The sequence below is a fragment of the Nansenia antarctica genome (assembly GCF_963989245.1).
Source record: "Nansenia antarctica genome assembly, chromosome: 7".
NCBI classification, from domain to species: domain Eukaryota; kingdom Metazoa; phylum Chordata; class Actinopteri; order Argentiniformes; family Microstomatidae; genus Nansenia; species Nansenia antarctica.
In genome coordinates this window covers 6,277,462-6,337,959 of record NC_137677.1, presented here as the reverse complement: position 1 = coordinate 6,337,959, position 60,498 = coordinate 6,277,462, and the positions used below count along the sequence as shown (strand labels likewise).

At 44.5% G+C, this 60,498-nt stretch overlaps 2 protein-coding genes and 3 long non-coding RNA genes across 6 annotated transcripts in view; 3 read left to right on the top strand and 2 right to left on the bottom strand.

Moving 5' to 3' along the window:
• Nucleotides 1-1,340, bottom strand: part of sec22bb (SEC22 homolog B, vesicle trafficking protein b) — a 5,256-nt gene extending 3,916 nt beyond the window's left edge. The window contains exons 1-2 of the mRNA XM_080535759.1: nucleotides 1,190-1,340; nucleotides 140-249 (exon numbers count right to left, since the gene is read on the bottom strand). Coding sequence (XP_080391885.1) covers nucleotides 140-249; nucleotides 1,190-1,264 — 185 coding nt within the window. The 5' untranslated portion in view covers nucleotides 1,265-1,340. The remainder of the gene's footprint in view (nucleotides 1-139; nucleotides 250-1,189) is intronic.
• A 21,909-nt stretch (nucleotides 1,341-23,249) lies between these two features.
• Nucleotides 23,250-24,975, top strand: LOC308163023. Its single transcript, XR_013937593.1, has 3 exons — nucleotides 23,250-23,360; nucleotides 24,691-24,727; nucleotides 24,910-24,975. It is a non-coding gene; the product is annotated as an uncharacterized lncRNA (long non-coding RNA).
• A 144-nt stretch (nucleotides 24,976-25,119) lies between these two features.
• On the top strand, nucleotides 25,120-26,021 carry LOC308161505. The gene is made up of 3 exons (XR_013937536.1): nucleotides 25,120-25,190; nucleotides 25,685-25,785; nucleotides 25,992-26,021. It is a non-coding gene; the product is annotated as an uncharacterized lncRNA (long non-coding RNA).
• Nucleotides 26,022-35,919: 9,898 nt separating this feature from the next.
• LOC308161815 lies at nucleotides 35,920-38,106 on the bottom strand. 2 transcript variants are annotated; one of them, XR_013937565.1, is made up of 3 exons: nucleotides 38,088-38,106; nucleotides 37,075-37,257; nucleotides 35,920-36,792 (listed from the first exon to the last, which is right to left on the bottom strand). It is a non-coding gene; the product is annotated as an uncharacterized lncRNA (long non-coding RNA). The 2 variants fall into 2 exon arrangements; XR_013937566.1 differs by having other exon boundaries at nucleotides 35,920-36,776.
• Nucleotides 38,107-50,006: 11,900 nt separating this feature from the next.
• Nucleotides 50,007-55,385, top strand: LOC308161472 (spindlin-1-like). The gene is made up of 5 exons (XM_080535495.1): nucleotides 50,007-50,068; nucleotides 51,002-51,043; nucleotides 51,441-51,688; nucleotides 52,390-52,623; nucleotides 53,437-55,385. Exons 2-5 carry the CDS (start codon nucleotides 51,024-51,026, stop codon nucleotides 53,640-53,642), a joined length of 708 nt encoding a protein of 235 aa, XP_080391621.1. The 5' UTR covers nucleotides 50,007-50,068; nucleotides 51,002-51,023; the 3' UTR covers nucleotides 53,643-55,385.
• Nucleotides 55,386-60,498: the final 5,113 nt, after the last annotated feature.

Genomic DNA, 60,498 nt, shown 5'->3' with positions numbered 1-60,498 from the left:
TGTGTGATTGTGTGCGCCTGTGATTGTGTGCGTGTGTGATTGATTGTGTGTGTGTGAGTGAGTGTGTGTGTGTGTGTGTGTGTGTGTGTGTGTGTGTGTGTGTGAGTGCGCGTGTGTGTGTGTGTGTGTGCGGACTCACTGAAAGGACATGGCGCCGGCCTCTAAAGTGCAGCGGTTGGGACTCTGGTCGTTGAGCTTCCTAAACAGCTGTTTAGCCTGGCTCTGGTACTGCTGCAGGTCCCGACCCATCTAAACACACAGGACAGAACGACCCGTTTAGCACACAAGTTATGACGTAAACTGTAGAAATCTATATATACGGCTATGCGTTTAACAAGCTGAGGGGCCACGGAACAGCGATGAGCAACACTGTTTGTCACACCACAGACTCAACGATGTGTACCATGTCCACCACACACATACATAACACATCTGTGCAGAGCAGAGACGAGACAAACCTTTTCACTTCCCTTTGTGAGAGCAGGCAAAGAAGCGAAGGGAAATATGTTAGAGTCAGCCTTTCCATCCGTAGACTCACACAGTACATCTCCTCAGATATTGACACTTGTACACAGAACAAAATCGGAATGCTGAGAGCATGCATTGGGCAATTGTGAGTTATTATTGCAACACTTACAAGCCACAAGGGCTCCTATGTTCATTGACTGTCACTCTGTCTGGACCCAGCTGGAATAAGGGCTCATCTGGCAACATTATAGGCTACTAATCCGTATACAATTTCAGACAGAATTGAGCATAGCTAAGCAGACATTATTGATTATACCACACTAGTAGCCAGCGAGCTGGAAAAGCTCTTGTCGTATAGACACTAAAAAAGGCCTCTGCATAGATGACGAGGTCCATAGCTAAGTCGTGAGCTTAGAATGATAAGGTTCTATCTCCGTTTAGAATGACAAGGTTCTATCTCCGTTTAGGGCAGTTCAGAGATATTGAGCGTCAAAGTTTTTACATTCCATTATGTTCTGTGAGATGGAACCTTTGTATTTTATGAATTACTAACTCAAAAATGTCAACATTTTAAAAATAACACCACACAGGCATTAATAAACACCTAATGGATCAGATTATGTAAAAAACTCAATTTTGACAAAAACGGAGATAGAACCTATAATTCTAACGTCACGAACTGTATCAGAAAAGAAATTAGAAGCGTAAAGCTTATATAAACCTGTTCGTCTTCCTGCATCGAGGCGGCCAGCGGCAGCCCATCTGCCAACCGGGCGATCATTGTTAGAAGCACCATTTTTTAATATTATAATTAATAATTATAATTATTATTATATTAGACTGGGGGATTTCAACAGCACAAGACTGACAACACAACACTCCTGACGCGCTGAGCTGGACGGAAACGCTCAGAGAGGCACGTCAAGCCTTTGAGTGCGTCCCTCAAATACGTCCGTCTTTTTGTTGTTGAATGAACTAGATCCACTAGTTCCGCACTGCTGGGTAAAAAAAATTATACGGTGCCATTTGGACTTCATAACTTGTGAAAAATAAATTGTTGATTTATCTATATTTTAATGTTCTATTATATAAAGGACATATCTAGCTTGCTGAAAAACACAGTGGTCGAGCTCAGGCACCTACATTTTATTTTATTTAGAATACCCTCTGTAGTTGAACAGGGCGAGTGTCTCCAGAACAGAGTGGACACATAACAGGGTGGACACTAACAGGGTGGACATTTTGAGTTAAAGTTAGCCTTTAGCCTGCCTGTGTTAGCATAATGCCTAGAATGACCATGAATACTTGATGATGAATCTAATTTGCACTAAATACTTTTTTTTGAAATTATTCAATTTGATTGATCTCCTCAATATTTAGGCATAACAGGGTGGACACGTTATGGTCAACCACATTAAACTCACTGGATAAAAACATAAAAATCAGATGGTAAAAGAGGTAGAAAATCACACAGCTTACCACATTTGAAATCCCCTCCACTGATGTGATGTCACCTCATGAGAGTGATGTGATTGAGAAATATGGTTTTCTTTTAAAAGGGACATTAACACAGCATAACAGGGTGGACAGTGATCGCAGGGACAAGCAATATTGTAAGCAAAACCTTACTTTTTTGTACAAAATAAAAAAAAATGGATACAAACTATATTTGATTTCAATAGATATTGATCAGAAAAATGAAATAATAATAACATATTTGGAAATGTATATGTTTTTAATAGTTATTTTTTGGATTGAAGTTGAATGAACAACACTGGGGACATCCCAAATCCCATGCAAAATCAAATTTACATCTTTAACCAAAGCTTTTAAAATGTAGAAAACAACAACTTAGAAGCCCATATCATTGTATTCATAATAAAAAACAATTGACTATACATGAAAAACCTAATGGAATTAGTATTTGTCCAAATTTAGACAAAATACAACATGATTTAGTACTGGGGACGGAAAAGGCACCGTATAATTTTTTTTACCCTGCTACTGACATACGTTCTACTTAACGCATAGCCGTATATAGATTTCTACAGTACATCATAGTATATAGTAAATGCAGTAAAATAGTATGTACATTAAGCATCTGTTACATGCATATTTAGACACAATATATATGTATATGTATTTCGACACACATATTTGGTGAAACAAACAAGTTAAGTACTGGTATGACTGATGTTCAATGAGAGGACATCCACATGCAGGACCAATTCTGGAGATTCAGATTCCTTCATATGCATAGGCACAAACTCTTCCCTTCAGTAGAATACAGTACCTCTCTCTCTCTCTCTCTCTCTCTCTCTCTCTCTCTCTCTCTGTATCTGTTCATTTGATTGTATATCCGTCAATCTCGTTCACTGATGGAATTGTAGTGGGATGTTTATTATTGGGATGTTTATTCACTAATCTATTCATTATGACCCATGTGTTATCTCTGGTACTACTGCTGAAACTAGTTGGCTTGTGAGTCTAGGCATGTTGTCATTTGTTTTCCTTCCTTTACTTTATTGAAATTTAAACAAACATTCCCATTTGCAACAGGCCACAGTGTCCCACATCATAGCAGTAGCCTACTGTCACTGAAGGGAACTGTTGAACAAATCTGTTTATGATGATTGGCCAGAGTTGTTACAGAGGAGAATACACTGTGTATCTTAAAAACGTCTTCTTCTATTATCGTTTTATTAAACGTGTATGTACGTGATGTATTTGCTTACTAATTTCATGTGACGGAGAAACCATTATGCCATTTTGTGTGACAAAAAGTTTTTATGGAAGTACTGTATTGTATTCTACTGGGCCCTGTTCAACAGTGTTGTTGTAGGTTTGGTGTTCCCTGTATAACAACATGTTTGATTCAAAACACTCACTATAACTGACTTCTGCACTTTCAGTTAAATCTTTGTAACACCTTTATGCAGTAGATATTTTTTAAATGGCTTAAAATAAGTAATACATTGAAACTTTATACTTTTTGGGATTTGTATGCTATTCTTTTTCACTGTTCCCATTGATGGCTGGTTTATTAAATGCTAGTTTTTCTGCTAATTAATCAGTCTCTCCTCTCTCTGGTTATTGTCATAGTTCCTTCCTTGTTTCTTCTCCTTTTCTGTTTGTCTCCGTCTCATCTGCAAGGTGTGTCAGATCTTGTGTATTTGTAATCCAAAAAGCTAAATGATGTGTGTGTGTGTGTGTGTGTGTGTGTGTGTTTGTGTGTGTGTGTGTGTGTTTGTTTGAGGAAGAGTGAGCCTTTCAGTCAGACAGAGAAGTGCTTTGTTCATGACGGTGTCTCTTGGCTGTGGTGTCTGCGGCTGCTCTGTGTTCTCTCCGGGCCCGCTCCCCTCCCCTCCTTTCCTGTGCTCCTCTCTCCTCATTATGACACATTCCAGCAATGCTCACACTTGCCCATTCACTCTCCATTAATTAGAGGATTGTTTATTGATTGATTATAGATTCTAATATCACAAAATCTGTAACTTTGCGACAGATATGTCATTTGGTGTGCAGTATGGTCACACTATCGATACAATGTTACGTAAGGAAGTTGATGTTGTGAAATCCTGTTCCAAATAGTTTGAATAGAATCTGTTTACATGTAGACTGTAGAGATAAAGAGAGAGAGAGGGAGCTAAGAGGGGAGTATGTACTTGGCTGATTCTCGGGCAGATATGGTTGGTCAAGGATCTGGCTGCAGGACAGTGGGAGGAACTGGAAACATTCAGAAGCCTCTAAAAGGGGCTGAAGCTCCTTTTCAACCTCAGGCTGTGGTGCATTTGGAATTAAGGATCATAGAACCATGGCTTGGTTTTTCCTGGGCTTCTGGGCACTACTGTTAGGCTGTTGTTGCCCCTCACTGCAAGTGGGGCAGTATACTCTGGGTAAAGGGCAGAAATGCGGCGGGTGGACTGATGGCCAGTGTGAAGCTGGCCTCGCCTGTGTTTCTAACAGCTCTGATTCGTACGGCGAGGAGGCAGTCTGCATCTGTGAGTCTCCCCTCTTTCCTCAACCATCATTTGTTTTTGGAGAATAATTGGTTACTTTTGAACTGCTTTCTTTTTTCTTTTTCTATTTTTTCCCCACTTGATCCAGCACCACAGATGTATTATGTGTTGACTCAACTGTTTACTGTCCCTCTCAAATGTTTGTTGAAATAGTTTTCTTATGCCTGGATAAGAGAGTCAAATAAGTACATGTCAGTGCCTTCAACATACAGTACGATATGCAGTACATTGCCTTGATCGTATCTGTGTCTCCCGTTCTGTAGCTCCCCCTTTCTACCCGTTCTGCGCCCCCTGCTCGGAGGTGAAGTGTCCCCGGGTGCGGCGGGACTGCAAAACTAGACACATGACAGACCCGTGTGGCTGCTGCCAACAGTGTGGCCGCAAGAGGGGCCAGCTGTGTGGGGGCCGTCAATGGGAGAAGGGTTACTGTGACCCTTACCTCAGCTGCGCTCTGTTTGTGGGCCACGAGCCTGCCTTACCCCCCCACACCGGTGTGTGCAAAGGTAAGAGAATTGGGATGATAACAGCTAGCTTATGAGCTGACATTGAGGTATTGCCCAGACATATTGTGAGAATTTTGGCTTTGAATAACAGTTATGAAAGGGGTTGATTATGTTCGCGGATCCAGCTTGCTCTGATAGGTTCTATTCTTTTGTTTATCAAAATGAGTGTGCAAATTGTCTCTTTTCATTGACATTTCATTTGAACGCCTCATGACAGTTAGCTTAGAAACATTGATACATCATTTGTTAACCCTTGAATTAGTGAGCAAGTTCATCAGATCTATTGTTATTGATTTATACAAGGCTTCAGGTGATAAATGGTTGGATAAATGTTGAACAAAGTTAACGTTTAGAGGCAGACCTTAGAATAAAGCATTTCTCTTGCCCTCTTTTTCCTCTCTCCCTTCATCGTATTCCACTAAACTCATCCTGTCTGTGTTCTCTGTCTACTAGAGTTACCAGGGCCGTTGACGGACTCCCGGAATGACCCCCAGTGTCCCTGGAAGTGGGGTTGCGACATCAGGATGAGAGTCTGTGACTGCTACAACGTACGGACCTGCTTCCATGGTCCCCACAGCTACAGTCGTCCAGAAGACTGCGAAACAGTGAGAAAAGGTGAGTGCTGTATATACACACATGTAAAATACCTCCCTGATTTGGCCATTTCTTTTCTATTGCTTTTTTATTTTATTTTATTTATATATAAAGCCCATCATGTCTCCATTCAAGAGACTGGACTGGACTGAGGTTTGTAGTATGATTCAATGCTGAACTTTATTCAACTGACTTCCTCCCCTCATAGCAGATCGGTTCTTTTACGATGTGGAACCCGAGGTGGACCCGAATGAACCCGAGCCTGTATATAAGAGGTGGGGCTGTGATTTGCAGGGAGACCAGTGTGTGTGTTCAATGAAGGATGTCCGTACACAACAACTCTCTCAAGACCAGTGTGAAGACCTGCGGGGTGAGTAGAGTTAGAGTTTCATTGAAGTCCAATTTGATCATCGAGCATTCAACTTTTCAAAACCAGCAGAGGACAAATGAAGATTTTCAGAGGCTATATGGCTGTGGATTCTTATCTCATATTCTCTTTCTCCCCTGTGTATGTGGTCTGTGCGTGTGTGTGTGTGTGTGTGTGTGTGTGTGTGTGCGTGTGTCTGTCAGAGAAAGCTCGCTGCAGTAATGTCCACTGCCCTGAGATCCCAGCTCCACCTTGCCCTGCTGATTCCTTCTTGACTGAGCCCTTCACTCCTCCTGATCAATGCTGCCCACAAATAACTGCTATTTGCACATGCAGTTTTGAGAACTGCCCCAAAGCACCCACAACCTGCCCTCCTGGGTCCCACGTCAGGCGTGTGAAGAAGGCAGAAGGCCGTCCAGGAGATTGTTGCCACATGTACCGGTGTGTGTAGGTTAGACACTTGTCTGGGAAACCAAGAGAGAAGAGGTGGGAAGAGGCAAAGGGATTAAATGCCACATTTCACTAGGGTCTGCATGTACATTAAATTTCACATTTATTCATAGAGCTAACCCACATTATTCTTTACAAATGCCATTATTCAAGAGGAACATTATGTTATGCACACCTTGAAACTGGAAAAGCCAAATGTGGTGGAACCCCAGAGAAACAGAGACAGAGGCCAGGAGAATATATAATGATTTATTATGGATGATATAAACAAAGAAATAGGCCCTACACTAACTAGTGGAAAAACAAACATAGGTGTGATGCAGGCGATAGTTATGGGGTGTGTAATTATACTATGTGTGTGTGCGTGTATGAGGTCAGGGGTGTTGTATTATGTGCTGCGATACTACCCTAGTGAGCAAAGTCCGAGATCCTTTTCGGGCCAGGGAGAGTAATCCATGAGAGAGTAGTCCAGAGGGGAGTCCAGGGGTCGAGCCAGGGAGGGAAATCCAGATGAGAGTAGTCAGAGGGGGTCCATACAGAAAGTTATGTCCAAGCGTTGGATCTCCGTCTGTAGCAGGGTTAAGTAGGCGGCTGTCCAGGTGGTGATTGGGACAGCTGGGCTGAAACGTAATAGCCCACACCTGCTGCAAACAGAGCCAGAGATCCGGCCCACTCAATCCGGCCGGGAGGGGGCGCCAGAACGAGGCTCACGGGGGCGTGTCGGATTAGGAGGCACAACAGTACCCCCTTCCTCAGGGGAGGCACCGGACGACGGACCCAGGGCCCCGGGGTTGGCTCGGTAGAAATCCTCCAATAAGGACGGGTCGGCGAGATAGGACGCAGGCACCCAAGTCCGGTCCTCGGGCCCGTAGCCAACCCAGTCCACTAGGTATTGAAACCCGCGACCCCGGCGGCGGACCTCCAGTAGTTTGTTTACCGTCCATACCGGGTCCCCATCATCCAGAACACGGGGCGGCGGCGGAGCCGGGCTGGGGGAAGACAAAGGGCTGGCGGCCACAGGTTTAAGCTGGGAGACATGGAACACCGGGTGTATTTTGAGGGAGGGAGGAAGGGTCAAACGTACCGCCGTGGGGTTGACGATACGGTCCACGGGATAGGGACCAACGTACCGGGGGTTGAGTTTCCGGGTGGAGGTTTGGGAGGTCTGGAGGGGCAGGTCCCGGGCCAACAGCCAAACCCTCTGACCTGGCTGGTAGTCAGGGGCCGGCACCCTCCGCCGGTTCGCGCTCCGCCGGGCGCGCTCGGTGGCGCGGAGCAACGCCGCCCTGGCGGTCCTCCACACGTTGCGACACCGGCGGAGATGGGCCCTGGTGGTTGGGACCGCCACCTCCAGCTCCTGTTGGGGAAACAGAGGGGGTTGGTAACCCAGGGAACATTCGAATGGGGACATACCAGTGGCGGCGCTCTCCATAGTGTTGAGGGAGTACTCCACCCACGGCAGGTATTTCGCCCAGGAGGAGGGATTGTGGGCGGAGACACATCGGAGAGCGGCTTCCAGAGCCTGGTTGGCCCGCTCGGCCTGCCCATTGGACTGAGGGTGGTACCCGGAGGTGAGACTGGTGGTGGCCCCAATGCCTCTGCAGAAGGCCCGCCAGACCTTGGAGACGAACTGGGGGCCCCGGTCAGAAACCACATCCGAGGGGATCCCGTGGAGGCGTACGACGTGGAGAGTTAGGAGGTCCGCCGTCTCGGCCGCTGTGGGCAGTTTCGGGAGGGGAACGAAGTGGACCGCCTTGGAGAACCGGTCCACGATGGTGAGAATGGTGTCGCACCCCTGGGAGACAGGGAGCCCAGTAACAAAGTCCACGGCGATGTGCGACCACGGTCGGCTGGGCACCGGGAGAGGCTGCAGGAGACCCGCAGGAGGCCGATGGGAGGCCTTACTACGGGCGCACACCGTACAGGCGGCCACAAACTCCCTGGTGTCCCCCCTGAGATTGGGCCACCAGAACCTCCTCCCGATGAATGCCGCCGTCCGCCGCTCGCCGGGGTGGCAAGCGAAGCAGCTGGAGTGGCCCCACTCCAACACCCTGGCTCGGACAGCTGTAGGCACAAACAAACGGTTAGGGGGTCCGGTCCTAGGGTCTGGTTCGGCCCGCTGAGCCTGTCTCACCAAAGCCTCGACGGGCCAGGTTACGAACCCCACCACCCGGGACGGGGACAGGATGGTATCTCCCCCCTCAGCGACACCCGAATCCGCCTTGGGGAACTGGCGGGAGAGAGCATCAGCTTTGACGTTCTTGGAGCCGGGACGGTAGGTAAGGGTGAAGTCGAAACGACTAAAAAAAAGAGCCCAGCGGGCTTGTCGAGAGTTGAGCCTCTTGGCGGACCCAAGGTAAGTGAGGTTCCTATGGTCAGACCACACCAGGAACGGTAGTTTGGCTCCCTCCAGCCAGTGTCTCCACTCCCTCAGGGCCTCGTGAACCGCCAGCAGCTCCTTGTTGCCCACGTCGTAATTTTGGGCCGCGGGTTCGTAGCGCCGAGAGAAGTAGGCGCAAGGGTGTATCTTCTGGTCCTCCCCCGACCGTTGAGAGAGGACCCCCCCGATCCCCGTGTCCGAAGCATCTACCTCTACGATGAACTGTCTCTCGGGGTCGGGGTGGATCAGCACTGGCGCGGAGGAGAACAGGTGTTTTAGTGTGCCGAAAGCGGTCTCAGCAGCGGCGGTCCAGCAGAAGGGCCGTGAGGTGGAGGTAAGCGCAGTGAGCGGCGCTGCGACCTGGCTGAACCCTTTAATGAACCGCCTCACAAATCCCGCGAACCCCAGGAAGCGTCTAAGTTGGGTCCGGTCCGTGGGCTGAGGCCACTCCACGACGGCCTTGACCTTGGCAGGGTCCGCCCGCATCTGTCCGTCCTCCACCACATTACCCAGGTAGGTGACCGAGCTGGTGTGGAAAACGCACTTCTCCCCCTTCACGAATAAGCGGTTCTCCAGGAGCCTCTGCAGGACTAGCCGGACGTGCTGGTGGTGCTCCTCCATGGACCGAGAAAAAATAAGAATGTCGTCAAGGTACACAACAACAAAAATGTTTAACATGTCCCGAAGGACATCGTTGACCAGGGCCTGGAAAATAGCAGGGGCATTAGATAGACCAAAAGGCATGACGCGGTATTCAAAATGGCCGAGGTGGGTGTTAAACCCGGTCTTCCACTCGTCCCCCTCCCTGATGCGGACTAGATGGTAGGCGTTACGTAGGTCCAGCTTGGTGAATACCTTGGCATGGGTGAGGGGTTCGAAGGTGGAGCTAATGAGAGGAAGGGGATAACGGTTCTTTACAGAAATGTCATTCAGAGCCCGAAAATCAATGCAAGGTCTGAGCCCACCATCCTTCTTGGATACGAAGAAGAATCCAGCCGCGAGGGGAGAGGAGGAGGGCTGGATGATACCAGAGTTGATGGACTCCGTAATGTAGTTACGCATCGCCTCCTTTTCAGGGAGTGAGAGGCTGTAAAGTCTACCTTTAGGAAGGGTGGCACCAGGCAGGAGGTCTATAGGACAGTCATACGGGCGATGGGGTGGAAGGGAGAGTGCCTCGTCCTTGCTGAACACCTGGCCTAGGTCGTGGTAGATGTGAGGAACCCCGGTGAGGTCAGGCGGAGTGATCTTAGACTTGGGGTCGCTAGAGGGAGACAGGGCGGAGCGAAGGCAGGAGGCGTAACACGTACCTCTCCAGCCTAGGATCTGGCCCGAAGCCCAGGAGATGTGAGGTTCATGTCTTTCGAGCCAGGGTCTACCCAGCACCAGGGGAGACGTGGGGGTCTGAAGGACAAAGAACCGGATTTCCTCGGTATGATTCCCGGAGATCGTAAGAGATATAAGCCCAGTGGTGTGGGTGATAGTTCCTAGGGAACGGCCATCAATGGCCCTAGGCATGATGGGGCGGTCTAGAAGGACTAGGGGGATGCCCGCCTGGTGGACTAAGTTTTCATCGATTAGACAACCATCAGCCCCGGAGTCGATGAGGGCGCTGACAGACAGGGTGTCCTTCCCCCAGGTGAGAGTGGCAGGGAATAGGCGACTGGGGGTGACCTGGGGCTGAGAGAGAGAGGTGTTGCTCACCAGTATGCCCCCTACTGGTGAGCTGGGTCTTTTGGCCGGACAGGACACGCCCGGATGATGTGCCCCTCCTTGCCGCAGTACAGGCACTGCTTGTTGAGAAGCCTCCGTTCTCGCTCCTCTCGCGAGAGCCGAGAGCGGCCGATCTCCATGGGCTCCCCAGCCCCGGAAGTAGCCACGAGAGGAGGCAGCATGGGCAGAGAAGGGGGCGGGGTCGTTCCGGCGCGATAGGTAGTGGGGCGCGTGACAGCTCGCTGGACGCGGTCGGTGCGTCGTACCTGGAGGCGTGCATCCATCCTAAGGGCCAGGGTAATCAGCTCATTAAGGGTGCCGGGATCGTCGCGCACCAACAGGTCCTTGATGGAATCATGTAACCCCTTGTGGAAAAGGCTGAGGAGGGCTCCGTCATTCCAGCCTGTCTCCGTGGCTAGAGTACGGAACTCGACCATGTACTCGGCTACAGAGCGGGAACCCTGGGAGATGGCTAACAAGCGGCCGGTTACATCCTGCCCGTCCTGGGGGTGGTCGAACACGAACCGGAACTCCGCTTTAAACAGGGAGTAATCCGTGGAGTATCTTGAACTGCTCCCGACAGCGGCTATGGCCCATTTGAGCGCTTTGTCAGCGAGTAGAGACATGATAAACGCTACCTTGGCCCCGTCGGAGGAGTACTTGGAAGGCTGGTGCGTAAATACTAATTCGCACTGGGTCAGAAAACCCCGACAACAATCAAAGTCACCATGGAATGGAGGGGGGCTGACTAACCTGGGTTCCCAGTGAGCGACAGGAGGATAGAGCGAAACGGGGTTCACAGGATCGACCGGGGGATTAGTCATCTGCCCAGATATGGAACTCGTGTCAGGGGGTGGTCTGCTGCCAGCGGCGATGAGGTCCAGAGAACGCTGGATGGAGGCGAGAGACCCGGACAGGGCGTCCATCTTCGTCTCGAGACTATTTACAGCCCCGACGGTGGCACGGGTGGTATTCTCCAGTACGGCTATCTGGCCTTGGACCGTGGGGAAGGCCTTCTGGAGCTCGGCCTGCAGACTGGTAAGTTGCGTAGCATGGCTATTTACCTCTCTGCGTAAATCTACGACTAATGGGTGAACCCCAATACCCGGGGAACCACCCTTGTTCTCTGGAGTTCCACCTTGGCTCATAATGGCTTGGACATACTGTTATGCACACCTTGAAACTGGAAAAGCCAAATGTGGTGGAACCCCAGAGAAACAGAGACAGAGGCCAGGAGAATATATAATGATTTATTATGGATGATATAAACAAAGAAATAGGCCCTACACTAACTAGTGGAAAAACAAACATAGGTGTGATGCAGGCGATAGTTATGGGGTGTGTAATTATACTATGTGTGTGTGCGTGTATGAGGTCAGGGGTGTTGTATTATGTGCTGCGATACTACCCTAGTGAGCAAAGTCCGAGATCCTTTTCGGGCCAGGGAGAGTAATCCATGAGAGAGTAGTCCAGAGGGGAGTCCAGGGGTCGAGCCAGGGAGGGAAATCCAGATGAGAGTAGTCAGAGGGGGTCCATACAGAAAGTTATGTCCAAGCGTTGGATCTCCGTCTGTAGCAGGGTTAAGTAGGCGGCTGTCCAGGTGGTGATTGGGACAGCTGGGCTGAAACGTAATAGCCCACACCTGCTGCAAACAGAGCCAGAGATCCGGCCCACTCAATCCGGCCGGGAGGGGGCGCCAGAACGAGGCTCACGGGGGCGTGTCGGATTAGGAGGCACAACACATTATCTTCATTTTAAATATGATTGTCAAACGTGTGTAAGTCATTAATTTCAGGAAATGTGTAATAACAAAATAAAATAATGAATTACAGAACTGATGTCTAGCGGTAAGATGTGTGTACTGATCCTAGTAGTAAATCTTTCTATGATCAGGAGGATATTCGATTTCGCATCCACAATCAAATATGATCTAGGATCCCAACCGTTGTATGTGCCACGATGTGAATAAAACCGCACATGTACCTCACTGCATAATAAAGAAAATGTTTATTCTCTATTCTCTTCATTTCATAGCGTTCCTCTTGGTTGCGCTGCATCCAGCCATTTGGAGGGCTGTTAGAGCTTTTATCCAATCATATAATTTCAGCCATAATGTGTTGCCAGGGTAGTAAGAAATCTGCCCGCCTGCAGATTCAACAGTGTCGCGAGTACAGATTGTAATTTAAAGTGAACGAGAAAAGTACTGTGGCTAGGGTTGCCACCTTTCAGTCAGAGAAATAAGGGACACCCCTCGCAGAGTAGGGGCCCCGCTCCTCGGGACCACGACCACCACGGGCCCAAGGGCGGGGTGGGGGCGCCAGTGCTAGTAAATCACAAGTTAAACATCGTTTCAATAAAGCCTTAAGGGCTGCCAAGTTTCACCAAAAGTTTGGAGTGAGATTTTTTGGCGGTGGAGCGACCCAAAACTGCACGTTTTGGCAGCGGCGGCCCCTCTCTCCCACCCAATTATTTGTGCTAGTTTCCTGCAATTTTACATGATGTTCACAATAAACCAGCACAAGAAATTAAAATAATTGGAACATTTGATAAAACAAGACAAATTCAGACAATATATCATATTTATGTAAGTCTTAATAAACAAATACAGTAGCCTACAGAGTCTAAAAGAAAATTGGGCCCCATCAACAGGACTCAGCCCCTTGGTCAGCAGCAGAAAGACCCTTGGTCATCATCTTATATACAGTGCATTGCTCATAGATGCCTATCATGTTATACAGGACATACCAGGGTTTTTCCTGGGTCTGAATGAGGCCTTCTTTGAGGGACCCCCAATTGTTGTATTTGTATTGTACATTGTAATTAATAATAATGATAATAATAATAATAACATATACAACAAGTGGGGGTCCCTCAAAAAATCATATTATTAATGTACCTGGCTGGCAAGGCCCTCCAAAGTGCCAGGCAAGGGACCATATTATTATTTTTGCCTTTAATACATTTCTAAATGTTCACACATGTGATAATCATAGTCAATCATATATCTAAAATCTAGCATACCTGTAGACTGTGAGGACAGGGAGATTCTTAGCAACAGTCCTTATATATATATATATATTTTTTTAAATAGTAATTTCCCCCTATGTGACACCTTACGTGAAACGTGAATTTTGGGCGTGCGTTGACACTTGTTGTGCATAGTGACTGCTTAGTCAGTGCAACGTACAAAATGCCGAGGGAACGAGACCGAGGAAGAAAATGTTAATCGGGTGCTGAAAAAAATAATAAAAATAAAAGAAAGGAAAGCTTCAGGACCTCGCTTAGAGGTTCGTTCAAACAATTTCTAAAAACAAGTGAGGCTCCCGTTAGCACCGAAGAAGCTAACGTTACTGCCAGGCCCGGCGCATGCGCTTGGCATACAAGGCAATTGCCTAGGGCGCCGAGCCGCTAGGGGCGCCCTGGAGCATTGGCCACCGCCCCTCAGGTTACAGGTTAATGAAAAAATCAAGAGTAAACAACAACAAAACTCACCAGAAAAATATCCTAGCCTACTGAAAAAAGTGAGAAACGATTACAAACGAAACACGAAAAATGAAACGGTCAAAACCCAGCGGTGCGCAATTTCGGCGGCGTGCGCTTCAAAAGACACAGGCATTGGAATCCCATCCAAAATTAACAGCATTTTTAAAGAGTGGCGTGACACCTGTTGTTGCCGGGGATGGCGGCGAAATTGAGCAGGCAGAGAGCGGCCATAGCAGCAGAGAGAGACCGCTTGAAGAGGAGACGGAGAAGGAACTGAGTGATAGCAAAGATGAGGGCCAAAAGAAAACTGTGGACTGGCAACACATGGAGCTAATTGAGAGAGAAAGAAAAATACTGGAGCGAAGTGCTATCCAGAATTATCAGCATCATCTGTCATTTAGCTGAACGTAACATGGCCTTTCGTGGGACAACAGACAGACTGCACGGGCCCTCCAATGGGCACTTCTTAGGACAGGTGGAGCTGATGGCTAAACATGACCCAGTTATGAGTGAACACTTAAGACGGATTGAGAGAAATGAAATAACCAGTCATTACCTAAGCAAGGATATTCAGAACGAACTGATTGTGCAGATTGGAGGAATGGTTATTCGGGCCATTACTGAAAAGGTTCACAGTGCAAAATATTATGCCGTGATTATGGACTGTACGCCCGAGCCATGTTGAACAGATGTCAGTCATTTTACGCGTTGTGAACTGTGACTCTGCTGACGTTTCGATTGCCGAACACTTTGTTGGATTTATCCAATGTGGGTCCACAACAGGCGAAGCACTGTGCGATACTTTCTTGGGCCATTTGGAAAAACTGGGTCTCAACATAAAGGAATGTAGAGGCCAAAGTTACGACAACGGGAGTAACATGAAAGGTAAAAAACAGGTAGTGCAAAAACGAATCATTGATCTAAACAAAAAAGCTCTCTACATGCCGTGCGGCAGCCACACATTAAACTTAGTTGTTTCCGATGCTGCTAAGTCCTCAGTGCAGTCTGTCTCTTTCTTTGGAATCCTACAAAGAGTTTATGTCATCTTTAGCTCTTCGACTGCTCGATGGTCCATATTGAAAGATAAGGTCTCTAAGCTGACCGTCAAACCCCTCTCAAGACACACGTTGGGAATCTCGCATTGACAGTGTGAAAGTGTTACTGTATCAGCTGCATGAAGTGCACGCTGCTTTGGAAGCACTTGTGGATCATTCACTGGAGAAAAGAGATGGCATGACAGCGACAGAAGCCAAAAGCCTCTCTAAAGAGATTATATCAGCGCCCTTTACTGTGAGCATTATTGTGTGGCACAAAGTTTTGTATCACATTAATAACGTGAGTAAAATGATACAGAGTCCCTCAGTCAGTATGGAAACCCTGAGCTACTTAGCCCACCGCGGCTGTTTTTACGATTGGATCGATAGTCAGCCGCAATAAGTTGTCTTGCTTTGCTATTTAGCATTTGGGGCGCACTGTTTTTGTTTGCCTAGGGCGGCCAATCACCTCACGCCGGCCCTGGTTACTGCTAGCACTAGCAATGCTAGTAGCACGGTGTAGGTACCGGATTTTCCCACCCTATGACCGGAACCGATTGATTGTATGATGATCCTGGTAATTGGCCGGTACATATGGACTCTACAGTTACAGATGTGATCATTAGAAGAGGTCCCTCAAAGATGAAACCTGGATTTAGTTATCCTAAAAATAATGAGAACAGAAACTTTAGTGAAGCTTTATTTCTCCGAAAACTACCAAATGGGGAAAAAAACTCAAAAACGGGACATGTCTTTTTGCTTTTGCTGTAAGCTTTTCAACATAAAGGATAGGCCTACATGGTGGTGAGTAACATCTCTATTCATGTCAATAATGGCTTGTGCGTATTTAATGTTGGGTATGATGACTGTTTTATCCTAAATCCTAATCCTTTACGAGTATAAAAGGTTTGAAATGAAACAAACATGGTTGTAAACTATCTAAATAAGTAGATATTCTATTGTCTATCAGCACAGCGTGTGAGCGCATTTCTTGCAATATATCGGTGCGGTTATAATAGTAGCCTACATCATTATAAGGGGGGTAGTGGTGGTCTAGTAGTGGATAGTGAGTTGGACTTGTGATCGGAAGGTTGTGAGTTCAAATCCCGCCTGAAACACCACCGCTACTAGTGTGCCCTTGAGTAAGGCACTTAGCCCTCAGTTACTCCAGGGGGAATGTCCCTGTAATTCCTAATTGTAAATCGCTTTGGATTAAAAGCGTCTGCTAAATGGCAAAATTAAAATTAAATTAAAATTAATAAAAGGCCTCGCAAATCTGACTTCGCACAGTAACCATGGTAACCACAACAATAGTCTCAGCGTTCCCGGTTATGGCACTATGACGTCATACCATACCACTGTCAAAGCTGATGTTTGTGCAGCTGGGCGTCAGTCTTGAACGAGACATCGATCGAGACACTCCGATGTGACATTTACGTGACATTTACCGGCTATCAACGGAGTTACCGGCTATCAACGGAGTTACAGGCTATCAACGGAGTTACCGGCTATCAACGGAGTTACCGGCTATCAACGGAGTTACCGGCTATCAACGGAGTTACCGGCTATCAACGGAGTTACCGGCTATCAACGGAGTTACCGGCTATCAACGGAGTTATCAACGGAGTTACCGGCTATCAACGGAGTTACCGGCTATCAACGGAGTTACCGGCTATCAACGGAGTTACCGGCTATGGCTATCAACGGAGTTACCGGAATTATGAATACTCAGAAGGTAAGGAACTGCGTGTAGGACAGTCTAATAATAGGCAGGCTAGCATATTTTAGTATGAATATATATTTACATTATACATATTATATATGTATTTACTTTTAAAAATCTTATAGTCATTCTTATATTATTTAGTTATTTTGTTTATCTTTGTTCTATGCCCCTTGGATTGTATGTTTTATTATGTCACTATTATGTCACTATTGTTCTATTTTATTATTTTTATGATGTGTGGATATGTTAAAGCACTTTGAGCTGCAACGTTTGCTGGACTTGCTATACAAATAAAGGTTGTCTAACACACACACACACACCTGTCTAACACACACACACACCTGTCTAACACACACACACACACACACACACACACACACACACACACCTGTCTAACACACACACACACACACACACCTGTCTAACACACACACACACACACCTGTCTAACACACACACCTGTCTAACACACACACACACACACACACCTGTCTAACACACACACACACACACACACACCTGTCTAACACACACACACACACACACACACACCTGTCTAACACACACACACACACCTGTCTAACACACACACACACACACACACCTGTCTAACACACACACACACACACCTGTCTAACACACACACACACACACACACCTGTCTAACACACACACACACACACACACACACACACACACACACACACACCTGTCTAACACACACACACACCTGTCTAACACACACACACCTGTCTAACACACACACACACACACCTGTCTAACACACACACACACCTGTCTAACACACACACCTGTCTAACACACACACACACACACCTGTCTAACACACACACACACACCTGTCTAACACACACACACACACACACACACACACACACACCTGTCTAACACACACACACACACCTGTCTAACACACACACACACACACACACACACACACCTGTCTAACACACACACACACACACACACACACCTGTCTAACACACACACACACACACACACCTGTCTAACACACACACACCTGTCTAACACACACACACACCTGTCTAACACACACACACACACACACACCTGTCTAACACACACACACACACACACCTGTCTAACACACACACACCTGTCTAACACACACACACACACACACCTGTCTAACACACACACACACCTGTCTAACACACACACACCTGTCTAACACACACACACACACACACACACACCTGTCTAACACACACACACACACCTGTCTAACACACACACACACCTGTCTAACACACACACCTGTCTAACACACACACACCTGTCTAACACACACACACACACACACCTGTCTAACACACACACACACACACACACCTGTCTAACACACACACACACACCTGTCTAACACACACACACACACACACCTGTCTAACACACACACACACACACACCTGTCTAACACACACACACACCTGTCTAACACACACACACACACCTGTCCAACACACACACACACCTGTCTAACACACACACACACACACACCTGTCTAACACACACACACACCTGTCTAACACACACACACACCTGTCTAACACACACACACCTGTCTAACACACACACACCTGTCTAACACACACACACACCTGTCTAACACACACACACCTGTCTAACACACACACACACACCTGTCTAACACACACACACACCTGTCTAACACACACACACACCTGTCCAACACACACACACACACACACACACCTGTCTAACACACACACACCTGTCTAACACACACACACCTGTCTAACACACACACACACACACCTGTCTAACACACACACACACCTGTCTAACACACACACACACCTGTCTAACACACACACACCTGTCTAACACACACACACCTGTCTAACACACACACACCTGTCTAACACACACACACACACACCTGTCTAACACACACACACCTGTCTAACACACACACACCTGTCTAACACACACACACACACCTGTCTAACACACACACACACACACACCTGTCTAACACACACACACACACACACCTGTCTAACACACACACACACCTGTCCAACACACACACACACACACCTGTCTAACACACACACACCTGTCTAACACACACACACACCTGTCTAACACACACACACACACCTGTCTAACACACACACACACCTGTCTAACACACACACACACACCTGTCCAACACACACACACACACCTGTCTAACACACACACACACACACACACACCTGTCTAACACACACACACCTGTCTAACACACACACACACACACACCTGTCTAACACACACACACCTGTCCAACACACACACACACACCTGTCTAACACACACACACACCTGTCTAACACACACACACACACCTGTCTAACACACACACACACACACACACACACACACACCTGTCTAACACACACACACACACACCTGTCTAACACACACACACACACACCTGTCTAACACACACACACCTGTCCAACACACACACACACCTGTCTAACACACACACACACACACCTGTCTAACACACACACACACCTGTCTAACACACACACACACCTGTCTAACACACACACACACCTGTCTAACACACACACACCTGTCTAACACACACAGACCTGTCTAACACACACACACCTGTCTAACACACACACACACACCTGTCTAACACACACACACACTTGTCTAACACACACACACCTGTCTAACACACACACACACACCTGTCTAACACACACACACACCTGTCTAACACACACACCTGTCTAACACACACACACACACCTGTCTAACACACACACACACCTGTCTAACACACACACACACACACCTGTCTAACACACACACACCTGTCCAACACACACACACACCTGTCTAACACACACACACACCTGTCTAACACACACACACACACACACCTGTCTAACACACACACACACACACACACCTGTCTAACACACACACACACACACACCTGTCTAACACACACACACACACCTGTCTAACACACACACACCTGTCCAACACACACACACACCTGTCTAACACACACACACACACACACCTGTCTAACACACACACACACCTGTCTAACACACACACACACCTGTCTAACACACACACACACCTGTCTAACACACACACACCTGTCTAACACACACAGACCTGTCTAACACACACACACACCTGTCTAACACACACACACACCTGTCTAACACACACACACCTGTCTAACACACACAGACCTGTCTAACACACACACACACCTGTCTAACACACACACACACACCTGTCTAACACACACACACACACACCTGTCTAACACACACACACCTGTCTAACACACACACACCTGTCTAACACACACACCTGTCTAACACACACACACACACACCTGTCTAACACACACACACACACCTGTCTAACACACACACACACACACCTGTCTAACACACACACACACACACCTGTCTAACACACACACACCTGTCTAACACACACACACACACCTGTCTAACACACACACACCTGTCCAACACACACACACACCTGTCTAACACACACACACCTGTCTAACACACACACACACACACACCTGTCTAACACACACACACCTGTCTAACACACACACACACCTGTCTAACACACACACACACACACACCTGTCTAACACACACACACACACACACCTGTCTAACACACACACACACCTGTCTAACACACACACACCTGTCTAACACACACACACACACCTGTCTAACACACACACACACCTGTCTAACACACACACACCTGTCTAACACACACACACACACACCTGTCTAACACACACACACACACACACCTGTCTAACACACACACACCTGTCTAACACACACACACACACACCTGTCTAACACACACACACCTGTCTAACACACACACACCTGTCCAACACACACACACACACACACACACACACCTGTCTAACACACACACACCTGTCTAACACACACACCTGTCTAACACACACACACACACACCTGTCTAACACACACACACACACCTGTCTAACACACACACACCTGTCTAACACACACACACACACACCTGTCTAACACACACACACACACACACACACCTGTCTAACACACACACACACCTGTCCAACACACACACACACCTGTCTAACACACACACCTGTCTAACACACACACACACCTGTCTAACACACACACACCTGTCTAACACACACACACACACACCTGTCTAACACACACACACACCTGTCTAACACACACACACCTGTCTAACACACACACACACACCTGTCCAACACACACACACACACACCTGTCTAACACACACACACACCTGTCTAACACACACACACACACCTGTCTAACACACACACACACACCTGTCTAACACACACACACCTGTCTAACACACACACACACACACCTGTCTAACACACACACACACCTGTCTAACACACACACACACACACACACCTGTCTAACACACACACACACCTGTCTAACACACACACACCTGTCTAACACACACACACACCTGTCTAACACACACACACACACACACACACACCTGTCTAACACACACACACACACACACACCTGTCTAACACACACACACACCTGTCTAACACACACACACACACACCTGTCTAACACACACACACACACACCTGTCTAACACACACACACACACACACACACCTGTCTAACACACACACACACACACACCTGTCTAACACACACACACCTGTCTAACACACACACACACACACACACCTGTCTAACACACACACACACACACACACACACCTGTCTAACACACACACACACACACACACCTGTCTAACACACACACACACACACCTGTCTAACACACACACACACACACACACACCTGTCTAACACACACACACGTTTATGACACCTGCAACAGGTTCAACTAAAACGACTCTCTACCGTTCAAAAGCGTTTTCACATTTGCATTGACAATGCCAAACAAAACAGAGGTAACCATTTCATTAATGTGTTACTGTGTTTATGTGACTGGATCTCCTTGAGGCCGAGCTGCTCCAGTGCTGAATCTTGTTCATCATGAGCCTCTCTCTAAAATGTTTAATCATTGCCAAAATATTACATTGTGATCAGCTGCATATGACTAGCAATTAGCTGCATACATCTATGCACGAATATAACTCAACACTGGACTCTTTTAATCACGAAATGATTCAATTTGTACTCTTTCTAATTTACTATCAATTAATTACAATTGCATTGTTATTTTAGACCTAAATCCACCAGGTGTCACCTTATTCTTGGGGGTAATACACCTTGTCGTTTAAAAAAAAACGGAATGGTTAAAACCCTTAATATGTAATAACCAACGTGATACAAGACAGTCATAAATAAAGTATTTATTTAAAATATATATTTTAAAATATTTTTCATAAAAATAAAAAAAACTTTTTTCTTCGGCGGGCCACATGAAGATGGTCTACAGGTCTCTGATTGGCCGCCACTGTGTGCAATGTATTATGACGTAATCACGCTTGTATAGCGCTTTTCCTGCAAACGTTGCAGCTCAAAGTGCTCCAATCATTATATAATCTTAATTGAATTATTTAGTCATTTAAAGGCAATATTAAAAAGATGGGTTTTTAGTCTTGACTTGAACATATTTGCTGAGGTTGCATCCCTAATGTAAACTGGCAGTGCATTCCACAATTTGGGTGCATAAAATGAGAATGCAGCCTCACCAAATCTCTTCTTTTGTACTTGTGGTACACAGAGAAAACCAGCGTCAGAAGACCTGAGAGCTCAGTATATAGACTGTGAAGAGAAGTATAGTACTGTATAACACTGTTCAGTCAGACAGATTTTCAGTCAGACAGATTTTCATCCTTTTAATCCGTTTTTTATGTGAAGCTACTTTTTGTGTCTGAAGCTACTTTGACTTCACGTAACAAGTTGACCAGAATGTGACGATCTGAACTCTGTTGTGTTGCAGGTGAAGAGTAGGAGCACGAGGAAGAGCACCAAATGCGTTTGGAAGAGCGCAAAGAAGAGCGCCAAATACGTTAGGAAGAGCGCAAAGAAGAGCGCCAAGACTGATGCAGGTGAGAGTTTTCTGTTGACTTCTCCCTGTAGACTTCTATAACTTCTATGTTGAAGACTTGGTTTGATGAGAAGAAAAAATGTCTTTCATTCCTATTAAACATCCGATCACAGACAATGATAATGACTCGAACATCAATCCAATATCCACATGCTAACATTCATTATGAATGCATGGCCATACATATCATTTTGAATGCAAGACTGGGAAATGGCTCCATCATGGTATGCTAGTGTGAATATTGTAAACACAACCATTGATTGTCTTAATGTACTACAGACTATATTTCATAGCTGGCAATAAAACCCCAGAATCCTCTCTGTTTGGTTCTTTTAGCTCCTTCTGTGATGTCCTCTGCTTCCGGAACGAAGAGTGAGGACAGAGGAGCAGTAATCAAGCTGCTGGCGGATCAGGACTCCTTCCCCATCCTGATGAAGTTCATGAAGGGTCTCACTGATGAGTCAGTATTATGCGCTCTACTGTATCTATGCTCCCTATCAAATCAAATCAAATCAAATTTTATTTGTATAGCGCATTTCTTACAAGATGCAACTCAATGCGCTTCACACAATGAAAATGTTCAGTCAATCAGTCAATCAATCAATCAATACTGACAGAGCCGCGAGCAGGCAAAAGTAAAAAACCTGTATACTATGTAGCCAGGAAAAATTCCCTTGCAGCCCTCTACCAATAGAGCGACTACTAGCCAGTTTGCTTACCAGTACCCAGCGGTCCCCCAGGGGAGGCCAGGACCACCGGCACAAAGCAAGCAAGCAAGGGCAAAAACCTGTACACCATGTATCCAGGAAAAATTCCTTGCATATTATCGGCGTACACACTGTCCATACATTTTGTGTTGTATTTGCATCGTTCTGCATCCAGTATGGTCACAGGTCCTGCCAAAAGAGAAACTTAAGCACAGTTATGATGCAACAACACAATAGAGACAATAAAGATGACAGCAATACAACCTGATGGTGGTCCTGGTACACCCTTGTACCGGTTCCAGTACTGCTCTAGGTGCTATTTGGAGCTGACAGTGCCTCATCAGCACTCGGGTCCATTTTCCTGTCAACACAAATCTCAAAAACACGAGTATGGTGTAATGGCCTAGTGATCCTAGTTCTATAATGTCCAATGTCTCCCTTAGTATCAAAAGGCGACATTGAATAAGTAGGTTTTGAGGTCACGCTTAAAAATGAGTTTTAGACAACCTCAGGCCCTCAGGTAGGGTGTTCCACAATCTAGGAGCATATATGCTAAAAGCTGATCCTCCAAATCTCTTTGTCCTAGCCTCTGGCACTATTAAAAGTTCTGTGCCACTAGACCGTAGGGGTCTAGCTGGTGTGTATCTTATGAGCATGTCCACCATGTAATTGGGTGCATCACAGTGAAGTGATTTATAAACTAGTAAAAGGATCTTAAAGTCTATTCTATGACTGACAGGGAGCCAGTGTAGTGATCTCAAGACAGGTGTGATGTGCGCTCTCCGTTTGGTCCTAGTAAGGACACGAGCAGCAGCATTTTGAACCATTTGTAGTCTATTTATCATTTTTTTGGGGAGACCTGTCAGGAGAGAATTACAGTAATCTAGCCTACTAGTAACAAACGCATGCATTAATTTTTCAGTGTCTGCCTGGGAGAGAAATGATTGTACCTTAGTGATGTTTCTTAGATGGTAGAAGGATGTTTCTATACACACCCAATATTTTGCACCCTGCGCATAAACAGTACAACAAGTGTGAGCCAAGACCAAAACAACTGAAAATGTTGACTTGTTTCTTTACCAGGCAGTGGACGGTGATCCATGACGGCATGACAGACCCTGTAAGTGTATTTGATGTGTGTAAACCCACCAGTACCGTTGTTTCACAACTTTGTTTATCCTGTGTTGTATGTCCTATGAATGGATTTCTCAGCATGTATATTATGTGTATCAAAGCAAGGCTTTATAATTGACCTGTCTTTAGTGTTCGAGAACACACTATAAATATGTTCTGTCATTGAAGGTAAGTGTCCCGCCTCCAGCCCCAGGACAGGAGGGCATTGAGGTTGCCCACGACGATGGACACAGCAGAGGTAAGTCAACATGTAGAACACATCGACCAAGGACATACTAACCATACTAATGAAGTATTCTATTCTGTAGCTATAGGCCTGGTGAAGCTCATATGAACTCTCTCTCCTCTCTCTAGCGGCCAGCCCAGTGACAGCTGTGACGACGCCTTGTGAGGGGAGTGGAGCTTCAAAGCCCAAGAAGCGTTCCCTCCTCCAGCGGATTCTCAAATCTGTGAGGAGCCTTGGCAGCTGCTGTCTCAGCATGTATATTATGTGTATCAAAGCAAGGCTTTATAATTGACCTGTCTTTAGTGTTCGAGAACACACTATAAATGTATGTATTCGGTTGTTAAGTCTGACGTCAAACGTGACGTTTAGCAATTTCCGGGTCCAAACCAGAAATTCCCTCCACCAGAGTACCAGTGTACTACAGAGGTAGAATGACAGTTCAATCGTTTTTTAGACTCAGATCTATTCATACAACAAGGGACACAGCACTTTCCCGTTTTTCCCATATTTGTCAGCGTCTTTGAGCCTCGGAAAAGCGCCATATAAATATAATGAATTATTATTATTACTGAGGCATTTCGAAGACAGCGCCTCAGCCACCTTTGGACCCAGAAACACGTCACGACTAGTGCACTGTATTCTAATGGCTCATAGATAGTGTTATTGAATTCTTGCTTACACGACTGCATATTAAGCCTCACAGGAATGTCTTTGCAGGACTCCCAGAGCAAGCAGAGTGGATACAGTATGCACCAGCTCCAGGGGAACAAAGAGTTTGGCAGCGAGAAGAAGGGCTATCTGATGAAGAAGAGTGATGGGTAGGTGGCCTGATGAAGATTGTCAAAAGCCAATCTTTAGTCTAATCCTTGAAATAAGCTTAATCAAGGTCTAGCATATCAGCCCTCTATGGACCATTGGTAACAACTTCATTTGTGGTCGTTGTTGCCACGTTTTCATGTTGCTGCCACATAGATTAGGTGATAAAAAAGTACAACAATTATTACTTGATATGTTTGTCACCTAGGTTACGAAAGGTCTGGCAAAGGAGGGAGTGTTCAGTAAAGAGTGGCTTCCTCACCATCTCACATGCCACAGTGAGTACAACATCACCCATAATCCATAACTACAGCAACGCACGCACGCACACACACACACACACACACACACACACACACACACACACACACACACACACACACAGAGTGATTTATGTTTCTTCTCTGTAAAGTGGCCATACCACCTCAGGAGGGTGTGGGTGGGTGCAAAGGGTTGTAGATATACCCACAATAAAATGACTATTACTTCATAGCATATAGCTTTCATTGGCTAAGCTCATTCATTTCTTAATATTCTCTTCCTGTCATTTAGTCCAATAAGCAGCCAGTGAGACTGAACCTGCTCACCTGTCAGGTCAAACCCACCGGGGAGGACAAGAAATGTTTTGACCTCTTCTCCCGTAAGTCGCAACACTACTGGTAGTTCTTGACTTGACTCAATTGAAAAGGACTAGGATCACAAACCGGCACAGCACAGTTGAGGAGCTTAGAATGATAAGGTTCTATCTCCGTTTAGGGTAGTTCAGAGATATTGAGCGTCAAAGTTTTTACATTCCATTATGTTTTGTGAGATGGAACCTTTGTATTTTATGAATTACTAAGTAAAAAATGTCAACATTTAAAAAATAACACCACACAGGCATTAATAAACACCTAATGGATCAGATTATGTAAAAAACTAAATGTTGACAAAAATTGAGATATAAACGTCACGAGTTGATGAGTGAGAGGTCACAGAGGACATCTTCTACCTCAACAGTGATTACAGAGACAGTACCAAACTCGGCTAGGAGTTTTTTTTACAAAATGTTAATGTTTAGTGTCACAAGAGGTACAGTATGATGTTGCATAAACTAAACTGTGGGTCATCTTTCTCTCTCACACAGTTAATCGCACATATCACTTCCAGGCTGAGGATGAGCAGGAGTTTGTGATGTAAGATACTTACATATTAAAAAACGTATTTTAGTAGCCCAGGCTTTTGTTTAGTTAAACCAACCCTGAGTATGGTTGTGCTTAACCACAGGGTGACACTATTACACAGCTCATCTCAAGAAACATAGATACTGGAAATACCTTTTTTGTCCAAAGATCATGCATATCAGATTTTGTGCAGATCCACCCAGAAACTGGTCATTTTTATGGTGGAAGTGGGCATGATCAAAACATGAACCATACCATATCAAAACAACTCACTCTCACTGACCCATGTGTGTGTAGATGGATCTCTGTGCTGACCAACAGTACGGAGGAGGCTCTGAACATGGCGTTCCGTCGGGCGAAGGAGAGTAGAGGGGGGGAGGACCTGACCAAAGCCATCATAGAGGATGTGCTCCGCATGCCGGGCAACGAAGTGTGCTGTGACTGTGGCGCTGCAGGTAAGCCCAAGTGTGTGTTTGTGTGTGCATGTGTGCGTGCGTGTGCGTGCATGCGTGTCACAGAAAGAGAGAATCCAGCCCAAGACAGAGAAAGAGAGAAGCCAGCCCACAGCCCTCATAGGGTTTACCACGGTCATCAGACACATCATACCCTGTCTGCATCATGCTGCTGTGCTGCACTGCTGCATCTATTTCCTGAGGAGATGAATCCTCCTTCTCTATTCCACTTCCTGTGGCAGGTCTCCTCCCACCCTACTGCTACCCGGGCAGATCCCATCGCTCAGGCTTGTTGTGTATTCTCTTAATGCAGCAAAAAAAATTACGCAGCTCGACTCCCTCTCACTCTCACTCATTTTCTCTCTCTTTACCTTGCTCTCTGTCTCTCTCTATCTCCCCCCTTCTTTTGATTGTTAATGTGTTCAAATAGAAAGCAAAAAAACAGGAACACGTTCCATCAATGATAACAAGGGGATGATGATATACAATAATATCCCTCTCCCTCAGCCCCATCCCTCTCTTTTTAATATTATTGATGGTTACATTTTGTGAAATGATGCATTCAGCCATACAAATATGGTGTTACAAACTCCTTTGTATACCTTTTGATTAATTATTTGTGATTAATTTGTCTTTGTGTTGTGTGTGTGGTGCCATTATTCAGTGCTTTCAAGGGCTTGATATCAAGTCAAAATGGACTTGATATCAAGTCAAAATGGACCGTGCGCCCTCTTGTGTTTAAATAATGTAACTGCTTTGGTCTCCCTCCACAGAGCCTAAGTGGCTGTCCTCTAACCTGGGCATCCTGACCTGTATTGAGTGCTCTGGGATCCACAGGGAGATGGGCGTCCACATTTCCCGCATACGGTCTATGGAACTGGACAACCTAGGGTCTTCCGAGCTCTTGGTATATTACATTTTTCTGTATTTTAATTAGATAATCTTTACTTTACTATCCTGCCTAGAGACCGAGTAACTAGTCGAAATTTAAATAGCTTTTATTAAACAATCATTTTAAGCAGTAGAGACAGTATGCCTGCTCTAAATTATGGAATTGTAGAGGTGGACTTGTGGATGTGTAGTTTTATTTGATTTGATTTGTCTTTTCTCTCTCCTTAGCTGGCCAAGAACATAGGGAACAGTAGTTTCAATGACATCATGGAAGGGAACTTGCCGAGTCTCTCACCAAAGCCCACTCCGTCAAGTGACATGTGAGTCTCTACATAATCAGATTCCAGTCGGTTGAAGACACTGAGTTCAATAGGGTCTGTTGACTTTGACCACTGTCACGTCACTGTAATTGTTGCCAATGCTAGAGGGTCACTTTTAGAATGTTCTTGTCCCACTTTGGACCCCTGCTTTTTACACTGTACTGTGTTGTTGCCAGGTTTCATTTATCATTTGTGTGACTTGATGTGAACGTATTCTAACATACTGTACAGAATGCAGAACCTTTATAGAATACATGCTAAATATGGCAACATCATAGCCATGGAGATTTTAAACACGAAATAGTGTAGAAACCAACTATATTATTTTCTGTGGCAGGACGGCAAGGAAGGAGTACATCTACGCTAAATATGTGGATCATAAGTTTGCCCGTCAGACCGGTGCCACGGTAACGGGCAAGCTGGCCGAGCTGTACGAGTCGGTCCGCTCCCGAGACCTGCTGCCGCTGGTCCAGGCCTACGGCGAGGGGACGGAGCTGATGGAGCCGCTACCTGAGGCAGGGAAGGTGAGGACCCCTCTCACCGCTGAGGCGGTCCAGGCTGAGGCCAAAGGAAAGAAGAGGTCCAGGTTCCTCAAGTTCCTCCCCAAGTTCAGCCAGCTCAAGGCCGGCTTCAAGGTAAACCAGATGTTACTATACTTCATACATTCCTGTCCGAGTTTGACATTTAATAGTCTCTGTAAACATTAAGACCGTTCAATGTTTGATCTTATAGATCTGTCATCTATATACACTAGTGTTGTTCCGATACCGATACTAGTATCGGCATGGCCACCGATACGCACCAAAATGCTGGTATCGGTATCGGCGAGTACTTGACAAAAACGTAAATTTTGTTTTTTATTTTTTTATTTTTTTTACTTAAGTTTTACAAAAACTTTACGAGTTTTACAAAGGTTTTGAGCAGTGCCAGAATAAGTGTTAGCAATAATTTTACATCGAGGTGAGTATGCGGCTCAAAAAACATGTTTTTTTGTTTTGTTTTTTCAAACGCCGTGGTATCGGATCGGTACTCGGTATCGGCAAGTACTGCATGGTCAGGTATCGGTATCGGTATCGGGATCAAAAAATGGTATCGGAACAACACTAGTTTACGGTTTCACCAACTGCAGTCACAAATGTGCCCCTTAGGCTTGACGACTGGTATAGGAAAGATAGCAATGAAAGTAAAAATGCACTTTAGCTGTAGCCCATTGTGCGCATATACGACATATAAACGATACGTTTCTTTTCACTGTTTTCAATCCCTCATCGCTATATTCAATGCCAAAACCAGAATTAATAACCCCACAACACAGATTTGTAGCAATCCAGGGCTTCCTCAAACTGTTGCCATGTTCTCAACTCTGAACAAACATTTGAGCAAGAAGCAACTGCGTTCCAGACCAACTCCACCTCCGACTTTGAATGAAAAGCAGGATAAACCGAAAACCCGCACAGTTCACTAGTGTATTGAACCGTGGAAGGCGAACCGTACCGTCCGATATAAAACCGAGAACCGTTGCACCCCTACTGACTACCCTGTCTCACCCTCCCTCACACCACCTGACTACCCTGTCTCACCCTCCCTCACACCACCTGACTACCCTGTCTCACTCTCCGTCACACCACCTGACTACCCTGTCTCACCCTCCCTCACACCACCTGACTACCCTGTCTCACCCTCCCTCACACCACCTGACTACCCTGTCTCACTCTCCGTCACACCACCTGACTACCCTGTCTCACCCTCCCTCACACCACCTACCCTGTCTCACCCTCCGTCACACCACCTGACTACCCTGTCTCACCTTCCCTCACACCACCTGACTACCCTGTCTCACCCTCCCTCACACCACCTGACTACCCTGTCTCACCTTCCCTCACACCACCGGACTATCCTGTCTCACCCTCCGTCACACCACCTGGTTATCCTGTCACACCCTTCCTCACACCACCAGCTGTCTCATCACTGCCTCTTTTTTATTTTTTTTTCAATTCCAGCCTCATCATCTTCTCTTTCACCCTGGCTGAACATTGGGTGATAATGGATTGGAATGCCTTTGACTTGGTTTATCTGATAACAGGTTAACAGTATCAGACGAGACCTAAATACTTTTGCTCTGCTAACTGCTAATGACAACGCTTGCCTTCCTCAAGGCCTATCTATGTCAGCAACCTGCTCTTCTGGATCTTCTGAATTCTTCGTTCAAGCAGTTGACGCGCCTAATCAGACCTCTGTTTGCTGCTTGCAGTGTTACCCATACGTCGGCGAGACTGTGGTGGGCCGTGATCGACAATATTTTAGCTGAGACTGTGGTCGACCCGCCACAGTCTCACAGCATCCTGTGGGAAACACTGGCTTTACAGTACTGCAGTCGGGGTCGTATGATGGAATGAGATGTTGTCACAAGATAATGAAGCCACAGCCTTTTATAGGACTCTGTAGCTGCCACCTGCTTCTGTCAGGGGAGGGAATGCTTGTCCGTCTGCCAAGTGTATTGTCTGTCTGTCTGCAAGCAATTAGCCCTCTGCTGGCACCGCTTCTCACTGTTAAACCAGACAGCCAGACAGGCAACTTGTCAGCCCGTGTCATTTCCGTCTACTGTCAATTCCTTCCCATTCCCAAAAAGTCAATTTTTAAAGTTTGGTAGACAAGACACTGAGACTAGCCTTCTGTTGGTCAGAAACTTACCGTTAGCCTTGTTCGCAGAGCGCCAGGCTAACCAGGTGCAAGCGTCAGTGTATGTGTGGATCTTATTACCCTCACACAGTGACAAAACATATAGGGTGTAATGTGTCAAAGGTAGAGAAACAATCATTAGACTTTAAGGTATGTGGTGCTTGGATCATCTCATAATTTGTGTGAAGAATCATCATCAAACATACGTGTCTACATAAGGCTACATGGCTACAATAAATGCAGCCTACTATTATTACACATTGATCACTCATTACGTTTTCAGCCTATTCTCTTTATGATATCATCAGCTGCCTTGGCTCACTTTCTAGTCTAGGTTATACATGTAGCCACCAAAACATAACAAAGGCTTATAGCCTGCAAGTGCACACCAACCCTCGACGTATCAGTTCTGCGTGCCTCAGTAGTAAATCCTCTTTGCGTAGCCAGTGCTCAAGCAGCTTAGCAGCCAGACCTCTCCCGTGTCAACCAGGTAGGGGTCATGTCAGCGCGCAGGCACGTCACCATTGGAGAGCAGGGATGAGGTAGAGTTCAGGGAGACGGAGAGAGAAAGTGACAAGAAGAAAGAAAGAATCTGGGATTACAGCCAAGCTGTAAATGGCATTCGGAGATCCTGGAGGGAGAGGGAGACACCTCTTCTGTGACTGGGGTTGGTGCCGGCTAGGACTAGGCTGGTGGGGCTGCAGGGTGTATGACAGAAATGAAGGCTGACTTGGGGATGGAAACAGTTCCTTGACGAGTAGTGGCGTGACTAGTGGCGTAGTAGTGGTACTGCACTGTTACTTTTCAGAGGTCATTGGGGCTAGAGGGACTTTGGTTTGTTGTGCAGGTTTCAGTCAGAACTTGGAACAACTGAAGATAGAGGATAGTTGATCTCCAAGCTCTAACTGTTGAAATGCTGTACATTGCACCTTGACTTGAAGTGATGTGTAGTGCCTACCTGCTGTGTTTTGATTTGATCCCATTAACAAACTGTTTATCTCCCACCCCCCACAGGTCCCTCTCCTCCTTCCCTCCCCTGCCCCCCCCCCCGCCGGTGGCTGCCAAGTTGCCATGGAGAACTCGTCTGTGGCGTCGGCGTCCTCGGAGGCCCGCATCACACGCTGGCAGGAGATCGAGGAGCTGGAGCGCTTCATCGACAGCTATGTGTTGGAGTACCAGGTGCAGGGCCTGCTGAGCGACAAGAACGAGAACGACGGAGACGTGGACAAGCCCCAGTCTCATGTCACCCAGGTTAGCGAATGTTTAAGTCCCAGTCCCATATCACTCAGGTTAGCTAATGCAGGGCTCTCAAGTCTCACGCATTGGGCGTGAGACACACGCATTTCAACCCGTTCACACGCTCACACGCCACACCTTGTCTCACGTCCAATGCGTGAGACTTGAGAGCCCTGCTAATGCTAAAGCCACAGTCTCACATCTCTCAGGTTAGCTAATGCTAATGGTAAAGTCCCAGTCCCATATCACTCAGGTTAGCTAATGCTAAAGCCACAGTCTCACATCTCTCAGGTTAGCTAATGCTCAGGCTAAAGCCACAGTCCCACATCTCTCAGTTTAGCTAATGCTGAAGCCACAGTCCCACATCACTCAGGTTAGCTAATGCAACAGTCACAGTCGCTAGGCTAACCAGACCCAAGCCTTTATGAGTGGATCATATTACATGATCTCACACAGTGAGATTAAAACATATAGGGCGTAGTGTGCGGATAAGAGCATTAGCACTTAACCTCTCATCTCTCAGGTTAGCTAAGGCTAATGCTGTCGCTAAAACCACAGTCCCACATCTCTCAGGTTAGCTAAGGCTAACTGTAGCTATACTGTACCACTACAAGACTGCTACAGTAGAGCGCACCAATACTCTGCTATTCCGTGCTTTTGTCAGGCTAAACCAGATATATCAACAGCTAAGTTCTATTTACTGGCAATATAGTTTAAAGTTGTAGTAGACAGGTTATTTTTCATTCAAATATTGCCAAACGACCCTGGTATATCTGTAGCAGTTTGGCACCTAGTGCCTACTGCCAACCAAAATGTGCTTACGTACACAGAAAACTGGGGTAGAGAACCTCATGGGAGGTCTTGTCAGCTGAGCACTCACAAAATAGAGGTGCTAAAATTAGGAGATGAATTGACCAGAAGTGCAGTCCAGAATGATGGAGAAGGTGAGATGTGCAAACCCCATCTGTAGCAACCGTGGCATGCGGACCATGCCTTTGACTTAGCTCACAATGGAAAGTAGTGTTGTTCCGATACCGATACTAGTATCGGCATGGCCACCGATACGCACAAAAATGCTGGTATCGGTATCGGCGAGTACTTTACAAAAACGTAAAAAAAAAAAATAGAATTTTTTTTAATTTTTTTTACTTAAGTTTTACAAAAACTTTACGAGTTTTACAAAGGTTTTGAGCAGTGCCAGACTAAGTGTTAGCAATAATTTTACATCGAGGTGAGTATGCGGCTCAAAAAACATGTTTTTTTGTTTTGTTTTTTCAAACGCTGTGGTATCGGATCGGTACTCGGTATCGGCAAGTACTGCACGGTCAGGTATCGGTATCGCTATCGGGATCAAAAAATGGTATCGGAACAACACTAATATACACAATCTCCTCTCATACACAGTGTTTTTAGGAGTTATGGTGTCTTACCAATTCCATTAATTATAGATAGATAGATAGATAGATAGATAGGCCTATCACGTAAACATGTTACTTTTTTTGTAATACTTTCACAGAGCTCCAAGAAGAGCGAGAAGAAGGACAGCCCAGCCCCAGAGGAAGCAGAGGAGCCCAAGGCTGAAGGCTGCATCCTGTCCCTAGCGGCCGTCTTCAGGAGGATGGCATCAGCCCTCAACCCCTTCAAGAAGACCTCCAGGAAGACCCAGAAGCCCACCTGAATGAGTCAATAAATGTTTGATTCTGTGCATTCAATCTATTGTATTCCTTGTCTTTTCTCATTTCACAGTTGGATTTAATCATCCACATTACCAGAGATCGGCTTTAAGGGCAGCCTTCATGGACCGGTGAAAACGTTCACACAGGCCATTGGCCTGTGGGTGGTAAGCCGTAGTGCGGTGGAGGGAGACACCCAGCTGCTGAGTAATGGAAGTCCATAAGCCAGAAGTGAACTGGGCCCCCCGATCAGAGGACAGGTCTGAGGGGACCCCAAACCGGGAGACCCAGGTGCCGATGAATGCGCGGGCCACCTCAGCTGTGGTAGTCTCCGTCAGTGGGACGGCCTCTGGCCAACGGGTGGTCAGCACCAGAACAGCGAAGTGCGCTGCTGGACAAGGCCAAGTCCTTCCGGCCGATCCCTACCTCATGCCACAGCGTTCCTAAGGTACGTGTCCCGCCTGATCTTAAGGCAGCGGGGTATGTCTTTATCCGCCAAGACGCCCATCGAGCCCCTCTGCAACCGCCCTATGATGGTCCCTACCGGGTCGTGGAGACAGGCGACAAATCCTTTATTATCGACATGGGGGGTAGTAAGGAACGCATCTCGGTGGATCGCCTTAAGCCAGCTCATCTGGACTTGGACCGTCCCATCGAGGTGGCCCACCCGCCTCGCCGCGGTCGCCCCCCTGTTAAAACAGTCCCGACCCTAGCTCCTGCAGACCCCCTGCCCTGCCGTCCGAGGCCGGCCAAACGTCCGCCTGTTGTTTTTCCCCTGCCTCGGTCTCCTGTGCCTGCTCAAGGGCGCCAGAGTCGCTTTGGGCGAGTTATCAGAGTCCCTGACCGTTTTTTGGGGCCGGTTCTTGTGAATTCTGGGGGGACGTGTGTAGTGACCGCTCGTTAGCGAGCAGAGTATTCGTAATTCACGGCGTTCCAGCCTTGTACAAAGCACTGTTGATATGTTTGTGTTTACTCCATCACCCAGGCTGCTTAGCGGGTGATATGACGGGATATAAGTGGGACGGAAATGAATGAATGTTGTTGTTGTCAGTACGCATGCAGAGAGTGAGAATAAAGCACATGATTGTTTTTCTACCGGCAAACCGACTACATCGTCCTGTTATTGCCGTCACTCCTACAACATAGCCTTTATTTATGTAAACCAGCTCCTTCCCTTCTTGTGATTTTTTTTTTTAAAGTTTTTTTTTTTCCCTTTCCTAACACCAGGGGAGCCACCCCTCCTAAATTTCGTTGTTTGGTACCTGTACTGTAGCAATGACAATAAAGTCCATTCATTCATTCATTCATATACAGTTTGTTTAACCCACCTGAATGAACGAGAATCATGGACTAGGTTTTAACATGAACGTTACTTGTGGCTTGTTTATTGAGGAACCGATGTCGCTCCACCAGTGTTGCCAGATTGGGCTACTTTTGGTCACACTTGGACGGGTGGATTCGGCAGCTTTTAGACTGGTTGGGCTGGAAATGGTCAAATCCTGTCTGGCAACCCTGCGCTCCACTACAGCGCTTGGCTGGTGGGGTGAGATGGAGCCGGGAGGATGTTGAGTTACCGTTGTGTGAAGTGGATAAAATCACCAACATGACACAACGTGACTCAGATTACATTTTCTGGGGATTTATTTTTATTATTATTTTTGAATCCAGGTATGGCGAGTGCCATAGATTGCCATACCAAAACAAGGTCTATCGAGACACAGAGAGTGAGCCACGCACTTTTATTAATTAATGGATTAAAGAGCCGCACACAGACAGGCAAAGAGCCACACACAGACAGGCAAAGAGCCGCACACAGACGGGTTGGCCACCCCTGGACTAGATCCACTAGCTCCGCACTGCTACTGACATACGTTCTACTTAATCATCATGTCATCATGGCACATTTTCTTTATTATGCAGTGAGATACATACATGTGTGGTTTTATTCACATCGTGACACATACAACGGTTGGGATCCTAGATCATATTTGATTGTGGATGCGAAATCGACATGTCGAATGTCCAAAATCGAATGTCCTCCTGATCATAGAAAGATTTACTACTAGAATCAGTACACATATCTTACCGCTAGACATCAGTTCTGTAATTCAGTATTTTATTTTGTTATTACACATTTCCTGAAATTAACGACTTACACGTTTGACAATCATATTTAAAATCATCAAGATAATGTTCCTCTTGAATAATGGCATTTGTAAAGAATAATGTGGGTTAGCTCTATGAATACATGTGAAATGTAATGTACATGCAGTCCCTAGTGAAACACATTTGATCCCTTTGCCTCTTCCCACCTCTTCTCTCTTGGTTTCCCAGACAAGTGTCTAACCTACACACACCGGTACATGTGGCAACAATCTCCTGGACGGCCTTCTGCACTCTTCACACGCCTGACGTGGGACCCAGGAGGGCAGGTTGTGGGTGCTTTGGGGCAATTCTCAAAATTGCATGTGCAAATAGCAGTTATTTGTGGGCAGCATTGATCAGGAGGAGTGAAGGGCTCAGTCAAGAAGGAATCAGCAGGGCAAGGTGGAGCTGGGATCTCAGGGCAGTGGACATTACTGCAGTGAGCTTTCTCTGACAGACACGCACGTGCACACACACACACACACACACACACACACACACACACACACACACAGACCACATACACACACACACACACACACACACACACACACAGGGGAGAAAGATAATATGAGATAAGAATCCATAGCCATTTAGCCTCAAATCGCCTAAATCTCAGTAATTTGTCCTCTGCTGTTTTTGAAAAGTTGAAGATGCTCGATCAAATAGAGTTGGGATATCGCTATCACTACGGTTGTAATGTTGTTCAGTGAAACTCTAACTCTAACTCACCCCGCAGGTCTTCACACTGGTCTGGAGAGAGTCGTCGTATACGGATATCCTTCATTGAACACACACACTGGTCTCCCTGCAAATCACAGCCCCAACTCATATAGGGCTTGGGTACAGGCTCGGGTACAGGCTCGGGTTCACTCGGGTTCTCGTCCAACGGCTCATAATATCCGTACATCCGGACTATGAGGGGAGGAAGTTAATTGAATAAAGTTCAGCATTGAATCATACTACAAACCTCAGTCCAGTCCAGTTTCTTGAATGGAGACATGATGATTAATATATATTTCGTTTCTATTGCTTTTTATGTATAAAGCAATAGTAGTCAGGTTTGTTATATAATTTCGTGGGAATTTTTTGGGGATTTGTTAATCTATACATTTTTGGAAAGGGCATTGTATGAGGAATCACTGCATGTCCTGGCTCAGACAAGAAGATCATTAAATATGCCATTAGGCTAAAGATTTACCTGCCGCTGTTGCCATAACATCCAAAAATGTATAGATTAGCAAATCCCCCCAAAAAGCCAACAAAAGTTTAAATCATAACATCGAGACTTTCTAATGCAGAAGGTTGTCATGATCATACTGTGGTCCGTGGACTCAAGTATGGAAGTAATAGAAAAACTACAATTTCTTAAAGTATAAGTTACACATTTTTATGTGATGATATAAAAAATTAAAATAAAAGCTTTATAACTACAACCATTGGATTCCTTGACCCTGAAAATGTAGGTTTAGCAGTTAAAATCAATGTTCTAGCTTATTTAGAAGCCAAGATATTACAAAGCGTGTGTATTATGGCGGCCATTTTTTAAATGCCAAGATGGCCGCCTTTCAGACATCTGTGCAAATGGAAACATATATTTTCTGATTCCTCATACAATGCCCTTGATTAACAAATCCCCAAAAAATTCCCACGAAAGTTTAAATTGAAACATAGTGAAACTGACTATAGAAAAGAAATAGCCAAACCAGGGAGGTATTTCACATGTCTGTATATACAGCACTCACCTTCCACTTCTTTTTGGCATTCTTCTGGATCATCGTAACCGTGGTGGCTATTGTAGCAGGTCTGTACGTTGTAGCAGTCACACACACCCGTCCTGATGCTGCAGCCCCACTTCCAGGGACACAGGGGGTCTTCCCAGGCATCCATCGTCAGCCCTGGTAACTCTAGTAGACAGAGAACACAGACAGGATGAGTTTAGGGGAATACGATGAAGGGAGAGAGGAAAAAGAGGGCAAGAGAAATGCTTTATTCCAAGGTCTGCCTCTAAACGTTAACTTTGTTCAACATTTGTGAGCCATTTATCACCTGAAGCCTTGTATAAATCAATAACAATAGATCTGATGAACTTGCTCACTAATTCAAGGGTTACCAAATTATGTATCAATGTTTCTAAGCTAACTGTCATGAGGCGTTCAAATGAAATGTCAATGAAAAGAGACAATTTGCACACTCATTTTGATAAAGAAAAGAATCCAACCTATCAGAGCAAGCTGGATCCGCTAACATAATCAACCCCTTTCATAACTGTTACTCAAAACCCAAATTCCACTCACAATATGTCGGGGCAATACCTCAATGTCAGCTCATAAGCTAGCTGTTATCATCCCAATCCTCTTACCTTTGCACACGCCGGTGTGGGGGGGTAAGGAAGCTTGAAGATTTGATCCCAATCATGAGAAGGATGAGACACTTCATGTTGATGTTGTCTGTTGTGATGTGTGAAATAGTCTTGAATCTAATCGAAATGGTCTGATCACACCGATCGCTAATGACCAGACTGTGCCCTGGCAGAGTAGAAATGCAGCAGGTTTGTCACACACCCACACACACCCACCCACCCACACACACACACACACACACACACACACACACACACACACACACACACACACACACACACACACACGCACGCACACACACACACACACACACACACACACGCACACACACACACACACACACACACACACACACATACACATTCTTACGATGACTGATGGATAGATTGATGGATAGGATGGGGGGGCGCCCAGCCTTCGCAGCCTGTATCCAGTTCCTCGAGAGCAAGCCAAAAAGATGATAGCCTGTCCGGTGAGTTGTTGCTCAAGAATTCCATCGAAGAAGAACAAATAAAAGCAATACAAACAACACGTAAATGAGCTATAAATAAAAACTATATTTGTCTTTTCATGGTTGCAGCAATTTCCTTTCACTTGTTGGTACTGAACACGACGCAGAGTCAAAAAGACATTTTACAAACACCTTAAATCCAACAGTCACTTTGGATAGAGGCGTCTGCTAAATAAAATGAATAAATGAGTAGAAAATGCCACAGAAATCAAACATGCTACTTAACTCCAAGGGGGTTACCACACTCTCTATCAAACTGGTTTCAGTGGCATTTCCCCTTCCACAACCTGTATGGCACACACTGATGTTCTTGCTGCTCTAATGCACAACCTGGTGGATTTTTTTTGCCAAATCAGTTGTGCAATAGTAAATGTTGGTGAGTTGTTTCTATACAATTGACTTACATTAAGGTAATGAATAAAGGAGACAACTACAGTGTGTAGGTGGTAATCTACATCTTTCCTAGCAGGCAGACTGGTTCAATCTCCTTAGAAACAAAACATTACAGATTTAGCTATTCTCAATTCTAAATTAACTGCACTGTTAAAACACTAGTATTGTGAGACCTCACCTGTGTCCCTGTACTTGTCTCTGCTGCCCTTTGACCCAAAAAGGTCTTTATGTCCATTTTCCTTTTTTTCCCTGGCATATTTTTGTTACAGCTCACCTACTAAAAGTGAGACGATTGACAATATCAAAACATGCTTGCACACACATATAACTTACACACAAGTTAGTTTTACTGGCCCCAATTTGGTACAATTATTACTGAAATTATTGAGAAATAGAGACATTGTTGACATACGTAAACTAGCTGTTGTAATCTTTAATGTTCGGTGACGTTAGGTCCGTTTTTTCACTAAAATAACATTAGAACATGTTTGACAGAACATGACATGAACTTGTTCATTAATATATTACATTTGAACCAACAGTATTATGGCGTTTATACAGTTTGTTTAACCCACCTGAATGAACGAGAATCATGGACAAGGTTTTAACATGAACGTTACTCATGGCTTGTTTATTGAGGAACCGATGTCCCGCTCCACCAGTGTTGCCAGATTGGGCTACTTTTGGTCACTCTGGACGGGTGAATTTGGCAGCTTTTAGACTGGTTGGGCTGGAAATTATGGAGGACCAAGTCCGCCAAAATTAACAATAAAATATATAGACACATAAATGAATGTATGAACAAATACACATACAAATACACACAGTATACCGCAATACATTTCTATATGTATTTATTCTTTTCCACATTTATTCTTTCTTTTCCACATTCATTCTTTCTTTTCCACATTGTTTTCCACATTTATTCTTTTTTTTCCACATTCATTCTTTCTTTTCCACATTCATTCTTTCTTTTCCACATTCATTCTTTCATTCTTTCTTTTCCACATTCATTCTTTCTTTTCCACATTCATTCTTTCTTTTCCACTTTATCAGTAATGTATGCAAATATATGGGGGCGTATCTTGCATGTTGTCCACGCCCCTACGCATTTTCATTGGTTGATACCACGCGTGACGTATGAAAGCAGCGACACTGTTATTACCACAGACGGGTAGAGAGTCTATAGCCCCGTTCTCTCACAGCGTCTTTCTCCCTATAATTTCCATTGTTGATTGGTTGAAAACTTTATTAGAAGATTTGCAGAAGTAGGTACATGAAAGTACATATTACATACAAGGTCAACTAAAAGGATAAAAACCCAAGAAAGCCACTGGCTTATTTCAATTGGGGTCCTTGATTTTCAATTCATCGTTCCATGTAAGACAGACAGGAAAAGAAAAAAAAAACTAGTACTATCTACAAGATAATACAGACAAATAACTATTACTATCTACAAGATAAAAATACATCCATCATGGGAAGAGCAATACTAGATATACAATACAACAAAACATCAGGTATGTACAGCGGGTAGGACAGGTGGGGACATACACCACAGGTGGGGGCGGGGGACAAAACACAAAGTATGTACAGTGGGTAGTTCGGGTCTTTTAATCTGATTTTTGATTTAGAGGGTCCAGTTACGGATTGCAGCCTCCTGTAAATGTTTTTTGAGAGTGGTTTTGAAGGTGGGCAGTGTTTTGCACTCCTTTAAGATTATAGGAAGGGCGTTCCACATTTTTACTGCATAGTTTGCAAACGAGTTTAACCCCTTGTTTGTGGTGCAACGCGGTTGAACGTGGTTCGTGGAGCTTCCTCTGGTGTTGTATGTGTGGACGTTGTTCACTTTTTGGAAGTATGTTGACAGGTACTTGGGTGTCTTTGTGGTGTAGCGTATCTTGAAGACCAGGCCCAGTGCAAGCTGCTGCACTCTGTCAACTACTCGTAGCCAATCAAGGCTCAAAAAATGAGCAGCGGTTAGATGTGTCCTAGGGTTGAGGCCTAGCAGAAGCCTAACCAGTTTATTTTGGGCTGTCTGGAGTCTTGTTTTATGGGCCTTTGTGGTTCTATAGTACCATGATGTTACGGCATAGTCGAAGTGACATTGAATGAGAGCTCCTGATAGGGTCCTCAGTGTGTTTTTACTGACAAGTGAGGATATCCTGTACAAGAATCTAGTTCTATGGTTCACTTTTTTGATTACTTTTGCTGCCATTTTATCTCCGGAAAGATTTGCCTCTAAGATGGAGCCCAGGTATGTAATATCCTCTTTTCTTGTGATATTAATGTTACCCACTTTTATTTTAAAATTTTCAGCCTTTCTGAGTTTAGATGGGGATCCGTATAGGATGGTTTCAGTTTTACCTAGGTGTATTGATAGTTTATTGTCAGCTAGCCAGATGCAGATTCTACTCAGTTCAGTGCTTAGCGCTTTTTCCACCTGCAATATGTCCCTGTCAGAGACCAGCAGAGCCGAGTCATCCGCGAACAGGAACAAATTGCAATCACATGCTGATGACATGTCATTCACATATATTAGGAACAGTAAAGGTCCCAATATGCTTCCTTGTGGAACGCCGCAGGTCACTGGGAGGGGGGGGGACAGTGTTCCGTTCACACTAACCACCTGTTCCCTCCCCTCTAAGTAGGATTGCATCCAGCCCACCGATGTTCTATCGAACCCAATTGCTTTCAGTTTATCTAACAATATGTGGTGATCTACTGTGTCGAAGGCCTTCTGGAGGTCCAGCATGACCATGCCGCAGTACTTGCCCGAGTCCACCTCATGGTTGATGTGGTCGTTCAAATAGAGAAGGCATGTGTCAGTGGAATGGGATGTTCTGAATCCTGATTGAAATTCATACATCAGATTTTTTTCGGTAAGGTACCTATCAACCTGTTCATAAACTATTTTTTCCATAAGTTTCGAGATGGAATTAAGAATAGAAACAGGTCGGTAGTTGCCTGGGTCTAATTTGCTTCCTTTTTTATACAGTGGGGTTACCCTTGCTATTTTAAAGTCAAGGGGGACGTGTCCCTGTTTGATGGAGAGGTTTATTATGTGGGTGATGATTGGGGTAATGGAGGCAGCTGAGTCTTTTAGAAATCTGGCTGGAATATTGTCATGGCCCGTGGCCTTTTCTGAGTGTAGAGCGCCCAGCTTTTTAAACACCTCATCGTTTGACACCATGGAGAGTTTAAAATCATCTTTGCGTACACCCAGTTTATTGTAGAACGCACGGATGTGCTCTACACCATAACGCCCTGAGTGGGGTGGTAGATTGTTAACTAATTTAGTGGCTATGGTTGTAAAGAAAGTGTTTAAGCACTTAGCCACATCCAGCTTGTCTGTAAGGAGAGAATCTCCAGATTTTATGCTGATGTTTGTAGACCTGGTTTTGAGTTTTTGACTGCAACCTAGTTGGCTATTAAGTAGCTTCCACAGGTCACGTGGTTTGTTTAAGTTTTCTTCGATTTTGTTATCGAGGTATTCTTTCTTAGCAGATTTGGTCATGGTAATTACCTGATTGCATAGTTTGTTGCATTGTTTTTTAATTTTCTCAAAGTGGGTTTTGTGATCTTCGTTTAAGTGTTTCACTAATTTTGATTTGCATTTTTGAACTTCAGAGCATTTTAGGTCTCTGACTTTCATAGCATTTAGAATGTCCGAATTCATCCATGGTTCCGATCGGGCTTTAACCCTGGTGGTTCCCATGGGGGCTATACTGTCAATAATATTTAGGAATTTGGTTTTGAAACCTAGCCATGCCTCTTCAACCTGTGTGCATTTTAGTTCATCTAACCAGTCTTGTTTCTCCAGTTTATGGTTTAAGGCCTCACTAGAATAGGATTTAAGGGATCTAGTGGTTACAGTTTTATGACCGCCAGCCTTGGGTTTATGTTTTTTACGAGTGCAAAAGATCATGTAATGATCACTTAGCCCACATACAATAACCCCACTCTTGGAGATTTTGGACTCATCCGATGTTAGAATGAGATCTATGGTGGTTTGAGTAGAAATACACACCCTAGTGGGTTTGGTAATTTGTTGACGGAGACCGTGCAATTCAGAAAACCTAGTGAAGGATTTGAAAACGGATGCTTCATTTCGTTGCCGGGGGTGGGAGGCCTCTGTGTTCACTTGATAGCTGGTGGAAGTTAGGTGGTTTCGTTAGAGAGTCTCCGGGTGGAGAAGGGGCGGGGGGGGGTCGTCGTCGGGTGGGGGAGGGAGGGGGGAGGGGGGGGGTCGTTGCCGGGGGTGGGAGGCCTCTGTGTTCCCTTGATAGCTGGTGGAAGTTAGGTGGGGGGGTAATGTTATTAGCATAGCTACCCATTGTTTTGTTAGCCTCGTCTGAATCCAGGAAGTCCGCTGCAGATGCCGGTTGGACTGGTTTGACCGGTTTGTCGACAATGCCGTCAATGGCTTCGCTAGTACCATTTGCCTGGGAACGGCAAAAAAGTGTAGCCTGCCTGGTTGAGACTGGTCCGGGATTCAGCTGAATGTCTCCCGAGAGAAGTAGATAGAGCCAGATCATGGTCCTTCGGTCCATTCTACCTGCCGGGGGCTTGTTCTTCCGCGTCATGTCAGCAGTCAATGTTGTGTGAATTGCTGCCGTTCCGAAGTTTATATACTTCATTGTGGTGTGGAGATAAAAGTCGCTATGGGTCTCATTTTTTCCAATAAAGTTTGTCTCCTTCTCCATAAGATGTAAGTTCTGTGGTGATTTAATGTATAAATCCGTAATCCATAGAAGGAACAGGAGAAAGTGTGGAATAATCCTTGTTGTTGCATTGTTGCAGCAGGAGGCGCGTTGAGAGACAGGACCGCTCATGTCTGTGATCGCGTAGTTTCTCGTCGGGAATAAGCTTCTTCCCGTTTTAAAATGTAAAAAACTATTACTACACCAAATAAAAACTCGTAGTTACTATAAAGGGGTGCTAAAAGTTCTAAAATCCACTAAAAACTATTAATTACTAACAAACATTGTACAGAGACAATAGGCATGCTGCCATCTTGGATTTGGGGCGTCACCACCATGGAATCCCAAACTATGTCTATGACATCCCAAGCTATTCCCGTGTTGTCCCCTTTCACACATGTCGGCAATGGTCTATACTAGTCCATCAGCACTGTATGGGAGAACTTGGTGATAACCACAATACCAGTTGACTCAATAACGCTCCGTGCACACCAGGGGCGGCGCTAGGGGGTGGCTACTGGGGCTCAAGCCCCGGATGTTTTCTGAAAAGCCCCGAATGTTTTACTTAAAAACCATTTTGAAAAAAAAAAAAATCTTGAGTAACGTGCAGTACCGGAGTCCAACAGAGAGGCAGCAGCTGCGCGACATTAGCCTGCGTACTGCGTAGCCTGCCCTGCCCTGAAGAAGAAGTGATCTCAATCAGTGCCTGACTTGCAAAATTGTAAGGATGGATATCCCAAAGTTGTTTTCAACAAAACAAGCGCCAAGAACTGTTGCAGCAGCAGTATCAGCAGCAAGAATGACATCACCAGCAGTGATGACATAGATGATGTTTCAGGTTTGTGAATCTTATTAGAAAGGTGACTGACTCACTGACACTACTTTTCCGGTTTGCTGATGCTAGCTGGCTATCATAACATAACGTTATGTTATAATGAAAATGAAACATAGCAAGGTACTGTTACGGTACATGGTAAGAAATCAAACAAAGGATAATACTTCAAATAAAGTGAATAACAGGCTGATAGTCTTTGATATCTGCACTCTGGTTGACTGAGTAACACGTGAAAAAGAATGATGTAACGTTAATGTTACAGCTAGTAAACATGGAGTAACCACATTAAGTATGCCCTTATGGTAGTATGTATGTATACAGAACATGACTCAAATCTATCCTAAGATGTAACGCTAACTAACTAAGTTTGTTTAATGTCCCAGGGGGGATTTGATTTCACAGTACTATACACAGGCCAACAATACATGTAATATATCGTCATATAACACAGGACAAGACTCTAAATACAATATAAGTGGTGAGCACAGAGTCTGCCCTGATATACATACTGTAACATAACTAGCCTCAGCCCATCAATTATGTAATTCTATACAAATATAAATGATGGTGACTGACTGACAGGGGGAGCTACGTGTGCTGACCTCCCTCTGTGCCCAGAACCACCACAATTAGTTTGCTTCATTAAAGGGTGTGAATGTATATGTGTTCTCCAGTGCCTTTTGTCCGCTTTAAGGTGGTGGTAAGTTGAAGGTTGAAGGCAAAATTTTCCGGCGCGCTCCGCGCGCACATTACATTCTCCCTCTGGGCTAAGCCCCGGATCTCCTACGATCCTAAATCCGCCCCTGGTGCACACCGCGGACCGTGACCCACCGTTCTGGCGCAACATGGTGGGATGGACTTGACGTACTTCAACGTGCGATGCAGATGCAAAGCTCTACTCGTGTTGCTAGCGAAGTTTCCCACAGAAGTGGGGGAAAAAACGTCAGATCAGATATATAAACAGGTTATTTTGATAAACTGGACACATTTTGTGAATATATGGTTACTTTCTCGCCTGAAAACATATTAAAAACTTCATAAAATGACATAACACTTGTAGAGCCAAATTACAGATTTTAGCCAATGGCGGCCAAAATTGAGGATTTAAAATCTGAGGCGAGAGCTGAGGGCTTCATCACGTCTCGCGCAGTATCAACCAATGAAAATGCGCAGGGGCGTGGACAACATGCTGCATACATTACTGATAAAGCATACATTACTGATAAAGCGAAAGACAATGTTGTTTTCACCTAGCTATTCACATAGAATAGTTTGTCTTTGTCATTGTCAGATGTGTATGCAAATATAGGGGCGTATCTTGGACGCACTCTACGCATTTTCATTGGTTGATACTGCGCGTGACGTGGTAAAGCACTCAGCCAAGATTACCTGAACATTTCATTACCATCTGGGTGGGCAAATTCTAGATGTGATTTTTTTATTCCTATACATCCCTAGAAAAGTCTGGGAAAATGCCTATTTTAAGTAGATAATGTATAATTTGTATATTTAAACTTAAAAATTCTGAAAACAATAAATGTACCCATCCATGGGGTTAGGGTTAGGGTTAGGGTTATGCATTATATATAATTTGTATTGTAATCTGTAAAATATACAGACTTTTCCAGAATAGAAATCTAATCAGTAAAAACTAATCTAAAACTAATCTAAGCAAGCCTTTAGAATATGGATAATAACACATACAATACATACAAATCTTACTTACTCCTCTTACTGTAGGCTATTGTCTTTATATAATGTGTGCATATAATGCACTTTGAATTGCCCTTGTCGTATGAAATGTGCTATACAAATAAACTTGCCTTGCCTAAACCCTTTTGGAAGGTTTTGTCCAGGTTTCACACATCTCTGTAGTTACATGTTCAGTGAGTCTAGTTGCTGGTGACCGCTAGGACCATAGGCAGATGCCTTGTTGGTAAGTAATTTGTTCAAAGCAAAAAAACAAACAAAGTGTGTGTTTACCCCCTCAAATAAATTAACTTAGCCCCAGTCAGATCCATATTTAGAGGTAAGTTACCTCAGGTAACTTTAGCTAGCAAGCTAGTTTAGAGTTAGTGGTAATGTTTATCTAGCTAGTTACTAAGCGTCCTTATTACATTTATTTTGAACTTATATTCTCAATTGACTTTCACATTGATCTAATTACAGTTTTTCCCAATTGCTAATACACAAAAGCCAATTCTCTAAACCAAATGACCAGTTCTCTAAACACATTTAATAAAACTAGCTCCCATTTGCCAAAACCATAAACACATTTCACATGAAGACACAATTCACAAAACACAATCCTCCTTTTCTCATAAGTCTAAACACATTTTGTCTTGCTAAAACACAAGTTGCAAAAAACTCTGCTCAAATTCTCAAATTAAAGCTCATGTGATGCAAAATGCTTGCCACAGTCAGCAAAATTTGAACACAATGAACACACCTAGCTTCATTCATTAAACATAATGACTCAACATTTAAGACACTTGTTTAAAAAAAAACATCACACCCTGAACATTGTTTTCAGTGAGTATTGTTGTGTGTAATGGATCCTCTGTAGTGTTTGCATTGAGTTGTGATACAGTACAGTAGTGTACATGTTACGGTACATGTGGGAATACAGTACATGTGGGGAAACTAGGGTTAGGGTTAGGTGCTAGGGTGCTAGGGTTAGGATTAGGGGTAGGGTTAGGGTTAGACATGCCAGCATGTACCAAGTCACCCTAGCACCTAACCCTAACCCTAGTTTTCCCACATGTACCATATTCCCACATGTACCGTAACATACATACTGTATTTTCTGTAGATTTACATATTGTTCATATGAAACACACACACATCTATGAATGCCCAATACTCTACAGTGATATATTCTGAGAACAGATACTGTAAGGTTTCTAAAAATGTGCTTTGGCAGTTGTGAAAAAAAAGAACATTCTCACACACTGAACATTGTGTTTTCAGTTGTTTTGTTGTAGTCTGTAATGATGCATATAGTGTTTACATTTTTGCAGGCTTTGAGCAGCTGTTTTGGTGTGAAAGTTTGAGTTTTGAAGAGAGAAGGTGTGGTTTTGCTTATGTAGCTTTAGAAAAGTGTGTTGTGTTTAGAGTTTTGGGAAAATGGAGGGAAGTTTTGTGAAATGTGTTTTAGCAATTGAGAAAAACTGTATAATCAAAGCTGTAAAGAAAATACAGGTGATGAACAAGAATAGAAATGAAAGAACCAAACTAAGATTGTTTTCGCCAATAGCTATGAAATACATCTCTTAAAAATGTCTGCAAATGCTGAATCACAAAACACGGACGGAATGTACACTGTTTTCACTGTCACTGTCGAAATACAGTATTATGTCTGAAAAATCTCAAATAATCTGAAATAACACTGGCTACAATTGTATGTGCATGGGTATGCCTGTCTACACAACCCATGAAGCACAGAATGTGACAGTGTGTGTACCTCAAATGTACTTTTTGAAGTTGCTGCATACTTTCTGTACAGAGCAAGAACATTAAGAAATGGTCACATCTAATGTCTTCCCAGGCAATGCATCTAGTCTATTTCATTTCATTGTATATATTCTGCTAATATTTTCTAGACATGTCAATATGATTACTGCAAATAGTGAAAATACCACCGCTCATCCATTATCAGACTTTTCTGAGGTGCTGGAACTGAAGCGTGTCAATAGAGTGCAAAATAACAGTCACTCAAACACTGTGCAAAAAAACTGTTTATTGTGAGCTTTCTGTCATATATGATAGGAATATGATTACTGCAACAATGCACCAAATCATTTTGTTTTGAACGTGTTCTTCACCGTTTTGAACACAGTATGTTAACAATGAAAACATGTCAACTTTGTCGCTTTTACCACGTCACGCGCGGTATCAACCAATGAAAATGCGTGGGGCGAGGACAACATGCAAGACACGCCCCTATATTTGCATACATTACTGATAATCGGGGAAAGAATGAAAGCTTGAATGTGGAAAAGAAAGAATGAATGTGGAAAACAATGTGGAAAACAATGTGGAAAAGAAAGAATGAATGTGGAAAACAATGTGGAAAAGAAAGAATGAATGTGGAAAAGAAAGAATAAATGTGGAAAAGAATAAATACATATAGAAATGTATTGCGGTATACTGTGTGTATTTGTATGTGTATTTGTTCATACATTCATTTATGTGTCTATGTATTTATTGTTAATTTTGTCAGACTTGGTCCTCCATAATAACAACAACACTGCACGTGAAACGCTCAGGTGTGAATCTGTGAAGATGTTTCAGTAGCTAGCAACATTCATGGTGTGGATAAATATGGGCAGAGATCTGTGCCACTAGAATCTGAATCTGAATTACTGACTTTGAATTTGAATTGCTCAATTTGAATTAAAAAAAATACTTTGAATCACATAATTTGAATTTGTATTCAATTCAGTTATTCAAGTTAAACAATACAAATTCAAATTATGTGATTCAAAGTCTTTTTTTTTAATTCAAATTGAGCAATTCAAATTCAAAGTCAGTAATTCAAATTCAAAGTCAGTAATTCAAATTCAAAGTCAGTAATTCAGATTCAGATTCTAGTGGCACAGATCTCTGCCCATAGACATCGCTCAATTTGCCAATCGCCTATGGGTTTACCTTTGCTCTGGAATGACTGGTTCTGTCCCCACTCACTCAGTGAATGAAACTTGAGGTCACCATAACGACACCAATTCCCACTGTTCATTGCGCGCGGGTTCACCTCACGGTCTACGGTCATCACCACCGCAAGGTTCATGGGGACTGTAGTTTTTTCTCCCACGGACGTATCCTCCCATTTTCCATAGGTTTCGCGAGGTTTGCATGGGCGGGTAGTGAGCACTTCTCTGCAGGAAGAATCGACTAATTCTGGCATGAAATTCGTGTACAGGTAATTTGAGAATTGTAGGGAAATAACATAGGCCATCTAGTGATAGAGGCTTTGCCGCGGAGTCATGTAAAAGCAATGTTTGGATTTGTGTACCTTGTGTTGTTGATTAAGGCAAGAATTATTGATAAACCTATTACGATCAAACAGTGCTTGTGGCGCGTATTGTCTTGTGTCTCAACGCGCAGGGAATGATACAATGATACATCTTTGATCTTAACTGTTTGATGATTCAATACAGCAGGCCGATCAAACCTTACGTCACAGTTATTACAGTTGTTACAATCATCGCGACGGAATCAAATAGGCTGCTGTAATAATAATAATAATTAATTATTGCTGTACATGTTTGTCTGATACAGCGGTGGTGGCTGACGTAGTGTAATCTTGAAGTTCAATAACCAAGCCAGAACATTATTGCTATGAAGTAGTACAGTCTGACTCTCTCTCTCTCTATATACATTGTTGGGTGATCCTGATTATTGCCAGTAAGTCTATGGTTTCAATATTCAGTTATTATACATAATGAAATGTAATAGTTGGCTGTAAAACCGCATATAAATGTGTATATAATGTGTATTACAGCCAGTGACCTCCATGGCTGGATGTGTAATGCATTACAAGGAAATAACCAGGAAGTTATTCAGTTATGCTAAGCCATTGGCTGCTCGGGTTGTCAGTCTCAGTGTACAGCATAGTGTCGTTCTCTCTTTCTAAAAATGGCTGTCTCTCTCTGTCTCTCTCCCTCTCTCTCTCTCTCCCTCTCTCTCTCTCTCTCTCTCTCTCTCTCTCTCTCTCTCTCTCTCTCTCTCTCTCTCTCTCTCTCTCTCTCTCTCTCTCTCTCTCTCTCTCTCTCTCTCTCTCTTCCCCCCCCCCCCCTATTTCTCTCTCTCTTATAACAAATGAGCATTTTTCCTCTTCTTTTAAATCCCTCAGCAGTATTTGAATTTCTGGAGGTATGTCCAAGAAGAGGGGCAGGTATGTGGAAGCATGTACCCTTGTATGTATGATTCTGTCATCATCGCATGTGCACGTACACACACACATTTGATATGTACCTCAGTGCAGTTGTATTCGTGCTCTTGGTATGTGAATGACAGCAGCCTGAAATTGGGTTCAAGTTCCATGCGGCCACTCCTCCCCCCTGTTGGCATTATACGTTTCGTGGTCTGGTGGTGGAACCAAGTGTATCACATTTCAGTGTTATCAATTCCTCAACCGATCACAGGATTCTCTGGGTGTAATTGGATGTAGGCCTCCAGTAAGCCTGTATAGATTGTATAGATAGTACAGAAAGACTCTCTCTCTTCATTGTAAAACATTGCTGATGTGCGACGGCGTTAACCTGTTTTTATTGTGACATCACTTTCCCCAGGAAGCGGAGTAGTGGGGAGCTAAGTGACACGGTGACCCCTGACCCCAACTGTATCCTGGGCGTCCGGATCCAGCACAACTGGAGGGAGAAGGGCAACCAGAGCAAATGGAAGGGCACCGTCCTGGACCGTCTCAGCGTCAACCCCTCGCTCTTCATGGTCAAGTACGACGGCTTCGACTGCGTCTACGGCATCGAGCTGTTCAAGGACGAGAGGGTGTCCAACCTACAGGTCCTCACGGAGAAAGTCGGTGAGTGTTGTGTTGTTGTGACTTTGGTTCCTTTCTTGTTTACAAGAAAGTCACTTTGGACTGATAAGATACAGGAGTTCACTGTAACATAATTTACACCGTAGGACGGAGCCGGGGCTGTACTGTACTGTACTGTACTGTACTGTACTGTACTGTACTGGGCTGTACTGTGGGGCGGCTGTGGCGCAGGAGGTAGAGCCGCCGTCTAATGACCGCAAGGTTGGCAGATCGGCAGTTCGAGCCCTGGCTGGCCACATGTCGAAGTGTCCTTGGGCAAGACACTGAACCCCAAATTGCTCCCAGTGAGCGGGCCGGCGCCTTGCATGGTAGCTTGCCGCCATTGGTGTGTGAATGTGTGTGTGAATGGGTGAATGAGAGGCCGTTGTAAAGCGCTTTGGATAAAAGGCGCTATATAAGTGCAGTCCATACTGTACTGTACTGTACTGTACTGGGCTGGTTACGTATCCACCGTATTTGCCGAAACAGCGCTCGGGTGGGAAATGAAAATGGAAATATTCAAGCCTGCACAGTATGGATCGGGTCGTCCCTGACTGTAGCGTGTGATAAGGCCTCTCTCGTGTCTCTGCCTTAAATTCATCCCCCCTTACCGCCTGTGTCTGTCTCCCCCTTACCGCCTGTGTCTGTCTCCCCCTTACCGCCTGTGTCTGTCTCCCCCTTACCGCCTGTGTCTGTCTCCGCAGTCAACAACAAGATCAAGGTTCCGCACGGGGCAGAGGAGCTGGTGGGCAAAGCGGTGGAGCACCTTTTTGAGAAAGAGGACGGCGAGAAGAACGAGTGGAGAGGCATGGTCCTCTCCAGGGCTCCTATAATGACTAACTGGTATTACATCACCTATGAGAAGGACCCAGTGCTGTACATGTACCAGCTGTGGGACGACTACGCTGACGGGGACCTGAGGATCTTGCCTGAAGCAGGTACAGTACAGCGATCGTCACCTGAGTCATTCTCAGTGAGGGCACTGATCGAGCCTGGCTGCCGCTAGATTTGCATTGTGTGATCTAGTTCCAGGATGTGGCTGAATCTGTGTCTAGGAAACGTCCACTGGAGCGTAGCGTCTCAAATAGAACCTGTTTCTATTTGAGACGTGGGGGGAAAACAGGTGCTTGCAGTCACACGGGAGTGATGTGGGTGAAATTATAGATAGAATGGGAGCGTTAACACATTTGTGACAGCAGCCAGTGGAACTGGGAACACGTTTTTAATGTTCAGCCAATTTAATGTTCAGACTTTTATTCTGAAGAATGTAAATACATTTCACGTGCGTTGTTGAAGGTCAAGGACACACTCGCTCGTCAACTAACACAGCTTGTTTTGTGAGCGTGCTAACAATGTAAAGTACTGTTATAGTTAACAAGGTAGTCGTGGGGATTACTCACGGAATCCATTGCATTGCAATGTTTTGGCTCGAGTAGCGAGTGTGTCATTGATTTTCAACAAAAATGTAAACTTAATTACATTCTCCGTGTCGTCGGCGCAGAGTGTCATTGTTAGTGTTGACCGTAGTGTATTGAGCCTTATATAACACTGTTATAACAACAAAACACCTCTTAACAAATACAATGTTTTGAGGACTGGTACTTAATCCTCTGTTGTTATTTTGATAAATGCTGAATGTTTCCATATATGAATAGAATATACAAGTGTGTTGATAGAAGATAAATCATGCGGCTAATGTGGCTACTGAAGTTATTCATCCTCTCCATCCATCCTCTCTTCCGTCTCTCCAGAAAACAAGCACTTGCTCCCAGCCGACCGGAAGCCGGGCGAGGAGACAGAGAGCCTAGTGGGGAAGCAGGTTGAGTATGTTACTGACAAAGGTGTCAAGAGAACAGGCCTGGTGATCTACCAAGTCCCCGCCAAGCCGTCTGTCTACTACATCAAATACGATGATGACTTTCACATCCACGTCTACGACCTGGTCAAGACCACCTAGAAGGACCCCCTTTTTAAAACTCACTCCATCGCTTTACTCCGACGTTTTTACTTCTCGTTTCTCTCTCTCTCTCTCTCTCTCTCTGTCTCTCTGTCTCTCTGTCTCTCTGTCAAGACCCTGGAGGGTTCAACAGATATGCTTTACCATTCAGAAAGTGCAATCTCTTTGTCCTTGTATGTGTGGTCTGCACAGCACCGCAGAACTGGAGCAATGCTATGCTAGGCCACTAAGGAGGAGGGTGGCGGGAAACGACTGTACATGTGACAAGGACCTCTCGAACCCTCTTCACTTCTTTGCGGTGGTTCTTCTACCATTGTACAGATGGGCCGGTCCCCCCCTCCCACCTGAAATATTTGGGCTTTTACCTGGTTTCAATTGACACTTTTGGTGCCTGGATGTTGCTCTGATTCAGCACTAATTAGCGCCCCACCTGAACAATAGCAAAGGGGAAACACTTCTTTGGTACCCGATTTGGTTCTTGTGCTGCAAGGTGGAGTCACATCTAGGACAGTTCAGGAGTGCACAACTATAGACATGTAATGTTATTGTTTACAAGGTTGGGGGTCAGTTCCGTTTCAGTTCAGTCAACACAGGAGATTTTTCAATCTAAAGATTGAAAATCGTTTATTTTCAATGATCAGTTTGTACTTTTTGAATTGGATATTGTTATTCGCGTCCTCATTTGACTGATCAGAAATGGTACTGGCCCAAACACTTGTTGTTTGTATCCCACATACTGAAACTCACTTAGCTTTTATTAAAAGCAGGCTGAATGATACATTTATAACGTAGCTGCCCTTAATAGCCATTTGTATTTGGTCTTTGAATGACAGAATAGCATGATGTACAGTATAGATGAATAATTCATAGAGTAGTTCAAACTGTTTAGGTCCTTCAGTGAAATGTTCCAAAGCTTTCAAAGTGAAATGCAGTCATCTACGATGGTGCCCCTGAAATCATCGACATCAAACATCTGTATTTGTTTACAGTATATGCAGCTGTGTTTATTTATTAATGTGTAACATTCATTGACAATCATTCCTTAATGAAGCCACAGACAGCACTCTAATAGGACTCGTGTGTCTCTGGCATAAGAATAAGTACATCACCCACAGTATTGATTGAATCACAGGCCTAAGCAGGCGTACTGACGGCCCCATCTCTGTTGTGAACAATGCAGTATCCTCATCTGAAAATTGACAACTGCTTAAAACTATTATAGTGAGAAGCTTTACAGAGGAGAGCACTCCTTCAAAAACAAGTCTAATGAACACCAAGCACGCTCAGCATTCCACCACCATCAGGCTGTTAGGGATTACTACAGTGAAGTGAGTAGAACAGAGGCCTGGAGCCAGATACAACTGTGTTCCTATCCACGGCTTCATTCCAGAACCAAGTGAAATGGAGCAAACAGCATGTCCGGTCCCAGGCTAGTAGAACTAGAGGCAGAGGCTATAAATTCATATCTGGAGTCAAAATACAAACAAGAGCCCCTGAGCATCATAAAAGTGCCTTCAGGCTTATAATGTTGCCATACTTGATGCTAACCTTTCACAATTCCTTGTAGTTTGGCCACTATTGGGTCAGTATTAAGAAAAATGTGTCAATTCATGCGTTTTAAAGAGTTCTTTCTAGGGATGTCCCGATCCGATACTGATATCGGATATCGCCGCGATGTTGGTCCTGAATGCTGGATCGCGGATCGCGCACCAGAAAAAAAAAGGCTCCGATCCGCGTGCGCGATCTGGCGTGTCACTCAAGTCATTTGAGTCACTTGAGTCAAGTGACGACAACAGTAGTAGCCAGTGGTCACGTTCGTGACCAGGGCTCGACAGTGCGACTGTTTTGGTCGCATTTGCGAGTGAATATATTTCTGTGCGACTTGGAAATACATTCAATCGCACCAGTGCTACTAAGAGACTGCTGAACTACTGTCATGCGCAGTCAAACTTATGTGTATAAGCGATGAGGGAATGAAAACAGTGAACAGAAACGCGTGTCGCAGAAATGCTTCACGCGAGTCCTATATGCGACTAAAATGCGCATAGTTCGTAGCGCTGTGTGCTTCCGGTTTCATTACTAACAGGTTAACCCTATATGTGCCTGACGTCTAACAACATTCAAATGACTCTAACTTCATATTTTTTCGGATTTTAATGTATGACACATAATTTGAAAGCTTATGATCCGTAGTTCCAATCCACAACACGTCGCATTTGTTGCTTTAATAAAGGCTGGCAGTCTTTAATTTAACTGTTGTTGGTGTGGACTATATACTGGGGAGGTATTTGTTATTATTCAGGGGTCAAAAAATGTATACAAATATCGGATCGGTATCGGTATCGCAGATACCCGAAGCCCAGGTATCGGTATCGGTATCGGTAGTGAAAAAGTGGGATCGGGACATCCCTAGTTCTTTGCTATTATCAGTTTATATTAGAGGATTTAAGGATTTGTGCAATGTTTTTGGAGTTAATGCAGTATAAGAATACTTTTCCCAATATAACACTCATGACCAGTGATTAGTCTCATTCATGGTTGATATTGTAGGGTGCACTTTAAATTACAAATATACAGTCAATGTATGCTGCTGGTGTGGTCTATTTTGCCTTTTTTCCCCCCAACATGCTTTTTTTGTGTAAGAGCGAGTGGTATATCGCAGCAAAGACATAGATGCTAAATCAAACGCATGGAGAAAAGAAAACAGTTGTAACACAGTTATAACACAGTTATAAAACAGTGATAACACATACGGTATTTAATCTGTAATTTTTTGTGTAGTGTATTGTAATGTACGCTGTTGTGATTACGTGCATTTTTTTGTAAATACTTCATTGGAATTTATGCTTTTAATTCAATCTGTGTTGTGTGACGCGACACAGCCAATGACAGACATTTAGTTATCGCCATACAAAACTGTCTTTGTCGACGAGAAGAAAACAACAGAAAAAAAAGTTCTTAGTTCATCTGGAAATGTCACAGTGAAGTTCAGAAAAACAACAGCATTTAACGTTTTCCTGGCTCTTGTCCCTAACTGGTAATAACTAAACATGTACAATACTTTTAATCACACTTGTACAGATGTGGGAATCATGTTATCGCAGCCAGGTCATTCCAAACTCCAGTCCATAATGTCTCCTCTCCTCACTCTCACAGCTCCTGGGCATTCGGTGTATTCCTTCGTTACACAGTGCTTTGGACTGTGGTGTACATAGTGTAACGTTCATACTATTTACTATCAGAAGTGCATGCTCCACTTGAATGCAGTCTTGAAGGCGTTCAGGCTTTTTTGGTTCATTTTAACAGTTGCAGAGAAGAAATCTCTGGCAGAATTGTGACTATTATTGCTGCCCACTTTTACCTTTAATTTAAATTACATTTTAAAAAATCAGAAAATGTGACTGTAAAGAAAGAAAGGAAAACCAACTAATTGTCAGTGCTATCTTTGGTACTTCAATCACCACCAGTTGTGCTGTGGTGTGTTTCTATGTACAGTAGAAGGAATTCCTAAAGATTGTGTGCACTCTTCTGTTACCTTCATCCTTCATGGTTGACTCCTCCCAGGTCTGGAGTTGACTCCGCCCAGGTCTGGAGTTGACTCCGCCCAGGTCTGGAGTTGACTCCTCCCCCAGGTCTGGAGTTGACTCCTCCCCCAGGTCTGGAGTTGACTCCTCCCCCAGGTCTGGAGTTGTAGCATTCACCAACTACTTGTGTCATTGTTCTGTCATGAGTAATAAAGGTTTTTTTGCACATTTCTTTCCTCTGCATTTTATTTAATTAACTAAATGTACATTCAGAACAAGTGGATTGGGAAAAGTTGTTACTGTCTTGAGATTGAGATTGAGATAACGTTTATTGCCACTATGCATTACACATATAGGAATTTGCTTCGTCACCACAGCAAGTGCGTTTATACTTTTTTCACATGTCAAAAAACAGGACAACACAACAACAACACAGGACAGACAACAGTGCATTGGATAGTGCGGTATAAAGTAAAGTGCAGTGCAGAGTTTTTTTACAGTGAGTCCAGTTCAGTCCTGGGCAGACTTGGGGGCGGTGGGGGGTGGGGAAGCCAGAGTCATTTAGCAGCCTGGCGGCTGAGGGGTAGAAGCTGAGCCTGTGGCGGGCCTTCAGTGCCTTAGGCAGCCGCAACCTTCTTCCAGAGGGAAGCAGGGTGAGGAGGCCGTGGCCGGGGTGGAAGGGGTCTGCCATGATCTTCCTTGCCCTCCTCAGAGCCCTGGTGTCATGCAGGGAGTTGAGGGAGGGCAAGGGGCAGCCGATCACCCTCTCTGCTGAACGTCAACAATGCAAGCACAGGAGTCAGAGGATGTTGAGGCATATAGTAGTGTATTTTTATATTTAATAATGACCCTACCTTACGTTAGTTCATGTATGCAACTAACAAGTAATAAAGCAAATAATTTCATCCAAATATTCAGTTTACAAGATGTTTAATAGGTTTATTTTACACTCATAAATGGTGAACTTAAATATATACAAAACAATAGACATTCTTGCTGTAGAAAACATGGGGGGAGACAGATGGTGTAATGACTCGGGTCAAAGCCAGAACATTTACAATATATTAGCGGTTTTGAAAAATAAAAATTGTAAAATGAACAACTTGTACACACAAAACACACGATACAGCTAAACATGTCCATGGTGGGAGCTATTGGTAGCCTAAAGCCGACTGTAAGGTAATCAAATTATTTTCAACACAACTGAAAGAACAGTTTTGGTTACGGCAGTTCTGCTCAACATTAAGGCCTAATTCCTTGGAGGTTATCTTACATTTTTATTTCAATTACAATGCATTCAAATCCAGCAAGTGACTTTTAGGGAGGGCGTTCCTTCTTTCCCTCAGTGTAGTGGGGATATAACATTGGAACTGGCTGTGTCCATTTCAACGTTAGGATTGCAATTGTGATTGCTGAGACCCGTCCAAAACAAAAGTCGATTTTTCAATCTGGTAGTTCTAAGAAGTCTAGGAAGTTTTCATTTGGCGAGATTCTTCATGTACTGCACGCCAGTAGTAGCGTATTCACCCGCTCTTGTAGGGGCCACTGAGAGAGCGGATATTGATTGCTGCACCCCTGAAATGAAACGAGACAGATATTAAAGAAACTGGTCCATTACAATAGAACACAGGCTATACCCAGTCATTTAGTTGAGAGGACGACAATTCTCCTTACCAGAGTTCCATGAATCAAGTGGGGCGAATGCAACTTTAGGTATAGCTGGGAGCTGAAATAGACAGAACATATATTGCTTAGTGATGAACCCTTTCACACAAACACAATTGCCAGTGTATTACACTATATTGTATCACAGGGAAATCATTCTATAATTAATAGACAACATTGTTAGCTACCTCCAGACCAAAATACTTCATCCACTCATCCACAGCTGGGGGGATAGCAGCTTTAGCCTTGCCCAGGACCTCTGAGCCCTGTTCACTCCCCCCTAAGAGTCCTGAGTCGTAGGCAACATACAGGGCACCTCCTGCAATGGTCACCTTTGTGGCCAACCTGTAAAAGACAAGACAAGGGTTGTTGGGACAGTGAGATTATTATATCAATTAAAAACCATGCAGTGTGAAACACTATGCTATTATTATGGCAGATCCATATCAACAGCTGACATTACAGAAATAGAATAAGAAATACACATTCGAAGGGGTTATCATCAACCCACATCTGACAACATTTGAAGTATAACGTCAAAATTCAAGCCAACATCCTAGCTTACTAGCTAAGCAGGCTATGGCAACCTGCTCTCGTTGGCTTGACAGCTAGGGTGTCATCCCTATGTTCCCCGGGTCCTATGTTCCCCGATTTCTTAGCAAAAAAAAAAAAAAGGGTTCTATGTTCCCCGCTTCCGAAAAAGGGTCCTATGTCCCCGCTTCCGAAAAAGGGTCCTATGTTCCCCGGGTCCTATGTTCCCCGCTTCCGAAAAAGGGTCCTATGTTCCCCGGGTCCTATGTTCCCCGCTTCCTGCTGTGTCAAGCGACCCCAGGTGTCGTTATGTGGTACTGCATGAGAGTTTGACGTGCGACCCCAGGTGTCGTTATGTGGTACTGCATGAGAGTTTGACGTGTCTATAGACATGGGTCTTAAGATGTCTTGGAAATATGAAGAACACAATGAATGTCATAGTATTGTCTCAGCATTTTATTATTTAAAAAACAACATACACAAATACATAATCATACTGTGGATTACTAATTGATAGACATTTACAGGAAATTGCAGGAACTATTATAAATAGGAACAAAATTATTATGTGTACAACATTATTATATGAACAAAATGATTATATGTACAAAACCTTTTGTAGGTAGGACACTATTGGACCTCGGCCCAAATCTAGTACTGAACCTGACCCCCCATGCTAAACCATTTGGAAGTACAGTATACTAGGACTCCAATTCAGACACACTGGGGGGCTGTCACAAATCTACTAACTCTAATTATTTAAAATACAAATAAATAAATAAACAAGAATGTGTTGTGTAACAACTCCCCCAAGATTCCCCTCCACCACAGAGAGACTAAACTGTCCTTCTGAAAGAGACTACACTGACATCCTCCATCCCAGACAGACTACAATGACCACCGTCACAGTGTGACATGGGAGAGTTACTCCATATGAGAGTGGAGAAACCTATTCTTCAGGTAGCATGTGTTCCTGATGTTGTGGACTACTCTTTTATCAACAATTTCACAGTATTGCCCATTGGTGGCAGTTGACTTCATACCTATCCCAACAAGTTGGCGTGGTTCCCAAAAACATTTATGATGTAGGAACAGGAGGGTGTCAGTGATGGCTGAGGTTGGGAAGAGAAGCTTTG

Coding starts and splice junctions, on each gene's coding strand:
- LOC308161472 (XM_080535495.1), top strand. CDS start 51,024: ATGTCCAAGAAGAGGGGCAG. Junction 51,044..51,440: donor ATGTCCAAGAAGAGGGGCAG/GTATGTGGAAGC, acceptor CACTTTCCCCAG/GAAGCGGAGTAGTGGGGAGC. Junction 52,624..53,436: donor GAGGATCTTGCCTGAAGCAG/GTACAGTACAGC, acceptor CCGTCTCTCCAG/AAAACAAGCACTTGCTCCCA.